The 57109-nt window shown below is 40.9% G+C and overlaps 2 protein-coding genes across 2 annotated transcripts in view; one reads left to right on the top strand and one right to left on the bottom strand.

The window, feature by feature from the left end:
- Nucleotides 1-2633: 2633 nt before the first annotated feature.
- On the top strand, nucleotides 2634-36855 carry LOC139413416 (synaptoporin-like). Its single transcript, XM_071160774.1, has 6 exons — nucleotides 2634-2732; nucleotides 2927-2992; nucleotides 33148-33275; nucleotides 34467-34665; nucleotides 34876-35067; nucleotides 35383-36855. Exons 1-6 carry the CDS (start codon nucleotides 2715-2717, stop codon nucleotides 35638-35640), a joined length of 861 nt encoding a protein of 286 aa, XP_071016875.1. The 5' UTR covers nucleotides 2634-2714; the 3' UTR covers nucleotides 35641-36855.
- Nucleotides 36856-54881: 18026 nt separating this feature from the next.
- The window catches only part of LOC139413417 (THO complex 7), a 6676-nt gene continuing 4448 nt past the window's right edge, over nucleotides 54882-57109 (bottom strand). The window contains exon 8 of the mRNA XM_071160775.1: nucleotides 54882-55089. Coding sequence (XP_071016876.1) covers nucleotides 55031-55089 — 59 coding nt within the window. The 3' untranslated portion in view covers nucleotides 54882-55030. The remainder of the gene's footprint in view (nucleotides 55090-57109) is intronic.

Genomic DNA, 57109 nt, shown 5'->3' with positions numbered 1-57109 from the left:
CCCTCTGCAACTGGATCCTGGACTTCCTGACGGGCCGACACTGGTAGTGAGGGTAGGCAACATCACCTCTGTCATGCTGACTCTCAACATGGGGGCGCAACAGGGGAATGTGCTTAGTCCCCTCCTGTACTTCCTGTTCACCCACGACTGCTTGGTCATGCACCACTCCAACAACATCATCAAGTTTGCTGACAACACCGGTGGGAGGCCTGATCACCGGTGACGATGAGACAGCCTACATGGAGGGGGTCAGTGACCTGGCAGTGTGGTGCCGGGACAACAACCTCTCCTTCAACGTCAGTAAAACTAAGTAGCTGATCGTGGACTATAGGAAACATCCACATCGACAGGTCCATTGGAGCGGGTCGAGAGCTTCAAGTTCCTTAGGGTCCAAATCACTAAGGGCTGTGCCTCTTCACCCTCAGGAAGTTGAAAAAGTGATCTTGGTGATCTTATGCTTGTGTGCGGCTGCTGGGCCATGAAAACCCATTTCATGAAGCTCCCGACGAACAGTTATTGTGCTGATGTTGCTTCCAGAGAGTTTGGAACTCAGTAGTGAATGTTGCAAATGAGGACAAATTATTTTTATGCATTTCAGCACTCCCCGTTCTGTGAGCTTGTGTGGCCTACCACTTTGCAGCTGAGTCGTTGTTGCTCCTAGATGATTTACTTCACAATAACAGTACTTACAGTTGACAGGGACAGCTCTAGCAGGGCAGAAATTTGCCGAACTGACTTGCTGGAAAGGTGACATCCTATGACGGTGCCATGTTGAAAGTCACTGAGCTCTTCAGTAAGGCCATTCTACAGCCGGTGTTTCCCTATGGAGATTGCATGGCTGTGTGCTCGATTTTATAGACCTGTCAGCAACGGGTGTGGCTGAAATAGCCGAATCCACTAACATGAATGGGTGTCCACATACTTTTATATATATATGTATGTTGAGATGGCACCTGTACTCCGTAGAAAAGTGATTATTTAAATCATTATCTGTCAACATCATCGCACCATGCTCAATCTTTGTATGGACCATAGTTTTATTGATCCTGGTAAGCCTGTAGAGTTTTCTGGCTCAACAAATTAATGGCAGGCAGCCCTTTCAGAAACAGTCAGCTTACGAACAAAATCACATCCTACTAAATGGATAAACTATGCATGAGATCTTCTATTCTTCCTGCTCACTTCTTTTTGATTTACTGTGATGAGAATATTAGGCCAATCGGATCTAACAGTTTTCTAATCGCTAGGACAAAGCAATTCAGGCAGACGGAGAGAGGGGGAGAAACGGGAAAGGAGAAGAGAGGGATGTTTGTGAGCAAGAGTAAAACGGGAGGAGGAGGGGTGGTGTGAGAAGAGATTTTGTCAAATTAGCCACACTGTCGGCCTGGTTTTAACTTATCTCTACTGGAATTGTCATCTCTATAGCAGACACAGGAAGCCTCGCTTGCTCACCATCATCTTGCCTACAGTTAGTTTACAGTCCAGCTCTCTTGTATCTGCCTCGGCTGGCTAATTAGATGAGAAATTGCTCAACCTCCAGTGGGGTGGCTAGGAATGGCTATCACACAGCAAGGGAACACCATATTAACAGAAAAATACGAGGAAAATCTGGTTCATGTTATCATCATAATATTCACACAAAGATGTCCTTATCAACAACAACAAAAATGTCAGGCAAATGATAATTCATCAGGGCATTTGAATCTGACTGTACACTGACTACACAGGAGTACAACTCAGACTTGAAAACAGTCCCTGCTTCACATTACATAACATTATGTCTTCAGTGAGTTACATACCTATTTGCCCTTGGATTGTGTTTAGCCAGCAGCCATGTTGACTTTGTCTGGGAATCACACAAGGAATCCTTCAGAACGACATAACTCTAAGAACCATTCACGTAGAATTGGAATATAGTCCATTTAGTCAATTTATATCTGCAATGTTCTCTGACTGTTTTGTTCTGAGCAATTTAGGCATGTTCACTCAAATTCTATAATAATCCACATAATTTATGTAGCCTACAAGTAATGGAAGTGACATCTGAATATAGCTCATATTTCCAGAATTCAGAGAAATTACCTCTTATAAAAAAAGAGGTCAATTTTGATGCTTTTGGAGCCATAGGGGAGTGATTTGGGGGTTATTATTCTGCACAAAGCACAACCATTACAGAGGGACAGATGACGGGTTCATCCTGAATGGGCTACAGATGGTGGAGTCACAAGAAAATACCCACAGGTCAAAGGCATTTCATAGGATTTCGCAGGCTATTGATAGTGCATGCACGCAGGCATGTAACCTACAAAATGATGCATGATTAATAAGATATATTTTTCTACTTATATGACCAGACTAATGAGTGGCGCCTCGAGACGACATTCAGGCACTCAGTTACAATCACATCCTCTCATCCATCTCCGACGTGGGGAGGAGAGGCAGTTCAAACAATAAACACATCGTAGCCTAAATCGATAACAAAAAAATCTTATCCAATCGTAAAATCTTGAAGCCATCGTTCATTTCCGTGAAGCCAATCCCCGTCTGTCTCTATGGTGTTTTATTTTTCAACAAGCTGACGAAAGCTCGGGTTTTTCCGTGTAGTAGCAATAAGAGCCGAGAGTCTTACACGCGCGAGGCATAGACATCAAGCGGTTTGGGTAACTCTGTACAATTGTTTTCTCTTACTGAACAAGGAGATAGGTATTTTGAAAATGTTATCAGCTAATGAGGTATGTTTGTTGATTGTACATTTGTTTTGTCAGGTCTCAAAATAATATGCATTAAATAGCCATTATTCATTTTTTTTTAACAATGTAGGCTAACTTACATGTCAAATAGGCTATACAAACATTACATATTTTGTGTATTATTTTAATGAAAAATATCGTTATTCTTTTCTATGTTAATGTTGTCATTCCATTAGCTCGTGTCTGTTGGGACATTTCAAGTGCTTAAATTACCTCTTGGATTTATCCGTGTTTTGGAATGGGTAAGTTTGAGTGTTTGCAGAAACACATATTTGTTTTGCATGAAATAACTAAATGATAGAAAACACGTTTACAGTTGCCAGTCAATTTATTCATCATATGTATTAACGTTAGTGTCTGCGAAATATAGCATAGCAGTCATATTTAGGCTACATTTGCGCACTGAAATATAATTGCGCCTTTCATGTTTACCCAAGGGGTCTCGTGTTTTTGCGAGTAAATCAGCGTTATAGCAGGCTATACTGTAAGTTTTTTGTTTACATTCATTTCCATTACTCTCAGGTGAAACTTTGAATTATCATAATTGAGTTCTGTGTCGCTGATGATGTGTTACTATTTCTCAGATGAGTAACCGTCCCAGCGCGTGAACAAACTGCTTTACCGTGACCAACTAGTTCACGTTTATTTAAGTAATCACTGCTCTGTTAGGTCTTCACCGGTAGGCTGGAGAACAACAACACCTAAAAACTAACCTTTTGCCTGAAAGAGATCGCAGTGAAGCAGGACAGAAAATGGACCATCCTACAGACAGTGAATCACGTGGCCTTGGCTTGTTATATAAATCAGGCAGACAGGCATTGAGGAAATCAGTTATTGTTTGATTGAATGTTAGAATGGGAAAAACTAGTGACTTTGAGTGTGGTATGATCGATGGTGTCAGTTCCAGATCCAGAATCTCAGAAACAGCCACCCCCCTGAGCAACCATAGACACAACAGTGTCTATGGTTTACCAAGTGTGGTTTGACAAACAAACATTAAGTCAGTGGCAGTCCTGTGGGCAAAAAAAAGCTTGTTGATGAGAGAGGTCGAAGGAGAATGAATCGAGCAAGCTAACAGGCGGGCCACAAACAGACAAATAGCGGTGCAGTACAACAGTGGCGTGCAGAACCACATCTCGGAATGCAACTCCTCAGTCATGTCTCCGATGGGCTATTGCAGCAGACAATAGGAGGTTCCCCTCCTATTAGCTAAAAACAAGAAGAAGTGGATCCAGTGGGCACGCGATCACTAACACTGGACCATTGAGGAGTGCAAAAACATCACCTGGTCCAACAAATCCCAGTTCCTGTTGTGTCATGTTGATGGCAGAGTCAGGATTTGGCGTAAGCAGCACAAGTCCATAGACCCATCATTTCCCAACCACGAGCATAGTGACACACAGACATTTCACAACCACGAGCATAGTGACACACAGACATTTCACAACCACGAGCATAGTGACACACAGACATTTCCCAACCACGAGCATAGTGACACACAGACATTTCCCAAACACGAGCATAGTGACACACAGACATTTCCCAAACATGAGCATAGTGACACACAGACATTTACCAACCACAAGCATAGTGACACACAGACATTTCACAACCACGAGCATAGTGACACACAGACATTTCCCAAACACGAGCATAGTGACACACAGACATTTCCCAACCACGAGCATAGTGACACACAGACATTTCCCAACCACGAGCATAGTGACACATAGACATTTCCCAACCACGAGCATAGTGACACACAGACATTTCCCAAACACGAGCATAGTGACACATAGACATTTCCCAACCACGAGCATAGTGACACACAGACATTTCCCAACCATGAGCATAGTGACACACAGACATTTACCAACCACGAGCATAGTGACACACAGACATTTCACAACCACGAGCATAGTGACACACAGACATTTCCCAAACACGAGCATAGTGACACACAGACATTTCCCAACCACGAGCAAAGTGACACACAGACATTTCCCAACCACGAGCATAGTGACGCATAGACATTTCCCAACCACGAGCATAGTGACACACAGACATTTCCCAAACACGAGCATAGTGACACATAGACATTTCCCAACCACGAGCATAGTGACACACAGACATTTCCCAACCATGAGCATAGTGACACAGACATTTCCCAACCATGAGCATAGTGACACACAGACATTTCCCAAACACGAGCATAGTGACACACAGACATTTCCCAAACACAAGCATAGTGACACATAGACATTTCCCAACCACGAGCATAGTGACACACAGACATTTACCAACCATGAGCATAGTGACACACAGACATTTCCCAAACACGAGCATAGTGACACACAGACATTTCCCAACCACGAGCATAGTGACACACAGACATTTCCCAACCACGAGCATAGTGACACATAGACATTTCCCAACCACGAGCATAGTGACACACAGACATTTCCCAACCACGAGCATAGTGACACATAGACATTTCCCAACCACGAGCATAGTGACACACAGACATTTCCCAACCACGAGCATAGTGACACATAGACATTTCCCAACCACGAGCATAGTGACACACAGACATTTCCCAACCATGAGCATAGTGACACACAGACATTTCCCAACCATGAGCATAGTGACACACAGACATTTCCCAAACACGAGCATAGTGACACACAGACATTTCCCAACCACGAGCATAGTGACACACAGACATTTCCCAAACACGAGCATAGTGACACATAGACATTTCCCAACCACGAGCATAGTGACACACAGACATTTACCAACCATGAGCATAGTGACACACAGACATTTCCCAACCACGAGCATAGTGACACACAGACAATCAACCCACTGCACACTGTGATTCTCAAGGGTGATTTAATTGATTCAGCTTTGTTAGTAGGAATGACCCCGGTCGGACAAAACAGAGATAACCTGGGTCATCTTCAGTATTTTTACTATTGCAGATTCTTATTAGCAGCTCTGATGGCAGTTGTCTTTGTCATTCTGCACATCATTTCATCATGAGGAGTGTGGTATTTGTCTTTGGCTAACAGTGCTTACAAATGCATGATAGGCTACAAATTATTACTCAAGTCATAGACCCAAATGTATTCAAGTTTTTTTTAATTGATAAAAAAAAAAATGTATTTGTTGTTTTTATCAATGTCAATCAAACAAACGATAGCAGTCACATGATCTGCACATCAACAAGACATGAACAAGAAGGGGGGTTTGGTACAGCAGCTCAAGTTACAACAATTGAGAGATAATATTACAAGAGGGGTATCTAACAAAGGTCTTTGTTTTTGTAGCTGTGCCATGCAGCTTCGCTGTTGAAGATTTTAGCTGTCCTAGAAGATTTGAACCTTTTACTGCAGTGGGCTAAATCAGGGTCTCGTAGTGTTTCTTGGTAGTCTTAAACAAATCTACTCTGAAACAAAAGTATACCCCTAATACACATGGCTATTGACTATATGTCAGATATAGAGTTGAATGTATTAAACTTTAAGTTTGCGTCCCAATATTACACTTTATATACATCACAGAACACTGAAATATTATAACAAACTGTTTAACATAGAAACACCGGGAATTCCGTCTGTTTAAAAATAAATGTTTATTAATTATACTTTCTGCGTGATTTAAATATTGACTGGCATTCATCAGGCTGCACACTCAAGAGAAAGCTTCAAACTGTAACTAGTGCCTGCAACCTGGTTCAGGTTGTCAATCAACCTACCAGGGTAGTTACAAACAGCCCAGGAATGAAATCATCAATATTTATTGATAATCTCTTTACTAATGCTGACAAAATTGGTTTGAAAGCTGTATCCAAATCCATTAGATGTAGTGATCACAATATAGTAGCCATATCTAGGAAATCCAAAGTTACAAAGGCTGGGCCTAATATTGTGTATAAGAAGTCATACAAGAAGTTTTGTAGTGATTCCTATGTTGATGATGTGAAGATTATTTGTTGGTCAGTGTGTAATGAGCAACCATACAGACCTGGGTTTGATCCCAGGCTGTGTCACAGTTGGCCGTGACCTGGAGACGCATGAGGCGGTGCGCAATTGGCCCAGCGTCGAGTTTGGCTGGCCGAGATGTCCTTGTCCCATCACGCTCTAGCGACTCCTTGTGACGGGCCAGGCATCTGCAAGCTGACTTCGATCGCCAGCTGGATGGTGTTTCCTCCGACACATTGGTGCGGCCGGCTTCCGGGTTAAGAAGTGTGTCAAGAAGCAGTGCGGCTTGGCAGGATCGCGTTTCGGAGGATGCATGGCTCTTGACCTTCGCCTCTCCTGAGTCCGTAGGGGAGTTGCAGCGATGGGACAAGACTATAACTACCAATTGGATATCACAAAATTGGGGAGAAAAAAAGATAATCGCATGGTATGCTTTTGCCGTAAAGCCTTTTTGAAATCTGACACCGTGGTTGGATTAACAAAAAGTTCATCTTTAAACCAATGTATAACACTTGTATGTTTTATTAATTTTTCGAATGTGTATTTCTGTTTTTGAATTTGGCGCTCTGCAATTTCACTGGATGTTGGCCAGGTGGGATGCTACCGTCGCACACCCCCTAGAGAGGTTAAGCCTACTATTTCCCTACCTAAGAATAGTAAATCCTCCTTATCTGGCTCAAATAGCCGAGCAATCAGCCTGTTACCAACCCGTAGTAAACTTTTGGAAAGCAAAATTAGGTATAATCAGGAATTCCCAAGGGCAGCTGTCTAGGCCCCTTACTTTTTTCAATCTTTACTGACGACATGCCACTGGCTTTGAGTGTCTATGTATGCGAATGACTCAACACTATACACGTCGACTACCAGTTAGTTTCAGAATGGGTGGCAAGGAATAAGTTGGTCCTAAATATTTAAAAAACTTAAATCATTGTATTTGGGACAAATCATTCACTAAACCCCAACTAAATCTTGTAATGAATAATGTGGAAATTGAGAAGCAAGTTGAGAAGACTAAACTGCTTGGAGTAACCTTTGATTGTAAACTGTCATGGTCAAAACATATTGACAGAACTATAGCTAGAATGGGGAGATGTCTGTCTATAATTTTGTACCTTTATTTAACTAGTAAAAGCCCATTGAGATCTTGAGTTGATTTTTCAGGTGAGACCTGGCCAAGAAGGCAGCAACAATCAATACATTACAGAATTAAAACATATAACAATACAACAACATGATCCAGCCTAAAAAAAATATTTACAATCCTCTGTAACAGAGTCTCCCATCAACAGTTGTATTATACAGCATCCACCTTCACATCAAAAGTGTTTGCTTCTGTAGACAGCATCAGGGTCATTCAAACATAAAAACACTTACAACTGTGTTCACAAGAATCAAACGGACAGACTGATTGGCTGCCAACTTGGATAATAAAGTACTCCTCTGCATTCTTAACAGTGCTATCAACAAGGCAGCTCCTAGTTGTGTCACACCTGGCGCTACTGATCAGTCGTGTGGTCAGGTGCCACAAAGAGGGACTTAGGAAAATTGCAATTGGCTCAGATCAGGGCAGCACGGCTGGACCTTGGATGTACAAAGAGAGCTAATATTAATAATATGCATGTCAATCTCTCCTGGCTCAAAGTGGAAGAGAGATTGACTTCATCACTACTTGTGAGGTATTGACATGTTGAAAGCACCAAGCTGTCTGTTTGAACTACTGGCACACAGCTAAAACACCCATGCATACCCCACAAGACATGCCACAGACGTCTCTTCACAGTCCCCAAGTCCAGAACAGCATATGGGAGGCGCACAGTACTACATAGAGCCATGACTTCATGGAACTCTATTACATATAAAGTAACTCATGCAGCAGTAAAATTTGATCAAAAAAATAGATACAAATAGACCTTATGGAACAGCGGGGACTGTGAAGCAACACAAACATAGACACATGCATACAATCTCACGATAACACTATATACACATGTACACATAGATGTTGTATTATAGATATCTGGTAGCAGAGTAGAGGCCTGAAGGCACACACTTAATATATTGTGAAATCTGTTATGAATTGTAATGTTTTTAAAATGTATAGCTTCCTTAATTTTGATGGACCCCAGGAAGACTTACCACGCTGCGTGTTGGTCTGATCTTGACTACTCTCCCTCAGACGAAGAGGAGAATCGTTACAAAACATGTACAGTGTAGTAGAGGAAACTTGTTCTGACTTATTTTGAAATTGATGAAGAGTCATGGTTGTTTGTTCAGTTTGTTGATGAGCCGCTCACATTTAATCTGATGGGTTTAGGTCCGTGCTGACATTTACATTACCAATGACATTTTAAAAACACAACATTGTCCTGCACACAACGGCACCAATCTTTATGTCTGTATGATCTATTTGTGGATGATTATTCCAGAGTTATATGTGGTCCATAACCTTTCCAGTAGAGATGGATGTATGGGTCATCTCCCATACATTTCCGAATCTGCAGCTGTGGCTCTCTGGCACATGTGCCCGAGTGGTGCAGTGGTCTAAGGCACTGCATCTCAGTGCAAGAGGTGTCACTGCAGTGCCTGGTTTGAATCCAGGCTGCATCACATCCGTCCGTGATTGGGAGTCCCATAGGGCGGCGCACAATTGGCCCAGCGTTCTCCGGGGTAGGCCGTCATTGTAATTAAGAAACTGACTTGCCTAGTTAAATAAAGGTTACTTTACTTTTTTTATTGTCAGTATCTGGCACACAATTCTCCAAACAGCTGTAAATTCCTCCCTCCCAAGTCATGCAGAAGCTGGCCTTTGATATGTGCTTCAACTCCTCTGTGTGTGTGTGTGTGTGTGTGTGTGTGTGTGTGTGTGTGTGTGTGTGTGTGTGTGTGTGTGTGTGTGTGTGTGTGTGTGTGTGTGTGTGTGTGTGTGTGTGTGTGTGCATGTGTGGGCATCCTAATACTGAACTAGTTGTATTAGTGTACAGTCACTATCTTGCCTGCAGCATAGCGCTCTTGTGTCAGATGATAGGTTTCTTTCAGAATACTGACAGCTGACAAACAAATATGTATTTGTGTCAGATGTCAGTATAGTATCTGTGACTTCAAATATTTGATACAACTTTCTCAGGTGCCTCAACTAGACACAATTGTATTGTTTTCACAGGACAGCGTATAGGTAATGCTCAAGAAAACAGAACCTTACACAAGTTGGGATTTCTCTATTTTTATTTCACAAATGGTGCTGAATAAGAGGAATTGCCATTTCAGATAATAATTGTTATTGAATGTCCGGGAAATGTGAGAAAAAATATGCACCCTCTCAAGGGAGTATTAATCTCCTCTCTGTCTCTGTCTGTCTGTCTGTCTGTCTGTCTCTCTCTCTCTCTCTCTCTCTCTCTCTCTCTCTCTCTCTCTCTCTCTCTCTCTCTCTCTCTGTGTCTTTCTCTCTCTGTCTCCCCTTCTCTTTCTCTCTCTGTCTCTCTCTCTCTGCCTCTCTCTTGTCTCTTTCTCTCTCTCGCTCTCTCATACCTCCCTGGACATTAGCAAATGTCAGATCATGTCAATTTCCAAAGCTTCAAGAAACACTATCTGGCTTCAAACCTACAAGATCAACAGAATGCAAAGCAAAATGAACTCCTCAGTTCCAATCCAATGTCATAAGGCCCATGTGGATGCAGCTTTAGGCTGGAATCTAGCCCTGCTAACCCTAACCCACCAGGTCAGAGAGGAGCTCACGTCCCTCCCTGGCCTGGGCTCGGCTCTGTCTGCGAGTCAGACAGGAGAAGGACAGCCTGTCCCATCCTGTTTGCTCGGAGGGCCCAATGTCAGAGCCAGGGGCAGAAATCAAGCCCAACGCTACTCACTCAATGAGTGAAACTCTACAGGGAAAAGCTTGAAGCGCATAATGGTCTGCTGTTGCTTTTTCTCCATAGACGGAGTACCAACTTCGTAGTTCTGTAACATCATACACCATTGTGTGAAGAGCAAGGTGAACAGACTTTTGTGTCTCGTTTGTGTCTCGTCTCTTTAGTAAAACAGAAAGAATTTCAATTGCACAGTAATATGGATGTAAAGTGGCGTTTTGCTAAAAGAGTCAACTCTTACATATAGTATAATTAACACTCACTCATAGGTTTTTGCACAAACATTCACTGTCACGTACACTCACAGACCCATTGATTGTCCCAATACACATAAAGAATAACTGCTGTCCCACCATCCACACACACAAACACTTGTTTGGATTGTACCACTGCTGGGTGCGGAGGCGTACTAACACACACACACAAACACAGTCAAATCATATTACTGTTTGGTGGCTGAGGCTGACTAACTGCACTGCTGTGTAGCCATGGAAACCCCAAGGGGAGAAGAGGAGCATGAAGAAGTACTGTTATAAAAATACATTGCGATTGTCTGCCTGCTTATGGTCAGTCAAGCTTACAGGGAGATGGGTGGGGGGATTTAGCAGGGGAGATAGGGAGAGAGGGTCATAGGTTAGACAGGGAACAAACCATTCACCATGTAGGGAGATCAACTGCCATGAGAACTTGATTCTACCATAATGTCTTGATCAGGACTGTTATCACAATGTGTGTTGGGTTAGTTATGCCCCTTAAAAGTACAGTATTACATATCTAAGATGGTCCTCTTTCAAGACTAGATAGGTAGAAAGAGAGGATGATATACAAAATAGGATATTATTGAAATTGTAGGCTCACCACGGCCCAAGACCATTTAAAGAATATATATTTTTACCAAAATAGATCCATTTGTAGCTTCCTAACTAGTCAATGGTAACATTGTTAATTTGTGTGTGTGTCCCCCCTACACACACACACACACACATAGTGCCACTGGAGAGTGTTTATATTCTTAGAGGCTTTGCTTTATCATCACATACCAATATAGGCACTTACACAACAGCTTGAGCGTGTTAGCCTGAAGTGGGCTTTAATACAGTAGCCGAGAGAGGTACTGTAGCGATGATCATGTCCTGGTTAGTTTTTCTAACCCCGTTGGTAATAATGGTATAATAGCTGGGTTCCTGGCATTCAGGTTGGTTGTATAGACTCTATATGACCCAGAGTTTTTTTGATCGTGGATCAAAACATGTAATGGGCTGCAGACATGGTCCAGATTTCTGCAGTCGTAAAGAGAGAAGATTTCAGGCTTTTTGTTCCCAAAGTGGGCCTAACGTCTTTAATAGCACAGGTGGATAGCAGCATCTATAGTGCCTGAGGGAACCTAAGTGTAGCTGATGAATGCTGTGCTTAGGCTCCTCAGTGATACTGACTGAGTGAATACAGTGTCCTTATCATACGCTCCACCTGTACTACACACTTAACGATCCCTCTAGCACCCCCTCACGCGTTCTCTTCTTCTCACTATTTGAATTTCACCTCATCCTCCGTTCTCACTCTTGCTTTCATTCTATTGTCGTTGAGTCCATGAGCCCATCCTAGCCGTCTTTCTCATATATTTATCTCATGTATGTTTTCATGGGGGGTTAGGGATGTATCTTCTTGTGTGTACTGTATGTGTAACTGATGGGGTAATCTGTGTGGATAGAATTTCATTTAGAAGGACAAAAGAATATAAATCATTCCCCGGCCCTCATTCTAGCCTCTTTCCCAGTGTTCTCCCAGTCTCCATCCGAGCCCACATCCAGGCTTTTCTCCCAGGCCTTATCCCTCCCCCAGGAGCCCAGCTGGGAGAGACTGATATACACACAGGCGCGGGGCTTAGCACACACTCCCCTTCACAATGACACACTCGCCTGTTCAAAGGCCTCCACTATAAACGAGAGTGGTAAATGACTGAAATCATAGGGAATGGAGGCAGCTGCAGGAAAGAGAGGGGGAGGGAGGGAAGGAGGGGGGGAATGGGGTGGGCCCGGAGGTTTTTTACCCTAATGTGAGTTTAGAATTGCTCTCTCTCTGTCTCTCTCACTCTCTCTCTTGTTGTGTTTATGTGTGTATGTGAAATGTGTCTATGTGTGTATGTGAAATGTGTCTAACTGTGTGTGTGTGTGTGTGTGTGTGTGTGTGTGTGTGTGTGTGTGTGTGTGTGTGTGTGTGTGTGTGTGTGTGTGTGTGTGTGTGTGTGTGTGTGTGTGTGTGTGCGCATGGTTGGGCAGGTTACTTGATAAATGTAATCCATTACTGATTACAGTTGCATGAAAAATAAAGTCATCGTTAACGTAATCTGATTACTTTTTGATTACTTAAAACATTTAAAAACATATTTTTTAAAAGACATTTTAAAACGTTTAAAACATTTTGTTGTATTTCCCATTTGGGGTCTAGTGTGGGTGCATAGCCTAAAGATCCTTTAATTCACGTATGTGTAAGAGCATAGTCACAGGGTCCCATACTACATTTACAGTTGGTCGCACTACAATTGCAATGGGGTCACATAATAAATAAATAGTAGCCTTATTACATTATAAAATCATTCAAAGTGTTTCATTAATACGTGTATTAGACTACTAAAATGGTATTATTCAAGCACAACAGCATGATTCCATATATTTTTATGTGCAACCTAAACCAGTGATTGTCATGAATTTGGGTTTTGACAACTAGGAAATTGTTATTATTTTAGTATCAAAATAGGGGTCCAGAATTTTCAGATGTTTTTGTTAAATTGACATTAATTTGTCTACATCTATTTGGGGACTAATATCACATAGGCTAATTCATCTGGGGCTAGTTAATCACCTTAGGGAGTGGTTAGCTAGATCGCTAACTCTAAATATAGCCTAATATCACTGATAGTTAGCTGTTTAATTGATATCTAACAATAACTATCATGTATCGGCCTATGCACTTTTCATAGCGTGACGATCATTAAATATGAAGACTGTTATATTATCAAATCAATTCTCTATGTGTAATTATTCCTAACGTGATTAAACTAATCATGTAAACTTTAATTATCTAGGAAGTCAGGGCACCACGAGAAAATGTTTAAAGAGTCTCTATTTCCCGAATTAACTCTTCAGATATTTTCATATCTTATTTATTATAGTCACTTATTAATGTTATTATTACCTCATCAGTCTCATTCCTAAATGTCGCAAACCCTTGGATATCTGCATGCTCCCTAACATAAATTATGATTCAGCGATATACAAATTGGCTTAATTATTTATTTACTAACTAACTAATCAATCACAGAATTACATAAACACACACACAGAATAGTTATACATTGGGTGCTGACATAATACACTGAAAAGTCCCTAGTGGGCTAAGCCAATATGACGGCTTGGTAGACAAAGGAACGGGGTGGGGCCAGCTAAAGAGCGGGAAACTCAGAGGACCCATGTCCCTACAGTCAATAACTACACTCATGGAAATGCTAATACTTTGAACATGAATAACCGCCCATTCGAAAATAAATTGTGATTTACATATTTACGAGTGTATGCCTTTGTTGTCCCTCTCTGCGATCGCCGGTTCGTCTGCTGGATAGTCAGTCGACAGAAAGTCTCTGGTGTCTCCACCAGAGATCAAAGTCTTTTGTAGTCTTACAGTGGTTCCTCCTTTAAAAGTTGTGAGCTTACACCATGGGACTTAGAGGTACCCAGCGTCATGGCTTCATTGCTCCAGACCACCACAAGGGGGAGAGAGCACTCATTATGCATTTGGGTCCCAAGGTTTTTTTATGACCAATCATATCGAGTGGTTCCAATGACGCAAGCCACCCGTCCCTAGGTGAAGATGGCTGACAAAACATTATAGTGGAACCAAATGTAAGTAGTTATAATGTCATAACGAGTCAAGAAACAAATGTACAATTGAGAGGAATATGTTAGTTAATGTAGAGACAAACGTTTGTGCATATTTTTTTGTCATAAAGTAAATTTACGAAATCGCTATTTAGCAAGTTATCTGACAAGCTAACATTAGCCAGCTAGCTAGCTAGTGTTATTATATGAGAATGAATTTGTAATTTGTGTTGTTTAATGTTTTAGGGACTCCTGAGAAAACCAGCAAACCAGGCTGCCATCTTGTGAAACAGTGAATGTGAAGAATCTAGCTAGCTAAAACATTTACTGCAAATTGAATGTACAATTGTATAAGCTTGCCTTGCAATGCAGCTGAAGTAACATAACTAGCTAACTATTTACTTGCTTAGTGTAGTGGAGGATAAAAATAACTGTATGTCTATGGATGTGTGGCTAGCTACAGTATGTAGCCAATCTGTGTATGGACCCCAAAACGTTAGGTTCTGAACTAATATTCATACCAATCTATGAATCTCCGCTATCATAGTTGTTGTATCAACTTCAAGTCTGAATGGCATTAGTGAAGCCTATGGATAGAGTAGAATATAATAACTTTATTGTGCCAAGGATGCAAGTCCTATGTACATGTCTACATGTACTGTAGTAATTACCACGCATGAGATTCCCACATTGTAGCCTGTACATTGAATATATTCACTGATCATGTACTCTTTCATCCTTGGCAAATAAATGTGCGGTTCAGGTATGAATCTCTGAGACATTATTTTTCAGTCATATCAAACTCAAACATTCTTTGAAGGATGCTGTGTCTGCATGTATGTATTACAATTATACACTTCAACAGTGTTTACCACTCCTGCTCCTGGGACATCAATGATTACACATTGTAACTATGCAATAGACTAGAAACAGTATATAAGTAAAGGCTGATTTGTAATTCATATATACAGAAAAAATCTTCATATCTAACTCCCTTCATCTGCATTAATCTGAGGACACAGATTAAGAGATACTTAATTTCAACCCGTGGAGAACGCTTTATTGAAAGAAGTTCATTATCCAGGTGTTACAAATACATAATACATACATTATAATTATGATAATTGTAATATTATATTATAAATTACAAGTTCAATCTCTACTTCTATGCACATATGGTGTGCATTATAAAACAAGGAACAAAGATGAGGTGGGAGAGGTGTAGAACCCCGTTCCGCTAGCGGAACCCCTCGCCAACAGCCAATGAAATTGCAGGGTGTCAAATTCAATCAACAGAAATCTCATAATTCAATTTTCTCAAACATACAAGTATTAGGCACCATTTTTAAGTTAAAATTCTTGTTAATCCAACCACAGTGTCCGATTTCAAAAGAGCTTTTTGGCGAAAGCAGAACATATCATTATGTTAGGTCAGCAACTAGTCACAGAAAGCATACAGTGATTTTCCAAGCAAAGAAAGGAGTCACAAAAAACATTAATCACTAACCTTTGATATTCTTCATCATGTTACACAATACATGTATGTTTTGTTCGATCAAGTTCATATTTATATCCAAAAACCTCAGTTTACGTTTGGCTTTGCCTCCAAAACATCCTGTGAATTTGCACAGAACCACATCAAATCACAGAAATACTCAAAATAAACATTAATAAAAGATACAAGTGTTATTCACAGATTTAAAGATATACTTCTCCTTAATGCAACCGCTGTGTCAGATTTCAAAAAAACTTTACGGAAAAAGCAAATCATGCTATAATCTGAGTACGGCGCTCAGACGACATACACAACCCAAGAATATATCCGCCATGTTGGATTCAACATAAGTCAGAAATAGCATTATAAATATTCACTTACCTTTGATGATCTTCATCAGAATGCACTCCCAGGAATCCCAGTTCAACAATAAATGTTTGATTTGTTCCATAAAGTCCATCATTTATGTCCAAATTCCTCCTTTTGTTAGGGCGTTTAGTAAACAAATCGAAACTCACGAGGCGCGGGCAAGTCCAGCGGAAATGTCAGACGAAAATAGAAACAAATCAAACGATGTATAGAATCAATCTTTAGGATGTTTTTATCATGAATGTTCAATAATGTCCCAACCGGAGAATTAATTTGTCTGTAGAAAAGCAATGGAACGAGAGGTAACTTTGTCATGACCGCGCATCACGAGACCGAGGCTGCTGGCAGACCTCTGACTCATTCCCCTCTCATTCACCCCCCTTCACAGTAGAAGCCTGAAACAACGTTCTAAAGACTGTTGACATCTAGTGGAAGCCGTAGGAAGTGCAAGATGACCCATATCCCACTGTATATTCAATAGGGGCTGAGTTGAAAACCTACAAACCTCAGATTTCCCACTTCCTGGTTGGATTTTGTCTCAGGTTTTTGCCTGCTATATGAGTTCTGTTATACTCACAGCCATCGTTCAAACAGTTTTAGAAACTTCAGAGTGTTTTCTATCCAATACTACTATTATTATGCATATATTTGCACCTGGGACTGAGTAGGAGGCAGTTTACTCTGGGCACACGTTTCATCCAAATGTGAAAATGCTGCCCCCTATCCATAAGAAGTTAAGGTGGTGATGACGGGACTGGCTTCCTCTCTCACATCAAAACATACCTGCTGTCGAGAGACATGTGGATAGAGAGAGAGAGCATGATTAGGCCTTGTTTTTTTTATTCTAACACGGTCAGTCATCATAATCATCAGGAGGTGAATGGAATACTGACCTTGGATCATTAACTCTGGGACTACTACATCTCTATCTGTATTTCAATGTAAAGCATATTTTTAATAATACTTCCTGTTGACCCGACCAAGTGACCTCTCCCCTATGATCATGCTGTACCCTCTGTCAGCCAGTTCAGATGCGGGAGGGGTTCTCCAACACACACAGCTGATATAACCTAGAGGATTTAGGGAGAAGGGGGAGAGGGATGAAGTGAAGTAGAGAGACTGTTATTGTGTGTGTGTGGTCTCACCTGATGTCCACAATAAGTGGCTACAGAGTACTTTATGCTGAAAAACAGACACATGAGGATAAACAATAGAAGATAATGTCAATAGAAGATACTGTATGTGATGCAGACACCTATCGGAGTGTACCTGAAACATTTAAATATAGAGGGCTGTGTCTCACCACTTGGTTATTGCAAGGCTAAACCCCAGGGAAATTATGACTTGGCAGCAACAGATAGCAACAGATAGTCCTGTGAAAATGGATGTGTTCATATGGTGTAAATCTGAAAATTAGCAGCTGACATCTTAAGGGTTTTTAAATTAATCCATGTGAGACAGGTTCCATGTACAACAAGACAGGCAGAGAGGAAGAGAGAAAAACACAGAATAGTTTAATTACCTCTGGTTATGGACACTTTTGCCAGCAATAAAGCTTCCACGGCCTGTTCCTCGAACAGTGAGCATCTGGCAATAGCTACATTTTCGACCCCTTGATCAGCTCGCTCTCCGAAAGTAAAGAAAATAGCTTATTTTTTGTAGATATGAAAACAATAACTGAGATATAACCGTTCAATCTAAAGGAGCAGATGCCATTTTCAGGAAAGAAAGCTTATCACCAGACTGGTATAGTGGTTGTTCATTAGGTGATGGGAAATATGCAATGATACCTGCACCATCTACACACTGCAAAGACTTTCTAACTCTTCTCCATTGTACATGATGGCCCATTGCTCTGAGACTTATTTGATCATTCTAAAGCCTGCATGGGGCATCCTTGACTTAAAGGGCACTGACTTTCTGGTCTAACTCTTCATCTGACATATCAGAATAGCAGTCCCTGACAGACATATTGTGTTCTTTCATCCTTCTGTAAAAAAAAGCTAACCATTACACTGTCATGAAATATGATTATATATCGACTACGAAACAAATATGACATGGCCTGCTTATGAGTTGCCATGAAAGAAAGTTAGATTCATTCAACTGAAAATGTCGAGAACAGGGATTCGTAGCTAAATGCTTTTAGTTAGCTTGAAAATAATAATTGCATGATTTATCATTCTATGGTATGTACAGTGACTTGTGAAAGTATTCACCCCCCTTGGCATTTTTCTATTTTGTTGTCTTACAACCTGGAATTAAGATATATGTGTGTATCATTTGATTTACACAACATGCCTACCACTTTGAAGATGCAAAATATTTTCTATTGTGAAACAAACAAGAAATAAGACAAGAAATAGAACTTGAGCGTGCATTATTATTCACCCCCCCAAAGTTAATACTTGTAGAGCCACCTTTTGCAGCAATTACAGCTGCAAGTCTCTTGGGGTATGTCTCTATAAGCTTGGCACATCTAGCCACTGGTATTTTTGCCCATTCTTCAAGGCAAAACTGTTTGATGGGTTCCACTGGTGTACAGCAATCGTTAAGTCATACCACAGATTCTCAATTGGATTGAGGTCTGGACTTTGACTAGGCCATTCCAAGACATTTAAATGTTTCCCCTTCAACCACTTGAGTGTTGCTTTAGCAGTATGCTTAGTGTCATTGTCCTGCTGGAAGGTGAACCTCTGTCCCTGTCTCAAATCTCTGGAAGACTGAAACAGGTTTCCCTCAAGAATTTCCCTGTATTTAGTGCCATCCATCATTCCTTCAATTCTGACCAATTTCCCAGTCTTTGCAGATGAACAACATCCCCACAGCATGATGCTGCCACCACTATGCTTCACTGTGTGGATGCTGTTCTCTGGATGAGGAGAGATGTTGGGGTTGAGCCAGACATGCCTTTTCCTTGATGGCCGAAAAGCTACATTTTAGTCTCACCTGACCAGAGTACCTTCTTCCATATGTTTGGGGAGTCTCCCGCATGCCTTTTGGCGAACACCAAACATGTTTGCTTATTTTTTTCTTTAAGCAATGCCTTTTTTCTGGCCACTCTTCCGTAAAGCCCAGCTCTGTGGAGTGTATGGCTTAAAGTGGTCCTATGGACAGATACTTCAATCTCCGCTGTGGAGCTTTGCAGCTCCTTTAGGGTTATCTTTGGTCTCTTTGTTGCCTCTCTGATTAATGCCTTCATTGCCTGGTCTGTGAGTTTTGGTGGGCGGCCCTCTCTTGGCAAGTTTTTTGTGGTGCCATATTCTTTCCATTGTTTAATAATGGATTTAATGGTGCGCCGTGGGATGTTCAAAGTTTTGGATATTTTTTAAATAATCCAACCCTGATCTGTACTTCTCCACAACTTTGTCCCTGACCTGTTTGGAGAGCTCATTGGTCTTCATGGTGCTGCTTGCTTGGCCGGGCTAGAATGGGCATCCAGCCAGGAAGGATGGTACCGGCTCAGTGCTCCTGGTCTCCAGTATACCTCCTTGGACCAGGATATCCTGCGCCGGCTCTGCGTACTGTGTCTCCAGTGCGCCTCCAGAGTCCAGTACGCCCTGTTCCTCCTCCCCGCACTCGCCCTGAGGTGCGTGTCACCAGCCCGGTACCACCAGTGCCGGCACCACGCACCAGGCCTACAGTGCGCCTCGGCAGTCCAGAGCGTCCGGCGACAGTACCCAGTCCAGAGCGTCCGGCGACAGTACCCAGTTCAGAGCGTCCGGCGACAGTACCCAGTCCAGAGCGTCCGGCGACAGTACCCAGTTACTGTCACGTCCTGACCTTAGGTCTTTCTTTTGTTTATTATTTGGTTAGGTCAGGGTGTGACGAGGGTAGTTTGTTTAGTTTTTGTATTGTCTATGGGTTTTTGTATGTCTAGGGTTTCCTGGTCTAGGGGTTTATATGTCTATGGTTGCCTAGATTGGTTCTCAATCAGAGACAGCTGTTTATAGTTGTCTCTGATTGGAAACCATATTTAGGTAGCCATATTCCTTGGGTATTTTGTGGGTTGTTATTCTATGTTTAGTTGCCTGTCTGCACTAGCCATATTAGCTTCATGGTTCGTTTTGTTGTTTTGTTCAGTATTTCTTTGATTAAAGAAGTATGTACGTTTACCACGCTGCGCTTTGGTCTCCTCTATACGACGACTGTGACAATACTGAATATTATCAAGTGCTTCTCAAAGATTCCCTCTGGTTGTCAAACTAGCAATAACTTGCAATAACAAAAAAAATGTCTGACAGTTAAATGACATGCCACAGAATGCTGCGGCAGCACGCAAGGTGTGCCGCAGTATAACACAACTTTTAAAGGAGGAACCACTAGCTTTTTATAATAGATACGTCAGAGTACCATTTGGAAATGTTCTTGAGAAAGGATCTTTCAGAGTACCATTGTTCTTAGATTGGATGCGTTTACCAGTCTAATTTGTCTTTAGTTTGTAGATTTCTTTAACCATTTCAACATGTAGCTACTGCTACATGCTCTCTGGTCTTGTCCTTTGGTAATGTAGTTGTTTAAAGCATTTTGCAACATCCGGCTCATGCCTTAGTCTGCTTGGTCTATAGAGTAGTAGCCATTTCAACGTGGGGACTGCATCCCTGCGTTATCTTCACTAAATGTACATTTTGTCACAAGTCCTTTTATTAACTCTGTGGAAAGGGGCATTCAATGACGTTTGGCTATAATATCTGTGCTCATGATGGCGTGGCCACTGACTGGATAATCTTTACATAAAAAAACAAACATTTTCTCATTTAGAATCCTAAAGTCACATTTCATCTTCTCACAAAGAGTTTCATATTTAATCTTATATGTTATTTTATTTTACTAGGCAAGTCAATTAAGAAGAAATTCATATTTACAATGACAGCCTACCAAGGAACAGTGGGTTAACTGCCTTGTTCAGGAGCAGAACAACAGATTTTTACCTTGTCAGCCCCGGGATTCAATCCAGCAACCTTTCGGGTTACTGGCCCAACACTCTAACCACTAGGCTACCTGCCATCCCACAACAGCTAGATGTAAATCTGATAAATACATTGTGAAAGCTCTTAAAGTTAGTGTTTCCATTATAACGTCTAATGATATCGCCACACAGTAAATGTTGGACATGATTATTGTTTAAATACACACGGACCATTAAAACTGGTTGGAATACAGAAATATATAGAACCTTTTGAGGTTACTGTACTGAAAAGTATTTCTCTCTGGTAACAAAGGGATTCCAACTTTCATTTTGGCAGAGTGGGGAAAGGAGTTTCTGTATTTACGACTGTCATGAAACAGCCAACTTCCCGCTCTCCCACTCTACGAGAGAGAGCGCTCTGTAGAGCCAACCCACTGTAACCTGATCCTTCAGATCTTCACAGGAGAGGCATGACACCACCCACCTTTAATTGATTTGAGTGCCATTTTTTCAATATGAAATACAATTCAGACCAGAAAGCTGGGACCCTTTTCTCTTCAACAGTAACAATAGTTGTTGCTTTCAATACAGTGTTTTTCCCGCAATTACATTTTGAAATATTGTACAATCAGAAAGCATTTCACAAAGGCGTGAGAGAGAGAGAGTGAAACTGCACTGCTTCAAAGCAGCAAGTGGGAACTCTGTAGTCCAGACTCCTGTTTGATTGACCATTGGGCAAGGTGTAAATGTTTTGGAAGCCGCTATTCATTCAACCAGTTTGAATACAAAAGAAGCCATCCACCCTTCAAGGGCAATCAGCAGAACAATATAATTTCTGAGAGCATGTGAGAAGTCTTAATGGTGCGCTAAATGACAACAGGTAATTGAAAAATGTAATTGGCTGTTTTTAAGAATGTAATCCGATTCATAAAAATAAAAAAAGTCATCTGGGTTGATTAGTTATTTGTTGTGATCAGATTACATAATCCCCGTTACATGTAATCTGTTTCTACCCAACACTCCCACTGCGAAAAAACTGAATTAACATTGTTTCCTCATCGTTTCGACCCAAAAATGTCATGTGATCACGTTGGATCGATGTGGAAAACTGATTGGATTTTTTCACCTAAATCCGATGACATGGTGACACTTTTTGTTGATTTCACGTTTTAATAAAGAAATGTTAGTTGACAACTCAACCAAATGTAAATCATAACTAGACGTTGAACTGACATCTGTGCACGTGGGTTGTTTTTGTGTGCTTGTTTGCTTTTCATAAGCCCCTGATCCCTCTCAACCAGAACAGTGTGATGTTAGAGGTAGATGCCATATCGCAGAACTTAAAGCACTGAGTGTATTTGTTTCTGCCATCCTGCTGTGTTTCTCTGTGCTTGAAATTAGACAATGACAAGAGACTTACAGTATACCTTGGGAAACGGAGAGACTGATGCAGTACATTGTAGACATGCTTTAGAATGTCCTCTCATAGCCTAGCATCCTTTTCTGCTCACTGCTGGACACCGTATGTGCTCCTCTCTTGCAATGCCACCTTAGGGTGCTCCACAGCAGCTAGCACACGGGTGGAGCCACTGTACTGCTTTGGAGAGGACAGAGAGCAGGACTATGGGATGGCCAGATGGAGATTTCGTTACCTTTATCGATCTTTGATTTATGCAGGATAGGCGTGTGTCATGGAGAATGAAATTAGGATTTTTTATTTTACATGATCATGATTCTGTGAATTGTGATTGGGTCTCTCTCTCTCTCTCTCTCTCTCTCTCTCTCTCTCTCTCTCTCTCTCTCTCTCTCTCTCTCTCTCTCTCTCTCTCTCTCTCTCTCTCTCTCTCTCACACACACACACACTCTCATGCACTGTGGATATATGAAGCTCAGTTAATTAAAGAAGGAGATGACATAAAGCTGTCTCAGCCAGCAGCCTAACCAGGAACACATTACAGCTCTATTAATGAAACACTTCCCACACTGGACTGCACTGTCTACCTACTTACTACACTACCTACTTACAACCCTACCTACTTACTACACTACCTACTTACTACACTACCTACTTACTACACTACCTACTTACTACTCTACCTACTTACTGCACTACCTACTTACTACTCTACCTACTTACTACACTACCTACTTACTGCACTACCTACTTACTACTCTACCTACTTACTACACTACCTACTTACTACACTACCTACTTACTACACTACCTACTTACAACACTACCTACTTACTACACTACCTACTTACTACACTACCTACTTACAACACTACCTACTTACTACACTACCTACTTACAACACTACCTACTTACTACACTACCTACTTACTACACTACCTACTTACTACACTACCTACTTACTACACTACCTACTTACTACACTACCTACTTACAACACTACCTACTTACTACACTACCTACTTACTACACTACCTACTTACTACACTACCTACTTACTACACTACCTACTTACTACACTACCTACTTACTACACTACCTACTTACTACTCTACCTACTTACTACTCTACCTACTTACTACACTACCTACTTACTACACTACCTACTTACAACACTACCTACTTACTACACTACCTACTTACAACACTACCTACTTACTACACTACCTACTTACTACACTACCTACTTACTACACTACCTACTTACTACACTACCTACTTACTACACTACCTACTTACTACACTACCTACTTACTACACTACCTACTTACTACACTACCTACTTACGACACTACCTACTTACTACACTACCTACTTACTACACTACCTACTTACTACACTACCTACTTACGACACTACCTACTTACTACACTACCTACTTACTACACTACCTACTTACAACACTACCTACTTACTACACTACCTACTTACTACACTACCTACTTACTACACTACCTACTTACAACCCTACCTACTTACTACACTACCTACTTACTACACTACCTACTTACTGCACTACCTACTTACTGCTCTACCTACTTACTACACTACCTACTTACTACACAACCTACTTACTACACTACCTACTTACAACACTACCTACTTACTACACTACCTACTTACTACACTACCTACTTACAACACTACCTACTTACTACACTACCTACTTACAACACTACCTACTTACTACACTACCTACTTACTACACTACCTACTTACTACACTACCTACTTACAACACTACCTACTTACTACACTACCTACTTACTACACTACCTACTTACTACACTACCTACTTACTACACTACCTACTTACAACACTACCTACTTACTACTCTACCTACTTACTACACTACCTACTTACTACACTACCTACTTACGACACTACCTACTTACTACACTACCTACTTACTACACTACCTACTTACTACACTATCTACTTACTACACTACCTACTTACAACACTACCTACTTACTACACTACCTACTTACTACACTACCTACTTACTACACTACCTACTTACTACACTACCTACTTACAACACTACCTACTTACTACTCTACCTACTTACTACACTACCTACTTACTACACTACCTACTTACGACACTACCTACTTACGACACTACCTACTTACTACACTACCTACTTACTACACTACCTACTTACTACACTACCTACTTACGACACTACCTACTTACTACACTACCTACTTACTACACTACCTACTTACAACACTACCTACTTACGACACTACCTACTTACGACACTACCTACTTACTACACAACCTACTTACTACACTACCTACTTACTACACTACCTACTTACTACACTACCTACTTACTACACTACCTACTTACTACACTACCTACTTACTACTCTACCTACTTACAACACCACCTATTTACTACACTACCTACTTACAACACTACCTACTTACTACTCTACCTAGTTACTACACTACCTACTTACTACACTACCTACTTACGACACTACCTACTTACTACACTACCTACTTACAACACTACCTACTTACTACACTACCTACTTACTACTCTACCTACTTACTACACTACCTACTTACTACACTACCTACTTACAACACTACCTACTTACGACACTACCTACTTACTACACTACCTACTTACTACACTACCTACTTACTACACTACCTACTTACGACACTACCTACTTACTACACTACCTACTTACTACACTACCTACTTACTACACTACCTACTTACTACACTACCTACTTACAACACTACCTACTTACTACACTACCTACTTACAACACTACCTACTTACTACTCTACCTACTTACTACACTACCTACTTACTACACTACCTACTTACGACACTACCTACTTACTACACTACCTACTTACAACACTACCTACTTACGACACTACCTACTTACGACACTACCTACTTACTACACTACCTACTTACGACACTACCTACTTACTACACTACCTAATTACTACACTACCTACTTACTACACTACCTACTTACTACACTACCTACTTACAACACTACCTACTTACTACACTACCTACTTACTACACTAGCTACTTACTACACTACCTACTTACTACACTACCTACTTACTACACTACCTTCCCCTTATTATCCATTTACCACCACAAGGTGGCACGGATCACCTGATAGTGGCTGTGGCAATATGTGGTGTACAGCACATGACGAATGTGATGTTCAGTTAGTAGTTATTAGTTCAAGCATGCACTTTCACTCACTTTCACTCTCTTTTGTAACAGTTTTAAATGCCTCATTTAGGGTTATTAAAGGTTAAATGTTTTCAATTAATTGTCCGTTAATGGAAGGGCTTCCATCTTCACTGTAGTTAGTGCTCAGTAGTACCCATTACCTCCAGTAGAGGGAAGCAAACTGAACGGTAAACTCTTATTGGCCCAGTGCAGGCTAAAACATGATTTCCCTGTGATTTACATATATATGAGTATACCAAACATTAGGAACACCTCCCCCCCACCCCACCCCCCCACATCAATAAGGGATCATAGCTTTCACTTCGATTTACCTGGTCAGTCAGTCTATGTCGTGGACAGAGCAGGTGTTCTTAATGTTTTGTATACTCAGTACATTTCTGCGCTATGAGGTTGGAATAATACTGTGAAGTTGTGAAAATTATGAGCTGTTTGAAAAGACCTCAGCCTGAGCACCAGGCAGTAAATTGGTTAATAGACCAGTTAGTCACTACTGACGCTCGTACCCAGGTGAGTGTGTGAGGTCAAACTGCATAATCTGAAAATGTCAGAAGACATTTAATCAGCCTTTCCAGGAATTGAAACCAAACTGCCATCTCTCCTCCTTTTGGCAAGCTGGCCATCCAGCTGCCTGTAATGGCGGAATGGAGCTGCATTCTAAGTAGGTGTCAGCTCTGATTATGGTGATCATGGTTTTGAGCAGCCTGTAGGCAAATAGCTTTATATGGAAGATGGGCTTGGAGAGACCAAGATAAAGAGTAGGAGATGGTGTGTCCTGCTGAGATGCATTGAGAGGGACTTGTAGTGGAGGTACTGCTGCTTCTCTCTTTACCGCTTGGAGGGACTTTACCCTGTGTCTTCAATGAAGAAACTAGGCTGTTTTTCAGATCCGTGGGTATGAAGGAGAGGAGAAAAGGAAATAACTAGTGAGATTCATCTTTAGAGTGCATAACTGAAGTAGTTCAACATAATTTCGTCAAACCACAGAGGCAAAAACAAAGTATAATCCAACAAGAATTAGGCCCATTGCTCTTCAGGGAACATAGGCCACTGTCCATCATATGCTAGTTCTCTCCAATTTCTTCCATCCTATGTCTGTTTTGTTGGTGCCTGATTCAATTAACATGTGTTCCGTGGATGCCCTCTTTTTCAACAAACACTTTCTGCATGGACCTCATGCTGAAACAGGAAAGGGCCTTCCCCAAACTGTTGATACAAAGTTGGAAGTACAGAATCGTCTAGAATGTCATTATATGCTGTAGTGTTAAGATTTCCCTTCACTGGATCTAAGGGGCCTAGCCAAAACCATTATTCCTCCTCCACCAAACTTTAGAGTTTGCACTATGCATTCGGGCAGGGAGCTTTCTCCTAGCATCTGCCTAACCCAGATTCATCACTCCAGAGAATGTTTCCACTTCTCCAGTCCAATGGCTTCCAGCTTTACACCACTCCAGCCGACACTTGGCATTGCGCATGGTGATCTTAGGCTTGTGTGAGGCTGCTCGGCCATGGAAACCCATTTCATGAAGCTCCAGACGAACAGTTCTTGTGCTGACGTTGCTTCCAGATGGAGTGTTGTGTTGCTTCCGGTAGTAAGTGTTGCAACCGAGGACAGACGATTTTTACGCGCTATGCTCTTCAGTTCTCGGTCCCGTTTTGTGAGCTGTGTGGCCTAGTACTTTGCGGCTGTTGTTGATCCTAGACATTTCCACTTCACAATAACAGCACTTACAGTTGACTGGGGCAGCTCTAGCAGGTCCGAAATCTGACAAGTTGGAAAGGTGGCATCCTATGACGGTGCCTCGTTGAAAGTCACTGATCTCTACAATAAGCCCAGTCTACTGCCAATGTTTGTCTGTGGAGATTGCATGGCGGTGTGCTCGATTTTATACACCTGTCAGCAACAGGTGTGGCTGAAATAGCCAAATCCACTAATTTGAAGGGGTGTCCACATACACTCAGATACACTATACAAAAGTATCTGGGTACATATACCTGGTTTGAGACAGAGTTTGGAGCCGAGGTTCAATGCTCAGTGGTGTAGACTACTGTGATTAATATAACTACCTCCAAGCTGCCATGTCAGGCTTATAACACTAATCTGCGTCTTGAGGTAGAACTTCTATATGCGTTTTCATAGGTATTAGAAACATCTCACTGCAGAACTATAGACAGGGAGGTGTTGCCTCAAAGGGATGTTGTATCTTTTGCTTTCTTTCATTTCGTTGTAATTACGTCATGAAATTTACCAGATACAATGAATACATGGAATCACAGTTTTTTTCCCTATAGCCGAAGGATTTTCTTCTATCATTGCCACAGAGAGTTATTTGTTTGTATTTTTACAATAGAAATTATAACCTATGCAATATTAAACTACACATCTGCATTTGTCACAGCCTGTGATTCCTCCCGATAGTCCCAGATACAATTGGTAACACCCCATTAGTCCTGGCCTCAAGAGGAAGAACAATACCCCAGGCTCTAGGATTAGGGAGCACACTCAAAACCACTGCATTGCTTTAAGGACAGGACGTGTATTAAATCATATTAAATGTTGTTGTTCCTCATTCTTCCAACACCTCCCTTAAGGTACTCCAGTACTGACCCTCATATCTCCCTCAATGATCCAATCATAGACATTACAAGTGTATTGGAGTATTATAGCCCATCTGTATGTCAGCACAGCTACAGCCAACAGGTCTGGACCTTAATGGCGTAGGTAGTGTTCTTGCCCTGTTACTGCAGGGTTGCTGGGTCCAGCCCCGCTCTAGTTGGTTAGAGCATTGGACCAGAAAGGTTCTGCCATTCTGCCATTGAGCAAGGCCGTTAACCCACTGTTCCCTGGGCGCCGGAGACATGGATGTCGATTATGGTAGCCCCCCTGCACTTCTCTGATTCAGAGGGGTTGGGATAAATGCGGAAGACACATTTCAGTTGAATGCATTCAGTTGTAAAACTGACTAGATATCCCCCTTTTCCTTTCCTACTCAACTGCTACAGAATGACCATGCTTGCCTAACTCTCCCTGTTGAGTATGATTATGACTATTGTTTTCTTTAATGACAGTATTTCCTCTGACTGTTTTACAGTTGAAGTCGGAAGTTTACATACACCTTAGCCGAATACATTTAAACTCAGTTTATTTTTTACATAAAAAAAAAAAAAAACACCTTTATTTAACCAGGTAGGCAAGTTGAGAACAAGTTCTCATTTACAATTGCGACCTGGCCAAGATAAAGCAAAGCAGTTTGACACATACAACAACACAGAGTTACACATGGAGCATGGAGAAAAACAAACATACAGTCAATAATACAATAGAAAAATGTGAGAAAATGAGGTGAGATAAGGGAGGTAAAGGCAAAAAAAAGGCCATGGTGGTGAAGTACATACAATTTAGCAAGTAAAACACTGGAATGGTAGATTTGCAGTGGACGAATGTGCAAAGTAGAGATAGAAATAATGGGGTGCAAAGGAGCAAAATAAATAAATACAGTAGGGGGAGAGGTAGTTGTTTGGGCTAAATTATAGATGGGCTGTGTACAGGTGCAGTAATCTATGAGCTGCTCTGACAGCTGGTGCTTAAAGCTAGTGAGGGAGATAAGTGTTTCCAGTTTCAGAGATTTTTATAGTTAATTCCAGTCATTGGCAGCAGAGAAATGGAAGGAGAGGCGGCCAAAGAAAGAATTGGTTTTGGTGGTGACCAGAGAGATATACCTGCTGGAGCGCGTGCTACAGGTGGGTGCTGCTATGGTGACTAGCGAGCTGAGATAAGGGGAGACTTTACCTAGCAGGGTCTTGTAGATGACCTGGAGCCAGTGGGTTTGGCGACGAGTATGAAGCAAGTATTCTTTCTCTAATAGTAGAGAGAATTATTTATTTGGGCTTTTATTTCTTATTCCCAGTGGGTCAGAGGTTTACATACACTCAATTAGTATTTGGTAGCATTGCCTTTAAATGGTTTAACTCGGGTAAGCTTCCACAAGCTTCCCACAATAAGTTGGGTGAATTTTGGCCCATTCCTCCTGACAGAGCTGTTGTAACTGAATCAGATTTGTAGGCCTCCTTGCTCGCACACACCTTTTCAGTTCTGCCCACAACTTTTCTGTCGGATTGAGGTCAGGGCTTTGCGATGGCCACTCCAATACCTTGACTTTGTTGTCCTTAAGCCATTTTGGAAGTATGCTTGGGGTCATTGTCCATTTGGAAGACACATTTGCGACCAAGCTTTAACTTCTTGACTGATGTCTTGAGATGTTGCTTCAATATATCCACATAATTGTCCATCCTCATGATTCCATCTATTTTGTGAAGGGCACCAGTACCTCCTGCAGCAAAGCACTCCCACAACATGATGTTGCCACCACTATGCTTCACTGTTGTGATGGTGTTCTTCGGCTTGCAAACCTCCCTCTTTTTCCTCCAAACATAACAATGGTCATTATGGCCAAACAGTTCTATTTTTGTTTCTTCAGACCAGAGGACATTTCTCCAAAAAGTACAATCTTTGTCCCAATGTGCAGTTGCAAACCGTAGTCTGGCCTTTTTATGCTGGTTTTGGAGCGGTGGCTTCTTCCTTGCTGAGCGGCCTTTCAGGTTATGTCGATATAGGACTCGTTTTACTGTGGATATAGATACTTTTGTGATGAACGTGCTACCTTCAGGTGTTTGTAAATTGCTCCCAAGGATGAACCAGACTTGTGGAGGTCTACAATTTATTTTCTGAGGTCTTGGCTGATTTCTTTTGATTTTCCCATGATGTCAAGCAAAGAGGCACTGAGTGTGAAGGTAGGCCTTGAAATACATCCACAGGTTCACCTCCAATTGACTCAAATTATGTCAATTAGCTTATCAGAAGCTTCTAAAGCCATGACATAATTTTCTGTATTTTTCCAAGTGGTTAACTTAGTGTATGTAAACTTCTGACCCACTGGAATTGTGATACAGTGAATTATAAGTGAAATAATCTGTCTGTAAACGATTGTTGGAAAGATTATTTGTGTCATGCACAAAGTAGATGTCCTAACCCGACTTGCCAAAACTATAGTTTGTTAACAAGAAATGTGTGGAGTGGTTTTAATGAGTTTTAATGACTCCAACCTACGTGTATGTAAACTTCCGTCTTCAACTGTACTTTGTCAGGCCTGTAATTTACACTATAAAGATCCTTCACGTTGAAAAGAGTTTCTTCTCTGTTTCGTTCTCTGTGTGTCTCTGTCTTTCTCAACCTGTCTCACTCTTCCTTGGGTGGGTACTCCAGACATTGCTCGCCATAGCCGTATCGCTGCCTCTGTATAAGTCTGCAGGGTGAGTCCACCACAGAGAGAGTGGTTGAACGATTATTGGAATCTGTGTGGGTAGCAAGACAGACTGACAATAGTAAAGGTGAACAGGTGGTCATGGGTAAGATGACAGAGGACTGGAGGAGACTGAGGCAGGAATTCCTTTAACCACAACGTGGTAAATTTATTTACTGGGTAGTCTGTCTGTGCTGCATAACAAAAGGAAACAGAATAACATGTATCCAATCAAATTCATAATCACAAAAGTCTAATCATAAAAATCATTATGAACATAATTAGGTCATTCAGTTCAATAGGAATCATGATTGAGTCATTGAGGATCCTAACCATAAATCATAATCATGAGAATAATAATGCAAATAAATCGATCAGTTATCAATTATTCAGTCTATAATCTCAATCAGTTTGATATCAGGATTTATCAAGTCACCAAATAATAATTACATTTCATATTTCATCCTTCCAGGTTTATTTTCATATGTACATGTCATTTCGTTACATTTTAACCAGATATCAATGGCATAATTGGCCTGTGATGATCTATAGGTCCGTGATCATTGTCCATTGACATAACACAATAGGTTTGAAGCTTGCACTCAAAGCCGGGCTCCGCGGTAATAACTATAAACAATAACTGAGGACCCGCTCTCCCGATTGCTACAGATAGTTTTGATGAAAGATAACAGAATCGGTTGATTCGTGGACGCACAGAATGTCTGGATTAGACAAGAGTTGGGGCGATTTCCTCCTTTTAATGAGATGAGACCTGTCGGACATTTCCACCTGACATAATTAAAGCTCTCTGGCCCAGCTGCGCAAATGGCAATTAATTAAACAGCAATTCCACCAACTCTATGGACCTTTTCTATAGTGGTTCTGGATGTGAATTACCTGTGTGTGGGAGGAGGCCTAATTGAAATTGAACACTGCTTTGCCTGCCGGAAGACAAAACAATTGTTTGGAGGGATTAGTGCTGCTAGCTTGCGCTTCATGTTTATCTTTGACATGACAGCTGATTTGGCATGGGTCCCCAGATCCTCAAAAAGTTCTACAGCTGCACCATCGAGAGCATAGTGACCAGTTGCATCACCGCCTGGTATGGCAACTGCTCAGCATCTGACCGTAAGGCTCTACAGAGGGTAGTGCATACGGCCCAGTACATCACTGGGGCCAAGCTTCCTGCCATCCAGGACCGATATACTAGGCGGTGTCAGAGGAAAGCCCATAAAATTGTCATGGACTCCAGTCACCCAAGTTATAGACTGTTTTCTCTGCTACCGCACGGCAAGCGGTACCTTAGCGCCAAGTCTAGGACCAAAAGGCTCCTTAACAGCTTCTACCCCCAAGCCATAAGACTGCTGAACAATTAATCAAATGGCCACCGGACTATTACATTGACCCCCCCCCCCCCTCCCCCCATTTGTTTTGTGCTCTGCTGCTGCTTGCTGTATATTATCTATGCATAGTCACTTCACCCCTACCTACATGTTCAAATGACCTCAACTAACACTGACTCGGTACCCCCTAAACCTTTTTTATTTTTACTTTTGTTTATTTGGTGAATATTTTCTTAACTCTTCATGAACTGCACTGTTGGTTAATGGCTTATAAGTAAGCAATTCACAGTAAGGTCTACCTACACTTGTTGTATTTGGCGCATGTGACAAATAAAGTTTGATTTGAATTGATGGATGCATAAATATTTTAGAGGAAATGACAGCAAGACATGTTATCCCTGAGGTTCTTCTAGTTCTCAGTTTGTTGGGTCTTTAGTAATGTCCTCTCAGACTTTAAACAGATTAGTTATTAAATGGTTAGGCAATTTACTCCTGAACAGAGTTCCAATTCAATAATGTTGTGGTTTTTGTTTGTGTTTCTCAACAGCTTTTTTCAATTTTTGCATTTGCAACATGTGGAGGCTACAGTGGACAGCTGTGGGTTAGTGTGGACTGCCAGCTTGACAAGGCCAGCAGCAACCTCAGTATTGGCATCGATTTTGCCTACCCTTTTAGGTACGAAACTTTCTCTCGTAACATTTCAGACAGATAATAGGAATTAGTGATGTGCAGTTCGCGAACGATTCTTTCTTTTTAAATTACTATTTTTACTGACTCGAGGGTCATGATACATTTTTCCAAGTGACTCATTCATTTTAGTTTGACCTGCTTGCCACAATGAATCCTACAGCCGGATTATTATGTGAAAAATACACATTTACAACTAATAATTTATCTTATGGTGCAAGAATGAATGTAATTAATTGATTATTGAATGTTATCGATGGACACAGCTTTGTCAAACCAAAACACAGACTTCACGGCCTGCCTTTGCTCAACAAACTCAAACTCGTTCATTAATCGATTGGGGGGATGCTGCAGTTCGCAAACGTTATGTGCTTATCTCCCTCGCGGTAGTCAAGTAATTTCAAAAAGAGTCATCCACAATCTAGTCTGGTTGTGGCCGCAATTTAACCTAATTTCAAAGGTATCAATAAATAATCGTATTTATATGCCTAGCCATCACAAATGTTTGAAGCACATTTTTGTAAAACCCAGTCACAAATGACAGCTCCGATAAGCCCCCTATGATGAACGAGAGGCTTGTAGAATCATTTGTTTTTAGTTAATCATTCGCCGGTAGGGGGTCCTGCGCGGTCTGGCATTACTGACTCAAATGAATGAAATTAGTCAATATTTGTTCTTTGGACTGAACGAGTCGATAAGATCAGCAGCAGTAAAAAGAGTGCAGTGCAGCCCCGTTAACATTTTAAATCATCCAAAGAGAATAGGAGTCATCATCTCCAGAACTATTGCCCCTCATTAAAATGTCTTCTTGGTCAATGTGTTACTGTTTATTTGCGTACGAATGTGCGTGCGTGTGAAGTATACGTTTCAACACCAGCCTAGTGGGTTTAATATTTGAGACAATGTCAGATGTATTTTCTAACACCATATGGAAGATTTAGTCAAGGCAATTAAGATCCATCTGTGTAGCACTGTGGAAGCTGAGGCCAAACACATTGATTAGCACCAGACAAGATGTCTAAAATGCTGTCAGTGGTAGCTTTGCTAATATTTCACTCAGAGACACAAGAGATAAGAGCCTCAGTGGTCTTTTGATTACTTTTGACAGACTTATTTTCTCCATTATTTAAAGAGTGACTACAGGTGTTTTAGACTCCTCTGTTCCCCTCTCTGTGGAAGGTTGCACCAGGTGTCCTTCGAGGCTCCGCTGTGTGAGGGGAGGAGGAGGGAGAGGCTCTTTCTCATCGGGGACTACACTTCCTCGGCTGAGTTCTTTGTCACCATCGCTGTGTTCGCCTTCCTCTACTCCTTCATGGCCACCATAGTCTACATCTTCTTCCAGAACAAGTACCGCGAAAATAACCGAGGCCCTCTGATCGTGAGCTGCTCACCTTTCACGCTTTTCCATGTTCAAATCTACATTTTGAATAAGATAGTATACTATGTGTTTGTAGTGCTTCCATGCGGCAATATATATTACAGACAATATATTTTCTATATTATACTCAGTCCCTGCACCTTTGACATCTGCTGGTTGTGCAAACAGTAACTTGAACAATATTCAGTAACATGTCCCCCTCCCCCTCAGGACTTTATAGTGACCGTGGTGTTCTCCTTCATGTGGCTGGTCAGTTCTTCAGCCTGGGCTAAAGCCCTGTCGGACATCAAGGTGGCCACAGACCCAGATGAGGTGCAGGAGCTCATGTCTGCCTGTAAGGTCATGACCAACAAGTGTGGCTCAGTGCAAGGACCCCGCTGGTCAGGCCTCAATACCTCTGTGGTGCGTCAGACTGTGAACTGCACACTACCAAAACACACATCATAAACCATAGTATGTTTGTTTTGCTGTGATACTCTGTCTCAGTCACACTTTACTTAGATAGTCCAGCTAGTCCATCTGTAGATACTCTACAGATGGTCCTACTGTCAACAAACTATCTGTTGATGAGCAACTGCTAGCTAAGGTTACAGTTAGGTTTGGAATAATGGTTAAGGTTAGGGTTAGTAGATAGTTGAAATCTTACTGATCTTACTAGTCTTTAGAGCAGCGACAGATGGACTATCCATATAAAGTGTTACCTCTGTCTCTCCCCAGGTGTTTGGCTTCCTAAACTTCGTCCTGTGGGCAGGAAACATCTGGTTTGTCTTCAAGGAGACTGGTTGGCATAAAGGAGGACCAGCTCGGTACGCTGGAGCGCCTCCCGAAAAACAGGCTGAGACAATCAACCAGCAGCAGCCCTACAACCAGGGCAGTTTTGACCAGTCAGGAGGCTACAGTGCCCAGGGAGACCAGGAGCAGGTATCAGAATACAGTCCTGTGGGCGGGCCCACCTCCTACTCCAATCAGATGTAGCTTTGCAGTCTGATTGTCACACTGAAGGTGGGGGGGACATGCAGTTCTTAGGTAGAAATATTCTGGTGCCAGAAAAAGTAAGTTGTCGATTGGTACAGTTAAACAGAAGTATTTTGGAGTATTGTACATAAAACTCGATTTTGGTTACGTTTTTAGATGTGTTGTCCTGAATGTTGTATTGCCTGTGTGTTGAGTCTGTTGATAGTTTCTCATTTTCTGTGCTAGGTGTTATGCCACAGAACCTTTTAACTGGATGTCTTTTTCATTGTGGAAGAAAAATGTGGTATACAATTGTATAATTCTTGAAGTTTCCTACATAGTGTTGACAAAGTGCATGCAGTTGTGCTATGTGTTACTATGCCTGTTTGTGCACATTGTATTTACGAAACCAGCAGGATTTCATCTCAGAGTTACAGTAAGATATCAGCAGTAGTTTTACCTCACAAACGCAACATTTAAAGTGTTGTTCTAATTTTTCATGAGCAGAAATAAAATATCCCAATAATTTTCCATATGCACAAAAAGCTTATTTCTCTTACAATTTTCTGCACAAATTTGTTTACATCCCTGTTAGTGAGCATTTCTCTTTTGTCAAGGTAATCCTGCATGCAGGGTTTATGTTCAGTGTAGTTGCCGTTTCATTACACAATATGCCCTTGCTCTAAAGGGGCTTTATGTGTTGGTTTGTGGGAAGTTTCTGATGTTAGTGTTAACAATTGTAAATGGGAAAAGTGTTTCTACCCGCTCTGTTTACAAATGGTCGCTCATGATTCAAATGAAAGGACTAGTTTTTTAAGCTGCTGTCAGACTACTGTGAAATGAAGAATCATTTCATACACCTCCGAGAGCGAGCTAGCTGAGTCCATTTAAGCACAAGGCCCCAGTGAAAAAGGCCCAGAAGAACCTAGTTGCAATTAGAACAGTCAGCTCGGCCAAGCTGGTCTGTATAACCATTAGTGAACCCCTTCCATTTTATCTGTCATGTTTTCTCTGTCTTCAATTCTATAAACAAATTAATTCAGGTTTCTATGACTTTCAAAAGTTTGTGCAATTAATAAAAATAGGCCAAATTAGAGAATGTCTGATAATATTGATGATGATGATGACGATGATGATGATGATGATGATGATGATGATGATAATTAATTAACCCTGTGTCTTGAGCTCCAAAGCATGTGGCTTGCATTAACCTGGTAACAAAAAAATATGAAAAAATACAATAATTAAACGTCCATGTATGTACTTCCCTTCTGTCCGTGTAACATTATAATGTGAACAATCTGAAAACCACTTACCAGCATTATTATTCTGTTCAAGATTACTGAGTGTGGATGATATACAAGCAATTTGAATAATCCTAATAAAGATGTTACACAAATAACAAAACATTAGTGTTTTCTATTTCTCTCTTTGGCATTTGCACAAAGAGCTTTTGGGAACAATGGGTAATCAGGCCAGTGTCCCTAATGGGTTAGGCGCTAACTCCAGAATAAACCTGACCAAGCCCTTACCCTGCCCCGACCAATGTCCCAGGTACCACTCAGTTCCCAAATAGAATGCCGCCTCAAACACACCTCAGCCTGGTTACCAAAGTATTGGGCCATGGCCCATAAGCGTCTGTCAGATGGTTGAGCAGAAACAGCGTTTCCCCAGAGAGTCAGGCAGTTATGTATGTTGACCTTGTTTGCTCCCTCACTAAAGTGAAGGAATTCTGCTAACAAACATACCTAAACCCAGACGATTAAAAAGTGGCTTTATGTCTCAAAAAACAAGATGATCAGTGTTTAGGAATCCATGGGTGTTGAGTCCAGCAATCATTTGTCCCCAAGCTTTGGAATGAAAGGAATTTGGCTGCAATTGGTTTAACTTGGGAATCTCACAATGAGCATCTGACCTGAGAACAGATTCCTTACTGTTTTTCTCAGGGAACAGCACTTCTGTATTTAACAGAAGATCCAATCTGACTGTATTACTCCGGCCTTAGCAAACAGCACCTGAGTGCATGTGTGCTGGCGGGGGAGGGAGGGGGGGGGGGGCTTTGTTACAGTAAGACTAATGTTTGCCTTACCTACACTAAAGCTTCCTGTTAATATGGGTGGTCAACGTCAAAGCCAAAGAATACAAGTAAAATGGGATCTCAAACAATAGTCAGTCCAGCTTTTGAGAAGGTATCAAACAGTTATATCAGTTTGTCTCTGTGAATGGTTTGTCAACTGTAAATGTCGGTGTTCCTCAAGGTTCCGTTTTAGGACCACTATTGTTTTCACTATATATTTTACCTCTTGGGGATGTCAATCGAAAACATAATGTTAACCTTCACTGCTATGCGGATGACACACAGCTGTACTTTTCAATGAAACATGGTGAAGCCCCAAAATTGCCCTCGCTAGAAGCATGAGTTTCAGACATAAGGAAGTGGATGGCTGCAAACGTTCTACTTTTAAACTCGGACAAAACAGAGATGCTTGTTCTAGGTCCCAAGAAACAAAGAGATATTCTGTTGAATCTGACAATTAATCTTAATGGTTGTACAGTCGTCTCAAATAAAACTGTGAAGGACCTCGGCGTTACTCTGGACCCTGATCTCTCTTTTGAAGAAGATATCAAGACCATTTCAAGGACAGCGTTTTTCCATCTACGTAACTTTGCAAAAATCAGAAACTTTCTGTCCAAAAATGATGCAGAAAAATTAATCCATGCTTTTGTCACTTCTAGGTTAGACTACTGCAATGCTCTACTTTCCGGCTACCCGGATAAAGCACTAAATAAACTTCAGTTAGTGCTAAATACGGCTGCTAGAATCCTGACTAGAACCAAAAAATTTGATCATATTACTCCAGTGCTAGCCTCCTTTCAAAGCAAGGGCTGATTTCAAGGTTTTACTGCTAACCTACAAAGCTTTACATGGGCTTGCTCCTACCTATCTCTCTGATTTGGTCCTGCCGTACATACCTACACGTACGCTAGGGTCACAAGACGCAGGCTTCCTAATTGTCCCTAGAATTTCTAAGCAAACAGCTGGAGGCAGGGCTTTCTCCTATAGAGCTCCATTTTTATGGAACAACCCATGTCAGAGACGCAAACTCGGTCTCAACCTTTAAGTCTTTACTGAAGACTCATCTCTTCAGTGGGTCATATGATTGAGTGTAGTCTGGCCCAGGAGTGGGAAGGTGAACGGAAAGGCTCTGGTGCAACGAACCGCCCTTGCTGTCTCTGCCTGGCCGGTACCCCTCTTTCCACTGGGATTCTCTGCCTCTAACCCTATTACAGGGGCTGAGTCACTGGCTTACTGGGGCTCTCTCATACCGTCCCTGGGAGGGTACGTCACCTGAGTGGGTTGAGTCACTGATGTGATCATCCTGTCTGGGTTGGCGCCCCCCCCATACATTTTGAATTAATTTATGTCAGTCCTATCCCTTCTGGTCTCTCTCTCTCAATTCATTTCCAAATTAAAGGGCTCTGTTGGCATGGCAAACATATGTTTACACTGCCAAAGCAAGTGAAATAGATAATAAACAAAAGTGAAATAAACAATAAAAAATGTACAGTAAACGTTACACTCACAAAAGTTCCAAAATAGTAACATTTCAAATGTCATATGTCTATATACAGTGTTGTAATGATATGCAAATAGTTAAAGTACAAAAGGGAAAATAAATAACCATCAATAGAGGTTGTATTTACAATGGTGTTTGATCTTCACTGGTTTCCCTTTTGCTGAGGAAACAAATATTGCTGCTGTGATGTCACACTGTGATATTTCACCCAATAGATATGGGAGTTTATCCAAATTGGATTCGTTTTCAAATTCTTTGTGGGTCTGTGTAATCTGAGGGAAATATGTGACTCTAATATGGTCATACATTTGGCAGGAGGTTAGGAAGTGCAGCTCAGTTTCCTCTTCATTTTGTGGGCAGTGAGCACATAGCCTCTCTTCTTTTGAGAGCCAGGTCTGACTTCTGCAGCCTTTCTCAATATTAGGGCTATACTCACTGAGTCTGTACATAGTCAAAGCTTTCATTAATTTTGGCTCAGTCACAGTGGTCAGGTATTCTGCCACTGTGTACTCTCTGTTTAGGGCCAAATAGCGTTCTAGTTTCCTCTGTTGTTTTGTAAATTTTTTCCAAAGTGTCAAGTAATCATCTTTTTGTTTTCTCATGATTTGGTTAGGTCTAATTGTATTGTTGTCCTGGGGCTCTGTGGGGTCTGTTTGTGTTTGTGAACAGAGCCCCAGGACCAACTTGCTTAGGGGGCTCTTCTCCAGGTTCTTTTCTCTGGAGGTGATTGATTTTGTTTGGGAATCGCTTCCTTTTAGGAAGTTGTAGCTGCCTGCATTCCAGGACCTCTACACCAGGCGGTGTCAGAGGAAGGCCCTAAAAATTGTCAAAGACCCCAGCCACCCCAGTCATAGACTGTTCTCTCTACTACCGCATGGCAAGCGGTACCTGAGTGCCAAGTCTAGGACAAAAAGGCTTCTCAACAGTTTTTACCCCCAAGGTATGTCAAATTTTATGTTCCTTTGATGGCATAGAAGGCCCTTCTCGTTCACAGTTTTGTGGAAGGGACCTGTGGCGCTGATGTTTAGGCCAAGGTATGTATAGGTTTTTGTGTGCTCTAGGGCTCTAGGGCAATGGCGTCTAAATGGAATTTGTTTTCATGGTCCTGGCAACTGGACCATTTTTGGAACACCATTATATTTGTCTTACTGAGATTTACTGTCAGGGCCCAGGTCTGACAGAATATGTGCAGAAGATCTAGGTGCTGCTGTAGGTCCTCCTTGGTTGGGGAAAGAAGCACCAGATCATCAGCAAACAGTAGACGTTTGACTTCAGATTCCAGTAGGGTGAGTCCGGGTGCTGCAGACTGTCCAATTTTAACCGCACACTTGTTTGTGTACATGGATTTTATAATGGCATATGTTTTTCCCCCAACACCAATTTCCATCCATTTGTATTGCAAACCCTCATACCAGATTGAGTCTAAAGCTTTTTTGAAATCAACAAAGCATGAGAAGACTTTGCCTTTGTTTTGTTTTGTTAGTCAATTAGGGTGTGCAGGGTGAATACGTGGTCTGTCGTACGGTAATTTGTTAAAAAGCCAATTTGACATTTGCTCAGTGCATTGTTTTCACTGAGGAAATGTACAATGTGTCTGCTGTTAATGATAATTCAGAGGACTTTCCTAAGGTCTCTGTTGAAGCATTTCCCTGTAGTTACTGTAGTTATTGGGGTCAAATTTGTCTCCACTTTTGTGGATTGGTGTGATCAGTCCTTGGTTCCAAATATTGGGGAATATGCCAGAACCAAAGATGATGTAAAAGAGTTTAAGTATAGCCAATTGGAATTTATGGTCTGTACATTTTATCATTTAATTGAGGATACCATCAACACCACAGGTTTTTTGGGGTTGGAGGGTTTTTAATTTGTCCTGTAGTTCATTCAATGTAATTGGAGAATCCAGTGGGTTCTGCTAGTTTTTAATAGTTGATTCTAAGATTTGTATTTGATCATGTATATGTTTTTGTTTTTTGTTCTTTGTTAGAGGGCCAAAAAGATTGGAGAAGTGATTTACCCATACATCTCCATTTTGGATAGATAACTCTTCATGTTGTTGTTTAGTGTTTTCCAATTTTCCCAGAAGTGGTTAGGGTCTATAGATTCTTCAAATATTTTGAGCTGATTTCTGATGTGCTGTTCCTTCTTTTTCCGTAGTGTATTTCTGTATTGTTTTAGTAATTCACCATAGTGAAGGCGTAGGCTCAGGTTTTCTGGGTCTCTATGTTTTTGGTTGGATAGGTGTCTCAATTTATGATAGGGAAACTGAGAGGTCAAATATACTGTTTAGGTTTTCTACTGCCAAGTTTACACCTTCACTATTACAGTGAATCATTTTGTCCAGGAAATTGTATAGAAGGGATTGAATTTGTTCTTGCCTAATTGATTTTTAGTAGATTTCCACACTACTTTCCTTCCAGGTATAGCATTTCTTAATATTATTCAGTTCCTTTGGCTTTGATGCCTCATGATTGAGCATAGGTCTGTTCAAGTAGACTGTGATTTTTCTTTGATCTGATAGGGGTGTCAGTGGGATGACTGTGAACGCTCTAAGAGACTCTGGGTTGAGGTCAGTGATAAAGTAGTCTACAGCACTACTGCCAAGAGATGAGCTATAGGTGTACCTTCTGTAGGAGTCCCCTCGAAGCCTACCATTGACTATGCACATACCCAGCGTCCGACAGAGCAGCAGGAGTTGTGACCCGTTTATGTTGGTTATGTTGTCGTAGTTGTGTCTAGGGGGGCATATGGGGGAGGGAATGCTGTCACCTCCAGGTAGGGGTTTGTCTCCATGTGTGCTGAGGGTGTCAGGTTCTTGTCCAGTTCTGGCATTTAGGTCGCCACAGACTAGTACATGTCCCTGGGCCTGGAAATTGTTGATCTCCCCCTCTAGGATGGAGAAGCTGTCATTGTTAAAATATGGGGATTCTATTGGGGGGATATAGGTAGCACACATGAGGACATTTTTCTCTGGTGAGATAATTTCCTTATTAATTTCTAGCCAGATGTTAGATGTTCCTGTTTTGACTGATTTAATAGAGTGGGTTAGGTCTGCTCTATACCAAATTAGCATACACCCTGAGTCTCTTTCCTGTTTCACACCTGGTTGTTTGGTGGATGGGACTACCAGCTCTCTGTAACCTAGAGGGAAACCAGTGGGTCCGTCTGCTTTATACCATAAAAGACCATGTCTGTATTTTCAATCTCTCTCTCTCTCTCTTTATGGTCCTGGATGATAGTAGTGATCTGGCGATGGCTGTGGCCAACCTAGTTCTGTTCTTCTACCGCTTTTCAGGCCCAGACAGCTGGGTCAGCAGAGGAGTGGTCAGGGAGATGTTACTCACACAGTTTCAGGCTTTTACCAGGGTAAGGAAACATGACTACAGCTCTTCATTCTCACAGCAGATTGAAGCAATCTCACAATCCTGGAGCACAACTGGAGCAGGCAGAGCTACTAAAGTGCTTTAACCAGTTTCTTGGATTTCCGTAGACACTCATTCTCCTTGGGAATGTATTGAAGCTTAATTTCATAATCGTACCATACAATTTTCTCGAAACAAAAGAATGTGACTCCAGTTGAGCTCATGTATTTTCTCATCATTTCAGACTACTGTACTAGTCTGCTTAGGAGTCCTGCATGTGGTCAGATACCCACAGTTCCCTGCAGCTAGCAGGTGGAATGAAAGCATTCTTTCAACCCGTGGGTTTGCTCGTGGCAGTGGTGGAAAAAGTATTACATTTTCATACTTGAAAAAAAGTTAAGATAACTTTTCAAAAGATGACTAAATGAAAAGTAAATGTCACCCAGTAAAATACTACTTGAGTAAAACTCTAAAAGTATCTGGTTTTATATGTACTTAAGTAAAGTTGTAGAAAAAGTACTCAATGTTCATACTTAAAAGTACAAAGTAAAAGTAAATGCTCTACATCAAATTCCTTATATTAAGCAAACCAGGCGGAACAATTTTCTAGATGTATTTATTTTTGGACAGATAGGCGCACATCAACACTCAGACAAATGTATATGAGTAAAAAGTACATATTTTATTTAGGAATGTAGTGGATTAAAAGTAAAAGTTCTCAGAAATATAAATAATAAAGTACAGACACCCCCCAAAAACTACCTAAGTAGTTCTTTAAAGGATTTTTACTTAATTACTTTACACCACTGCGGGTCGGAAACATTTTAAATCAAGATAATACACTTTTTAAACTTGTTGTGTTGCATTGTGTTGTGAATTCCATACTCTGAACTACAATGCATCAAAGCTACCAGCTATGCACACATTTGTTTTGGTACATTAGGAGAGGAGTCGAAGCTAAAAAGCCATGAAGAGGCATAGCGCCTAAAGTACAGACATACTTTGCGTTATGTTTTTTGTGTGTTTTTTGTTAAATGTCTGGTCAGCCCCCATGCTCAGAAGCTATATATATATATATATATATATATGTTGTTACGGTTTTCTAGGTGAGAAAGAGAGTCGGACCAAAATGCGGCGTGTCGATTGCGATCCATGTTTAATAAGCAAACGTAAAACACGAATCGATACAAACACTACAAAACCAAGAACGTAACGAAAACCAAAACAGCCCTATCTGGTGAACAACACAGAGACAGGAACAATCACCCACAAACGCACAGTGAAACCCAGGCTACCTAAATATGGTTCCCAATCAGAGACAATGACTAACACCTGCCTCTGATTGAGAACCATATCAGGCCAGACAGAAATAGACAAACTAGACAATGAAACATAGAATGCCCACTCAGCTCACACCCTGACCAACCAAAACATAGAAATATACAAAGTAAACTATGGTCAGGGTGTGACATATGTAATGTATACAATAACTATTTATTTATACTATGATCCTCCTATTCTATGGAATGCCCACCACGCTCATTTGTCATGTCTAGTAAAATGTTTTACGTGGTTCTTCGATGATAGACGGAACAGATTCTATACAAGTAAAGACTAACAAAATCCAACTTATCACATGGAATGTTCACGGGCTACATGATGGGAAAAAAAGCATATGGTTCTTGAACACCTAAAGAGATTGTCAGCAGATGTGTTTTTAAAGAGTTACATTTTAAACAATGAGAAATCTAACATTTCAAGAGGAGCTGGGTTGGAAAGGCATATGCTGCCATCTACTGTAGTAACAGCAGAGATGTAGGCATCCTGATGAATAAAAATACCAAATGTTCCCTTACATAGCAGCATATAGACAAAGAAGGTCAATTTGTACCTTCCATGGAGAAAAACACACATTGATTACATTGTATACCCCACCAGGGGCAAATCTGGTGTTTTTAGATATAATTCAAGCTATATCAGGTCAAGTCCAGACAGGAACGATTATTTTTGCAGGTGACCTAAATCATATATTTGATAAGATTGACAGAAGTAATAATAAACAAGGAACATTTAGGGAGCCTCCAGAGAGGCTGAAAAATGTCATCTCTACAAATAATTCACAGGACACCTGGAGATTACTATTCACAACTACAAAATACTATTCCTTTTTTTCTCCAAGTAAGAAAAGCTATTCAAGAATTGACTACATTTTCTTCCCAAAAAATTCACTCAACAATTTACTGAATTAAAAACTTCATGATTTACTGATATTGGATCATTCTCCAGTATCATGCTTAATAACACCAATAGAAAATACATTTAGGGACAGAATTTGGAGAATGAACAGAATGCATCTTCTGAGCCCAAATGTAATTAAATACTGTAAATGAAAAAATAGAAACCTTTACAATTACAAATGTAGACATAGAGGACAGAGAAAAGACGACCCCTGATATAATTTGAGATGCCTTTAATTAAGGTGTACATTAAGGGAATGATAATCTCCTACTTGTCAAAAGTTAAATCTGATGAAGAAATACATTTAAAATTAAAATAAATCACTATTTTAGAAAAAGCCCATATATGTAATGTATACAAGAAGAGAGAAGAAGAAAACAACATTTCTAAATTTAAACAGGAATATTATTATTATTTTTTTACTTCTGGAGAATTCTTATTTACAATGACGGCCTACAGGGGAACAGTGGGTCAATTGCCTTGTTCAGTGGCAGAACGACAGATTTTTACCTTGTCAGTTCAAGGATTCGATCCAGCAACCTTTTGGTTACTGGCCCAACGCTCTAACCACTAGGCTTATCCACTATACTACATGCTGCCCCAAAATGCACCGAATAGAATACTATTAGGCTATTTCTTCACATTATGAACGCGGCAATGCACAGATGGCAGTAGGCTATAAGCACAAATGTTCCATTAGTGGGAAAACACCATTATCAAAAGTGACCGCAAATGTGATTATGCATGTAATGCTTTATTATAAAGGTGCATCTTTATGGTGGAAATGATCTTCCCCAAACTTGAAACTCATGCACTGCTTATGTTTTCCAGTTAGGCTCCACACCCCTTGTAAAGCGGATTAATGTGCTTCATTTTTTGTTTGGCAACTTTAGTTGTGATACAAACCTTATCAAAACATGTAGGCCTATGGGCTAGGCTACATCAGGAGTGTGACTATGATTCAAAATGTTGCCTTATGCTGGGCATCATTCACAAGTGATATTATTGACACCCATCAGACTATTCTTGATTTAATCTTGTCTTTACATATGCTAAATAATGTGTGAAATTTGTTTGGATTTAGAATGGACCATTATCATGCACCTGTCTCAAAACAGGGACAGCGGGAAAAAATATATGTCATCTATCCACTTACAGATTTTCTTAATTGCTAAAACACTAAAACCCATTGGCTGAACAAAGTTCTCAGTTGCCTGGACTCATTTAGCTAATTATGCAGTCTGTTGTCAATACCTTAAACCATTTCACATGGTAAAACACAATTTGCAGATCTCACTTAGACTTTTCAGCAAAACTCTAAACACATTCTCATTCTCAAAATACATTCGGCACTCTAATGCACATGTCATCCATACTGGTAAACACAAGTGGCAACAATCAAATACAAATAGAGAAGACATGTTTTTGATTTTTTGATTGAACACAACCACTCAAAATTGATTTAACCTGTTTCGAATGATGCGACACAACCAATATAAGCCAGTTCAGAGAGCAAACTGGTTGTTGAAGGTGGGAAGGAGAAAGTCTGAGAATGGATAGAAGAAACAATGTGAGAGGACGAGGATGAGTGCGTATGCAAGGTGGGCGAAGAGGAGGAAGAGGAGGAGGAGGGCAAGAAAGAGGAAGAGGAGGATGAAGAGGAAGAGGAAGACAAAGAGTGGAAATATCTGATGAAATTTGAGCAACAGTTATAGACCATGTTCTTGTCCATGGACTGACAATGAGGGAAGCAGGACTTTTGAGCCAATTTGAGCCAATTTTCTGTGTCCACCATAGTAAGGACATTCAGAGAAGAGAACAGGTACAGGATACTACTGTATTTTTGTAATTGCAAATTTACTGTACTACACTATATGCAGCTGTTTCAATAGACATTTGTAAAGTTAACACTGTATGTATTGTACTGCATTAATATGTTTTGTAACTGCACAACTACTTTTTGTAGAATTGCAAGGCTGCCACATGCAGGTGGAAGGACAGCTATATTCACTCAGGAGCAAGAGGCCGTTATAGATGGCATGGTCCTTCAAGATAATGCAATACGACTCAGAGAAATCCAGGAACGAGTGATACAAGACAACACACACTTCCAGGGAATCGACAGTGTGAGCATTTCCCCAATTGACCGTGTCCTCCATCGTAACAGAATGCGAATGAAACAAGTACACAGAGTACCTTTCGAGCGCAACTCACCAAGGGTGAAAGAACTGCGAGCTCAGTATGTGCAAGTAAGTGTACATTCAGAAACATTTACTGTACTCCAGATTGTATACAGTACTAACACATACTATGTGAATGACATTACTCTTCAGTATATACAATGTATGTGAATCAGAAGCCTAATTGTACTCTACAGTATAGCTGTCTTTGTACGATTTACAAAATCCTACATACAGTATATTGTATTTCTACACAGACAATATTTGACTTGGAATCCTTGGACAGACCCCATGAGTTCATCTTCGTCGATGAAGCAGGCTTCAATCTAACAAAGAGGAGAAGGAGAGGCCGAAACATGATTGGACAGCGGTCCATTGTTGAAGTCCCTGGTCAACGAGGTGGCAATGTCACAATCTGTACTGCTATCAGAAACCATGGTGTTCTACATCACCATATTACACTCGGGCCATATAACACCCAGCACCTTCTAAGATTTATTGCCAATCTAAGATATATTTTATTTGAGCAGCAGGTTCAAGAGCAGCAGGGTCAAGAGCAAAATGAGAATCCCATTCCCACCTATGTGATAGTGTGGGACAATATCAGTTTCCACCGAGCTGCTCAGGTAAGGGAATGGTTTAACATCAATGGGCAGTTTATGAACTTGTACCTCCCTCCATACTCACCTTTCCTGATTCCGATTGAGGAGTTTTTCTCCTCTTGGAGATGGAAAGTGTATGATAGACAACCCTACACCAGAGTAAATCTGCTACAAGCCATGAATTTAGCCTGTGGTGATATACAGTGCCTTGCGAAAGTATTCGGCCCCCTTAAACTTTGCGACCTTTTGCCACATTTCAGGCTTCAAACATAAAGATATAAAACTGTATTTTTTTGTGAAGAATCAACAACAAGTGGGACACAATTATGAAGTGGAACGACATTTATTGGATATTTCAAACTTTTTTAACAAACAAAAACTTAAAAATTGGGCGTGCAAAATTATTCAGCCCCTTTACTTTCAGTGCAGCAAACTCTCTCCAGAAGTTCAGTGAGGATCTCTGAATGATCCAATGTTGACCTAAATGACTAATGATGATAAATACAATCCACCTGTGTGTAATCAAGTCTCTGTATAAATGCACCTGCACTGTGATAGTCTCAGAGGTCCGTTAAAAGTGCAGAGAGCATCATGAAGAACAAGGAACACACCAGGCAGGTCCGAGATACTGTTGTGAAGAAGTTTAAAGCCGGATTTGGATACAAAAAGATTTCCCAAGCTTTAAACATCCCAAGGAGCACTGTGCAAGCGATAATATTGAAATGGAAGGAGTATCATACCACTGCAAATCTACCAAGACCTGGCCGTCCCTCTGAACTTTCAGCTCATACAAGGAGAAGACTAATCAGAGATGCAGCCAAGAGGCCCATGATCACTCTGGATGAACTGCAGAGATCTACAGCTGAGGTGGGAGACTCTGTCCATAGGACAACAATCAGTCGTATATTGCACAAATCTGGCCTTTATGGAAGAGTGGCAAGAAGAAAGCCATTTCTTAAAGATATCCATAAAAAGTGTTGTTTAAAGTTTGCCACAAGCCACCTGGGAGACACACCAAACATGTGGAAGAAGGTGCTCTGGTCAGATGAAACCAAAATTGAACTTTTTGGCAACAATGCAAAACGTTATGTTTGGCGTAAAAGCAATACCCTGAACACACCATCCCCACTGTCAAACATGGTGGTGGCAGCATCATGGTTTGGGCCTGCTTTTCTTCAGCAGGGACAGGGAAGATGGTTAAAATTGATGGGAAGATGGATGGAGCCAAATACAGGACCATTCTGGAAGAAAACCTGATGGAGTCTGCAAAAGACCTGAGACTGGGACGGAGATTTGTCTTCCAACAAGACAATGATCCAAAACATAAATCAACATCTACAATGGAATGGTTCAAAAATAAACATATCCAGGTGTTAGAATGGCCAAGTCAAAGTCCAGACCTGAATCCAATCGAGAATCTGTGGAAAAAACTGAAAACTGCTGTTCACAAATGCTCTCCATCCAACCTCACTGAGCTCGAGCTGTTTTGCAAGGAGGAATGGGAAAAAATGTCAGTCTCTCGATGTGCAAAACTGATAGAGACATACCCCAAGCGACTTACAGCTGTAATCGCAGCAAAAGGTGGCGCTACAAAGTATTAAGAGGTTAAGGGGGCTGAATAATTTTGCACGCCCAATTTTTCAGTTTTTGATTTGTTAAAAAAGTTTGAAATATCCAATAAATGTCGTTCCACTTCATGATTGTGTCCCACTTGTTGTTGATTCTTCACAAAAAAATACAGTTATATATTTATGTTTGAAGCCTGAAATGTGGCAAAAGGTCGCAAAGTTCAAGGGGGCCGAATACTTTCGCAAGGCACTGTATTAAGGTATCTTTACTTTTATTCAAGTTTGACAATGGGTACTTTTTCCACCACTGAGTTTGAGTTGCCAACAGCTTACTTATGTAGCCTATCTTTGCAGCCTATATTCGACTCTGGGAATGGTTTATTGAAGTTTTAATTAGGTATAAACTATATGATTATCTAAACAATATTGCATGTCAATGTATTGTTTTGTTATGTCAGCTATATGCTTTCATTAGGTAAGAAGGCTAATTAGAATGCTCTTTTTCTCAAAGTAATTTGAGTGATGCATCGGATTGTGAAAATAAAAATATATAATTCTTAATTCATGGCATGGTTTCCTTTTATACAATGTTGAATAGACATGCAGAGAAATGAATTAATGTGGGGAAGGGAATTAGTAATAACAGCCTACTAATACCAATAATAGTAAAGCCTACTACTCTGGAGTCATAAAAACAATGACATAAATTTATGTTATATGATGGGTAACGGGTCGGCTCTTGGAACAATTCTATGCGGCGTGGTGAGGGTGCGGCTCCAAAAAACTGACCCGTGCAGTACTCTATTACATTCTAGCGTGGCTATCTAGTGACTACCCTCCGAACACCTGATCATCATCAAGACATCAGAGTGCCCTCCTGTGGATGTGTAGGTGCACTGCATCTCTCTGGATGGGTTTTGGATCAGGGCACACTGTGCTAGTAGCATGGCCTGCCTGACTGGCTGCAGTGTTGTGCTGTGAGGCATCTGTATCTGTGCGTTTCTCTCTGCTCCAAAAGGCTGTGGTCATTAAGAGCAGGACCAATGCAAGAGGCCTTAACTCCACTCTGCAGACACGTTTCTCTGTCACACGTGACTGATGTCTCTCTCTGGATATCACTCTTTTATCCCATAGACACACCCTGACATCAAAGGTCATGTATAGAATATGTATATTTTCTCTGATGTCAGGGTGTCTGTGTTGGGGTAACATAATGATATCCAGTGACAATACTGTACACTGTAATGACTGGACATGGAAAAGCATAACTAAATTGTATAAGTCATATAGGCCTAATCTCCTGAATTTATTCAAGAAACATCATGGATTTTTTCATAACCAAGGGTGTTTCAGCATTTTCAATAATGGGAACATTTTGTCATTTCTTTCAGGGTCATGAGTTGAAGCCAAAGTACAAGGAGATCTTTAGCTGAACTGGAGGGAGATAATGAGAGGAGGATAGCGCTCTAATGCTTTCTGCTCCTTCTCATCAGCCCGTCTGTCACTTCAGATCTGCTAACAGAGATCCAGACAGCTAGCCTGCACGCGCTAGCAAATTCCACTCCATCTCTTTACCTCGTTAACTTGGCAATGCTCCATCCTTAAAAGACACAGCATCTCGCCAAATCTCCAGGCAGCAGGGTGCTACCACTGGACCCTACAGTGTGACTCAACAATGGAACTGTTTTATAATAATATTAAGTGAAACAAAGAGCCATCCTCTCTCTCTCTCTTACTCATCAGAACCAAATGATTTTCAGACCTTACTCGGGGTAGTAATGATGTTCATGGTCAAGGGTGACTGATACAGAAAAAGTATTTATTTCAATGAATGAGTGTGAATGAAACCATGAAAAGCAATGGACATAACCATTGATGAGAACACAAATTACAAGTCTAAAACTAAATTGATAAACTAAAATGTATATATATATATATATATATATTGATCAAAAGTTTTATATTATTCCAGGGTTTTTCTTTATTTTTACAATTTTCTACATCGTAGAATAACAGCTTTGCACACTCTATTTTAGAATAAGGCTGTAACTTAACAAAAAAAGTCACGGGTCTGAATACTTTCCGAATGTACTGTATGTATCTGTTTCAATCCAGTCCAGGCCACACCACCGGTTCATTGGGCAAAAACCAGACTCATCACTTATCTGGTGAGATAGGGACATCTAGTGGTGTAAAAAGAGGACAGCCCATAGAGGACATCCTACCAAACCTGTCTGTCATTGGGGATGTTGTAATCTCAGTTAACCCAGAACTGAAGTCTCGCATAATAGAGCCCCACAGTGGAGGTGTCATAATAGCCATAAAACCTAGGGGTCAAACAGGGAAATGGTTCTAATAGTTTTTTTCACAATTTAATTTTCTCTTTTGGAAACACTTAAATGAAGGGCTGAGTTTCACGTAGGTTTACCCTGGTGTGATGTTTTGATAATCAATTTGAAAATGGGAACAATTTATGGTAGAAAAACCATAAAAAAAAACTGGATGTCCTTTTGGTGGTGGGCCACTCTTGATACACATGGGAAACTGTTGAGCGTATAAAAGCTGTTCTTGACACAAACCGGTGCAGCTGGCACCTACTACCATACCCAGTTCAAAGGCACTTAAATAATTTGTCTAGCACATTCTCCCTCTGAATGGCACACATACACAATCCACATACACAATCCATCAATTGTCTCAAGACTTAAAAATCCTTATTTAACCTGTCTCTTCCCCTTCAACTACATTGCTTGAAGTGGATTTAACAAGTGACATCAAAAAGAGATCATAGCTTTCACCTGGATTCACCTGGTATGTAAAAACGGCTAACTGGAGCTCGTCTGAGTGGTCGGCTGTGAAATGCCTAACTTGTGCTGATTGGTTCTGCTCAATACAGTGTTGTCCGGTTAGAACACGATGTTGAGGCCCATTACTCTCTTAATTGTCACACACACACACACACACACACACACACACACACACACACACACACACACACACACACACACACACACACACACACACACACAGCTGCTTTCATTGAAGGTATTTCCTTATGCGTGGTAATGCCTTGGAATCGTATTATTGTGGTTATTTCGATACACACACAACATTCACACATTTGTGTTACTGTGGTCGATAAAACGTCCTTCTCTCTTCGGATGACGATAACACTGACTGGAATGGGCAGGGGCAGTGTCCAGATGTGCATTTCCAAGTGCTCTGATTGGTTGGGAATGGCAGGGCTATGATGGGTGAGGGATAACTAAGGTAGGCTGAACAGCCAAACTAACAGGACTTAAGGGAAACTGAAGGGACTGTGAGGTAAAGTTAGGTAGAGAGGAGAAGAGAAGGACGGACACTTTTACATGGTCATCTATGTCACTGAAAGAGCAGGTGTTCATAATGCTTGTACAGTCAACGTATGTTAAAATGGCTTTCCATAGACCATTTGAAAATGATAGAGACTTCTAGTGGCCATTGATGGCTTCCACCACGCTTCCGCTATTTTAAAGTAGTCATCTGGGTGGGAATTCCTACGAGTTGTAGCCTCAATGGGCTACCCATACTGTCACAGACACTCAGGCCTGTAGGGAAGCTAAAGTCATTCCGCTACCCAAGAATAGTAAAGCCCCCTTTACTGGCTCAAATAGCCGACCAATCAGCCTGTTACCAACCCTTAGTAAACTTCTGGGAAAAATTGTGCTTGACCAGATACAGTGCTATTTCACAGTAAACAAATTGACAACAGACTTCCAGCACGCTTATAGGGAAGGACATTCAACAAGCACAGCACTTACACAAATGACTGATGATTGGCTGAGAGAAATTGGCGCTAAAATGATTGTTGGGGCTGTCTTGTTAGACTTCAGTGCAGCTTTTGACATTACTGATCATAGTCTGCTTCTGGAAAAACATATGTCACCCCCTGCTATAATGTGGATAAAGAGTTACTTGTCTAACAGAACACAGACGGTGTTCTTTATTGCTTCCCAGCTGCAGATGCTTCAGATGCTGCAGGGGGAAGACCACATTGAGCAGCTGCTGAAGGAGGAATTTGACATTGTCAGCAAGAGGGCTGCACAAGAGTAAGCTCAAATGCCTGATGAAGGCACGTACCTACCTAGTGAAGTTCTAGTATGGACAGCTACTTGTTAACATTTAGGGTGGGTGGTCTTTTCTTGGTCAAGTGAACTACAGATGTATAACAGGAATGACACCTGTCAGAAACAATGGGTTGATACTGTAATCCAAGCTCTAATAGAATACTTTGCCATCATGTTTTTACATTTTTGAAACTTTTTTTGGCTTATATGAAGCTGTATCCTGTGAACAAAATTGTTGTATTGTTACTGTATTAATTGTTTTTGGCACCATAGAATCTCTCTCAAATCAAAGTCCTTAAGAGTTGTTTTACGTGTTACATTTTATAGGGTGTGGCAAACGTGCTTATGTTCAATGTTTCGGTGTTCAAATACTAATGCAAAATTAAAGATCATGAAAAACAAAAAATATGTGGTGAGAGCTGGTGTATACAAGGGGTTGGAACCAAAACTATTTTCCAATTGTTTCGTTCAGTGTTCCAACCAGCAAAATAAAAAAGTAGCCTCCAGGTTTATACCGCTCCTTTTTTAACCTGCGAAATCAGTCTATTAAATGTTTTTTTTTTTATTCGGCTCATTAAATTACTTCTCCAATCAGTGAATATTGAGCAGGCAAACTAGTTGTTTACATGCGTGCTGGACAGACTAGTGTAGCCTATGGCACAAGATTCGACCGCAATTTTGGGGATGGGTGAGAGGACTGAGGCATCTTATGACCAGCAAAATCTGAATTAGGTCCACAGATTTATACCTAGGAGCAGCTTCTATGGAGGAACTTCGGATGTCCTTTGAGCTAGCTAACTAACAAGCATGTGTGAAGAGAGGCACCCAAATTAAAAACATGTTTTACCTGTTTGTAGTTAATACATCTAGCGTGAAATGTGCCAACTAGGCTTATTGGCCAATCTACAGTTGCTATATCCCATTGCTGGCTTGCTTCTGAAGCTAAGCAGGGTTGGTCCTGGATGGGAGACCAGATGGTCCTGGATGGGAGACCAGATGCTGCAGGAAGTGGTGTTGGAGGCACTCTTCCCTCTGGTCTAAAATAAAAATGTCCCAGGGCAGTGATTGGGGACATTCCCTGTGTTGGGTGCTGTCTTTTGGATGGGACGTTAAACGGGTGTCCTGACTCTGTGGTCACTAAAGATCCCATGGCACTTGGCGTAAGAGTAGGGCTAAATTCTTAATCATCCCCAGCTTACAATTGGCTCATTCATCCCACCCTCTCCACCGTAACTATTCCCCTGGTCATTGCTGTGAACGGGCAGGTAGCCTAAACACACACAGGCAAAGATTTTCAGCTTGCAGGCAGACACTGGATTAAGTTCGAGTGTCATAGGAGCTTTGTTGTGTTTTTGTTGTGAGACTAGGGTGAAAAAATGCCTGGAACGTGAAACAGTTCCCATACTTTTAAAATAGCAGTTGTTTTGGAACTTCTGTTCCAGGTTTCATATCTTGAAAAATGACGTGCTTATCCGGTTTTTGGTTCTGTTCCCTGAACCGGTTCCAAACCCTGGTGGATACATATACATTTGTGAGAGGATCCTCAAACCAAAGTCATGTTAGTGCCAAGGTGAATATAGGAAAACAACAACCCCTGGCTACAACTGACATTCTAATGAAGAGAGAATGTGGAAGAGCAATTGACAACTTTATTCAGCAAAAATACATACAGGTATTATAAAAACAAAAATGTCAACTCAAGTGAAACTTCATTGTTCAAATGCAAAGCATTATCAAAAAAATTGTACCTAACTAAATTACATTGACAGCCGAGATGAATTCATTCTCCATTCTCCATGGAGCTTTCCTGAGCGTCATCATTCTCTGACTTCTCATCATCTGACAAAACAAAATCCATCAACATAATTACAGAAGGGTAGTGGACCTCAATCGCTTAAGTAATAATGCCTGAAGCTGGTGTTTGGAGGATATATTGGTACTGGTGTGAGGCCAGAGACGAAGTCACGACAAAAAGTGCAGCCAGAAGAGCAAAGTAGCTGCATTTGCACTACGCTGTTTTCTAGGTGACATTTAATGAAACTGAAGCTAGAAAGACCGCAAACTAACTGCACTTCGTTTGACCTGTTTTCTATTGATAGTGTATACATACAAAACTACCGGTCAAGTTAACACCTACTCATTCAAGGGTTTTTCTTTATTTTTTTTACTATTTTCTACATTGTAGAATAATAGTGAAGACATCAACACTATGAAATAACACATATGGAATCTAGTAACCAAGAAAATGTAAACAAATCAAAATATATTTTATATTTGAGATTCTTCCAATAGCCACCCTTTGCCTTGACAGCTTTGCACACTCTTGGCATTCTTTAAACCAGCTTCATGAGGTAGTCACCTGGAATGCATTTCAATTAACAGGTGTGCCTTGGTAAAAGTTCATTTGTGGAATTTCTTTCCTTCTTAATGCATTTGATCCAATCAGTTGTGTTGTGCCAAGGTAGGGGGATATACAGAAGATAGCCCTATTTGGTAAAAGACCAAGTCTACACCACTGCAAGAACAGCTCAAATAAGCAAAGAGCAATGACAGTCCATCATTACTTCAAGACATTAAGGTCAGTCAACCAGGAAAATGTCAAGAACTTTGAACGTTTCTTCAAGTGCAGTCACAAAAACCATAAAGTGCTATGATGAAACTGGCTCTCATGAGGACCACCACAGGAATGGAAGACCCAGAGTTACCTCTGCTGCAGAGGATAAGTTCATTAGAGATACGAGCCTCAGAAATTGCAGCCCAAATAAATGCTTCACGGAGTTCAAGTAACAGACGCATCTCAACATCAACTGTTCAGAGGAGAATCAGGCCTTCATGGTTAAATTGCTGCAAAGAAACCACTACTAAAGGACACCAATAAGAAGAGACTTGCTTGGGCCAAGAAACACGAGCAATGGACATTAGACCGGTAGATGATCTCCGCATGTGTATTTCCCACCGTAAAGCATGGAGGAGGAGGTGTTATGGTGTGGGGGTGCTTCGCTGGTGACACTATGATTTATTTTGAATTCAAGGCACACTTAACCAGAATGATTACCACAGCGATAGGCCATCCCATCCGGTGTGTGATTAGTGGGACTATCATTTGTTTTTTCAACAGGACAATGACCCAACACACCTCCAGTCTGTGTTAGGGTTATTTTACCAAGGAGAGTGATGGAGTGCTGCATCACATGACCTGATCTCCACAATCCTCTGATCTCAACCAAATTGAGATGGTTTGGGATGAGTCAGACCGCAGAGTGAAGGAAAAGCAGCCAACAAGAGCTCAGCATATGAGAGAACTTCTTCAAGACTGTTGGAAAAGCATTCGGGGTGAAGCTGGCTGAGAGAATGCCAAGAGTGTGTGAAGTTGTCATCAAGGCAAAGGGTGGCTATTTGCAGAATCTCAAAATATAAAATATATGTTTTGATTTATTTAACACATTTTTGATTACTAGATGATTCCATATGTGTTATTTCACAGTTTGTTTTCACTATTATTCTACAATGTATACAAGAGTAAAAATAAAGAAAACCCCTTGAATGAGTAGGAGTTCAAAAACTTTTGACCGGTAGCGAACAGCCATAAAAATGATGATGCTTCGTGATTTCGACTGGCTGACGAAAGCTGCCTGCCTGCCTGCCTGATCCCGACACATTCATTACTATGGGACATCTGGAGATTGAATTTGAATATTGAAACAATGTTGCAAATGTCAGAGACAGACAGCAAGGTTTATAGAAATCTCCACTGTTGAAAACTAGATGTTAGTCTAAAATGTGAGAATGTCTAGATGCTTTTTAAAGTGCAGAGTTTATAAAGTTCATAAAGTGAATGGCTGGACTGTCGAGACAGTGG

Source organism: Oncorhynchus clarkii, chromosome 7 (genome assembly GCF_045791955.1).
Source record: "Oncorhynchus clarkii lewisi isolate Uvic-CL-2024 chromosome 7, UVic_Ocla_1.0, whole genome shotgun sequence".
NCBI classification, from domain to species: Eukaryota; Metazoa; Chordata; class Actinopteri; order Salmoniformes; family Salmonidae; genus Oncorhynchus; species Oncorhynchus clarkii.
Note: the sequence above shows the minus strand (reverse complement) of the source record. Positions and strands in the feature narration are given on the sequence as shown.

Excerpts from the sequence above, each read along its gene's own strand:
- LOC139413416 (XM_071160774.1), top strand. Across the intron at positions 2,993-33,147 it reads TTATCCGTGTTTTGGAATGG|CTTTTTTCAATTTTTGCATT; the intron begins GTAAGTTTGAGT and ends GTTTCTCAACAG. Across the intron at positions 34,666-34,875 it reads ATAACCGAGGCCCTCTGATC|GACTTTATAGTGACCGTGGT; the intron begins GTGAGCTGCTCA and ends CCTCCCCCTCAG.